Below are 72,089 nucleotides of genomic sequence, written 5' to 3'. Positions count from 1 at the left end.
GAATATGTCCCTAGGGGTTCTAGGACCCCTAAGGACATATGTCGTCGTTTAATGGGTCAAAAGGGGTCATAAGTCACCCTATGACCCCCTTTGACTAATTTGAACAATTTGAATATGTTCTTAGGGGTCTTATGACCCCTAGGGATATATGTCATCTTTTAATGAGTCAAAGGGAGTCATAGGTCACTTTATGACCCCCTTTGACCTATATGAACAATTCAAATTTGTCCCTAGGGGTTCTAAGACCCTTAAAGACATATGGCATCGTTTAATGGGTCAAAAAGAATCATAGGTCATCCTATGACCCCTTTGACCCATATCAATGATTCAAATATGTCCTTAGGGGTCGCAGGACCCCTGGGAACATATGTCATCGTTTAATGGGTCAAAGGGGATAATAGGTCACCCTATGACCCCCTTTGATCCATATGAACGATTTGAATATGTCTCTAAGAGTTATACGACTTTCAGAGAAATATGTCATCGTTTAACGAGTTAAAGGGGGTCTTAGGTCGCCCTATAATCCTCTTTGACCCATAAAAAAATTTGAATATGTCCTTAGGGGACGTAGGACCCATAGAGACATATGTTATCATTTAATGTGTCAAAGGAGGTCATATGTCACCCTATGAACCCCTTTGACCCATATGAACGATTCGAATATGTCCTTAGAGGTACTCTAACCCCTAGGAACATATGTTGTCATTTAATGGGTCAAAGGAGGTCATAAGTCATGCTATGACTCCCTTTGACCCATATGGGTCATTCGAATATGTCCTTATGGGTCCTAGGACCCATAAGGACATATTCAAATCGTTCATATGGGTGAAAGGGGGTTATAGGGTAGGGACATATGTCGTCATTTAATGGGTCAATGGGACATATTCGAATTGTTCATATGGATCAAAGGGGGTCTTAGGGTGACCTATGACCTCGTTTGACCCACTAAACGATGACATATGTCCCTAGGGGTCCTACGGACATATTCGAATCATTCATATCGGTAAAAGGGGGTCATAGGGTGACCTATGACCCCCTTTGACCCACAAAATAACAACAGATGTCCCTAGGGCTCCTAGGACCCCTAAAGACATATGTTGTCGTTTAATGGGTCAAAGGGTGTCATAGGGCACCCTATGACCCCCTTCAACCTATATGAATGATTCGAATATGTCTTTAGGGGTCCTAGGACCACTGTGGACATATGTCATTGTTTAATCGGTCAAAGGGGGTCATAGGTCACCCTATGACCCCCTTTGACCCATACAAATGATTCAAATATGTGCACCCTATGACCCCCTTCAACCTATATGAATGATTCGAATATGTCTTTAGGGGTCTTAAGACCACTGTGGACATATGTCATCGTTTAATCGGTCAAAATGGGTCATAGGTCACCCTATGACCCCCTTTGACCCATACAAATGATTCGAATATGTGCTTATGGGTCCTAAGACCCCTAAGGACATATGTCATCGTTTAAGGAGTCAAAAGGGGTCATAAGTCACCCTATGACCTCTTTTGACCCATATGAATGATTCAAATATGTCCCTATGGGTCCTAGGACCCTTAGGGACATATGTCATCGTTTAATAGGTCAAAGGGGGTCATAGGCACCCTATGACTACGTTTGACCCATATGAACGATTCAAATATGTCCTTATGAGTCTTATGACCCTTAGAGACATGTCATCATTTCATGGGTCAAAGGTTGTCATAGGGCACCCTATGACCCCCTTTGACCCATATGAACGATTCGAATATGTCCCCAGGGGTCCTGGTATGCATAAGGACATATTTTGTCGTTTAATGGATCCAAGGTGGTCACAGGGCACCCTATGACCCCCTTTGACCCATATGAACGATTCAAATATGTTTTTAGCGGTCCTTAGACACATAGGGACATATGTTGTCATTTAATGGGTCAAAGGGAGTCATAGGTCACCCTATGACCCCTTTTGACTCATACCAATGATTTAAATATGTCCTTAGAAATCATAGAACCCCTAGGGACATATGTCGTCGTTTAATGGGTCAAAAGGGGTCATAGGTCAACCTATGACCCCCTTTGACCCATATGAACGATTCGAATATGTTCTGAGGTATACTAGAAATCGCAGCGACATATGTCATTGGTTAGTAATTCAAAAGGGGTCATAAGTCACCCTATGACTCTTTTAGACCCATATGGCCCATTCGAATATGTCCCTTGGGGTCCTAGGACCCTTAGTGACATATGTCATCGATTAATGGGTTAAAGGGGGTCATAGGTCACCCTATGACCCCCTTTGAACCATATGAACGATTCGAATATGTCCCTATGGGTCCTAGGACCCCCAAGGACATATGTCATCATTTAATGGGTCAAACGGGGTCATAGGTCACCCTATGACCCCCTTTGACCCATATGAATGATTCAAATATGTCCCTATGGATCTTACGACCCGTAGGGACATATGTCATCGTTTAATGGGTCAAAGGGTGTCATAGGGCACCATATGACCCTGTTTGACCCATATGAACAATTCAAATGTCTTTAGGGGTCTTAGGACCCCTAAGGACATATGTAGTCATTTATTGGGTCAAAGGGGGTCATAGGTCACCCTATGACCCCCTTTGACCCATATGAATGATTCAAATATGTCCCTAGAGGTCATAGGACCCCTCGGGATATATGTCACTGTTTAATGGGTCAAAGGGTGTCATAGGTCACTCTATGACCCACTTTGACCCATATGAATGATTCAAATATGTCCCTTGGGGTCTTAGGACCCCTAGGGACATAAGTCATCATTTAATGGGTCAAAAGGGGTCATACGTCACCTTATGACCTCCTTTGACCCATATGAACGATTCGAATATGTCCCTATGGGTCCTAGAACCCCTAAGGACATATGTTGTCGTTTAATGGGTCAAAGAGGGTCATAGGCACCCTATGACCCTTTTTGACCTATATCAACAATTCGAATGTCTTTAGGGGTCTTAGGACCCCTAAGGACATATGTAGTCATTTATTGGGTCAAAGGGGGTCATAGGTCACCCTATGACCCCCTTTGATCCATATGAATGATTCAAATATGTCCCTAGAGGTCGTAGGACCCCTCGAGATATATGTCACCATTTAATGGGTCAAAGGGTGTCATAGGTCACCCTATGACCCAGTTTGACCCATATGAATGATTCAAATATGTCCCTTGGGGTCTTAGGACCCTTAGGAACATAAGTCATCATTTAATGGGTCAATAGGGGTCATACGTCACCCTATGACCTCCTTTGACCCATATGAACGATTTGAATATGTTGCTATGGGTCTTAGGACCCTTAAGGACATATGTTGTCGTTTAATGGGTCAAAGAGGGTCATAGGCACCCTATGACCCTCTTTGAGCTATATGAACGATTCGTATGTCACTATGGGTCTTATGACCAGTAGGGACATGTCGTTATTTAATGAGTCAAAGGGTTTCATAAGGCAACCTATGGCCCCCTTTGATCCAGATGAATGATTCGAATATGTCTGTAGGGGTCCTAGGATGCTTGAGGATATATATCATCATTTAATGGGTCAAATGGGGTCATAGGGCAAGGACCCTTAGGGACATATTTCGTTGTTTAATAGGTCAAAGGGGGTCATAGGGAACCTTATGACCCCCTTTGACTCATATGAATGATTTGAATATGTCCCTAGGGGTCCTAGGACCCCTAAGGACATATGTCGTTGTTTAATGGTTCAAAGGCTATCATAGTTCACCCTATGACCCCCTTTGACCAATATGAACGATTCAAATATGTCCGTAGGGGTCCTAGGACCCCTAGGGACATATGTCATCATTCAACGGGGTCAAAGGGTGTCATAGGTCACCCTATGATCCCCTTTGACTCATATGGCCCATTCGAATATGTCCCTAGCGGTCTTGGGATCCCTAGGGGCATATGTTGTCGTTTAATCGGTCAAAGGGGGTCATAGGTCACCCTATGACTCGCTTTGACCCATATGAATGATTCGAATACATCCTTAGGGGTCCCATGACCCCTATGGACATATCTCATCATTTCATGGGTCAAAGGAAGTCATAGGTCACCCTATGACCCCCATTGACCCATAGGAACGATTCGAATATGTCCCTAGGAATCCTATGACCTCTAGGGACATATGTCATCATTTAATGGGTCAAAGGGGATCATAGGTCACCCTATGACCACCTTTGACTCATATGAACGATTCAAATATGTCCTTAGGGGTAGTAGAACCCTAAGGACACATGTTGTCATTTAATGGGTCAAAGGGGGTCATAAGTCACCCTATGACCCCCTTTGACCCATATGGCCCATTCGAATATGTCCCGGAACATATGTTGTCATTTAATGGATCAAAGGGGGTCATAAGTCTCCGTATGACCCCCATTGACTAATTTGAACAATTTAAATATGTCCTTAGGGGTTTTATGACCCCTAGGGATATACGTCGCCATTTAATGGGTGAAAGGGAGTCATAGGTCACCTTATGACCCCCTTTGACCCATATGAACAATTCGAATTTGTCCCTAGGGGTTTTAGGACCCCTAGAGACATATGTCATCGTTTAATGGGTCAAAAGGGGTCATAGGTCACCCTATGACCCCCTTTGACCATATGAACGATTCAAATATGTCTTTAAGAGTCCTAAGACCCCTAGGGACATATGTCATCGTTTAATGGGTCAAAGGGGGTAATAGGTCACCCTATGACCCCCTTCGACCCATATGAACGATTCAAATATGTCTGTAAGGGTTATAGGACCTTTAGAGACATATGTCGTCACTTAATGGGTTAAAGAGGGTCATAGGTCACCCTATGACCCCTTTTGACCCATATGAACGATTCGAATATGTCCTGAGGGGTTCTAGGACCCCAAGAGACATATTTCGTTGTTTAATGGGTCAAAGTGGGTTATAGGTCACCTATGACCCCCTTGACCCATATGAACGTTTCAAATACATCCCTAGGAGTCCTAGGACCCCTAAAGACATATTTGAATCGTTCATATGGGTCAAAGGGGGTCATAGGTCACCATATGACCCCCTTTGACCCATATGAACAATTCGAAATGTCTCTAGGGGTTCTAGGACCTCTAGAGACATATGTCCTCATTTAATGGGTCAAAGGGGGTCATAGGTCACCTATGACCCCCTTGACCCTTATGAATGAATATATTCCTGGGATTCTGAGGACCCCTAGTGACATATGTCATCGTTTAATGGGTCAAAGAGGGTCATAGGTGACCCTATGGCCCCCTTTGACCCATATTACCCATTCAAATATGTCCATAGGGGTTCTAAGACCCCTAGAGACATATGTCATCGCTTAATGTGTCAAAGAGAGTCATAGGTCACCCTATGACCCCCTTTGACCCATATGACCCATTTGAATTTGTCCCTAGGATTCCTAGGACCCTTAGGGACATATGTCATCATTTAATGGTTCAAAGGGACCTATGACCCCTTTTGACCCATATTACCCATTCGAATATGTTTCTAGGGGTTCTAAGACCCCTAGCGACATATGTCATCATTTAATGGGTCAAATGGGGTCATAGGTGAACGATTCAAATATGTCCCTCGGGGTCTTAAGACCCGTAGGGACATATATCATCATTTAATGGGTGAAAAGGGGTCATAGGTCACCCTATGACCCCTTTTGACCCATTTTAACCATTGTAATATGTCCCTAGGACTCCTACGACCCCTAAGGACATATGTCGTCGTTTAATGCATCAAAGGGGGTTAATGGTTGAACTATGACCCCTTTGACTCATATATATTAATAATATACATATCTATTAATAACATACATATTAATATAATAATATATAATTATATATATATATATATATATATATATATATATATATATATATATATATATATATATATATATATATATATATATATTACATTATTATATTTAATAAAAATATTATGTTATTATATATATTAATAACATATATATATGTATTACTTTATTACATTTAATAAAAATATTATGTTATTATATATATATATTAATAACATACATATTAATATAATAATATATAATACGTATTATATATATATATATATATAAATTACGTTATTATAGTTCATAAAAATAATAATAATATATATTTTATTTATAGATTGTAATAAGATTAACATAATATATTATTATATATTGCTAGATTATATCTTATATCTTTACTTTACGTCTATATATATATATATATATAATGTATTAAAATACGTCTTTACATAGTAATATAAGTGAAATAATTTATAAATAATAAACTGTGATGTTTAAATCTAATTTTTCCTCCAAAATGGGTTGGGATTTTGAATTTTCCTATCGCAACGTATGGGATATCGAATTTATAATCAGATATCCGATTAGGCTTGGTATTTACCAAGCCTACCCGGTCAACCCAAAAGATGTGTTTGAAGAGAGTTTTAGTGATACTCAGACTTCGGGTAGCCGTCTGACAATATTATTTTGATCGAAATTGAATAAAACAAAGAGTTTTTTAATATCACTCTCTAGATTCCATCAATATAATTTCTGTCAAATTCTGAGTTCGATAAGTATTTATTAGTTAATTATCAATGAAGATAATTGTAAAGTGTTGATTGACATACTGATTGAAAACTAGCTATAACTTTCAAATGGTATAACATTTTTTAAATCTAAAAGTTGCGTCACATTCTATACTTCGACTAGTATAAGAAAAATAAATAAATTTAAATTTGGTAAAAAAATTTATTAGTTAGGGTGGTCAGACACGAGACTTTTTTTTTTCAAAAAAGTTTTGGTAGAAAATTCATATTTAATTATTTATTTGGAATAAAAATACCAAAAAATATGTGTCACATCTGGGCATGAGTCTACTTTTCATATCTATAATTATATTAAAAAAAATTATGATTTTATTTTGATTAAGGTGGTCAGACATACACCTACTTTTTATTTTCACCTTGAAATTTTCTTAGTACTGCATTAAAATTCAAACTTTTGACCAATTAATTATTTTTTTCTCTTGATAAGGCCTAGTAGTTTAGAAACTACATTCAATTTCTTACAAATTATTTTCTTACAAATTTTTGATATAAAGTCCATAACCACTTCAAAATTATGTGTCAAGTTGACATAAACTTGATTTGCTGATTTTTCATTGCCACTTAAGGCCATAGTTTGGTACACCATGATCCTTCTCATACCCTCCAAACTCGTGCATCTAAAATATATCTAAATATCTACCCACTTAAGTAAGTATAAATAGTAAATACTTATTTACACCAACACCCCCCCTTAAGTGCAACTTAGGGGAATCCCCTTAAGCTTATGAAATCTAGGATGAAATGCATAATGGGTCCCCGCTACTAGGCCATTTTAGGTACCCATGTACATAATGATATCCAAATGAAAATGTCCCATAAAGTAGGAAAAGAGGGAAAGCCTCATGGGGAGAACCCTCCCCCAAAAAGAGAGATGAAAAGGGATGCATGGATGGATGGTGTAATCAAGACCCCCCATTACGACATACATCTAGTTTATACAAGTGAGAAAAGATGGGAGAAGGAAAAAACCCCCTAAGAGGAAAAGGTCCCCCCAAAAAAGAAGAAGGAGACGAGGTAGTTCCCCCCACCTAAAAGTAGTGTGTCGATTAGTGAAAAATGCTCAGACGTAGAAGTTGACCCATGACCTCTGTATGATGTTCCTCCCCTTTGGAAGAAACAAATCCAAGGGTACCAAGGAGATGTGTCCCTCGTATGTAGAAGGAATATCTATGATGACCAGTGTCTCTAAAACCTGTTCAAAAGTCCCTATGTTGATACTGATGATGGCTTCCTCTAAAACTACTAAAGAGAAGTACATATCAAACAAGGAGTTATGTAGAACTTGCTTCAGGAAACCATCTTCTCAAATGTGAAAGAGACCTCTTACAGCTATTGTACATAAGAATCCACAATCACGCCAACTTGGAAAGATTGATCATGTAGAGAATGGACTTGAGGGTTAGAGTGGGCCCTCACAACAACTGTAGAAGAATCCTCCTCATGAAAGAGAAGTGATAAATTATCATAAAAGTTGCCCATATCTATTGTGTGTGACTCCAAGAACAAAGCTAAAATGTCTAGCAAGAAATCATCACTTGGAAGACCATGCGTACCCTGTAGTGCTAAAGTACATGAATCTATCACTATGGCAAAGGATGGAGTATCTGCCTCAAAAAGAAGACAAATTTCATCAATAATTTCTCCCACATATTCAATGTGATACTCTATGAATAGGCCTACAAGGGTAGGAAGGAATTCATCACATGAAGGTAGAGTAGGAAGACATAATTGGTCCTGTTGCACTTAATTTGAAGCATATGTGGCTATAATAGGATCAATAGGAGCAAGAGGAGCTAGAGGTGTGATCTCATTTGAAGAGGAGTCAGTTGCAACTAGAGGTAGGAGATCTTTTGGGAATGGAGGAATGGTTGGATCTCTATAGTGCTCCCAAAGATACATGCAATGAACATATGGATTAGTTTCCTTAAGGTCAATAAGTGAATCCAGAATGTCCATATCTATATAGAAAGAGAATACAAGTAATGAAGTTGAAAGTCTCAATATCATAGTCAAGTTCTCTCGCATATGGTAGTGCATTGTACTAACTAAGATATTTGATAGCTATTTGTGATGCAGTGCAAGGTAGGAGAATCTCCAAAAGAGATGTCCTAGCCCCCAGCTATAAAACCACATAGCGAAAACACAACTACAATAATTTATCCATAAAAGATAACTGGTTACATGCAATATGCTCAGCTATAAGGCCTTTTGAGTTAGGTCTAGATACAAATAGCAAATTACAAAATCAGTTATGCAAGATCCAACAAGATCCAACTTATAACCAATCTCAGCTAGTCTAGATACACAACTGGATAAGAACACCAAGAAGAATCCACACTTGTACCCATAGGTCCACCAAGTGATCCTCTAGTTCTTCAAAATTCGTATATCTTCTTTCCAAAAAAAACATACCTACCCAAAAGACTCAACAAGACCTTTATTTATACTCACCAAAATGGCTTACAGAACATTACATAACAAAAAGGCCGACACAAGATCCTATCATTAAATTCACTATCAAAATTAAATACGCAAGTCAACTCCCACTAAGAACCAAAAATAGACAACTTGGCACCCACTAGGAAATTGGCAGTTAGCATCACTCAACATCAACTAGAAACTGGCAACTCGGCATCACTAAGCATCAATTGGAAACTAGAGCTCGACATCAACTGGAAACTAGCAACTCGGCATCACTTAGCATCAACTGGAAACTGGCGCTCGACATCAACTGGTAACTGAACAAAATGAGTAGGATAACAAGGCAACCTTAGATGCTCCTACATCAGACACCCCGGATTCAAAAAGATGTTCTAATAGCTAGAAGAATATCTTCTAGGATTCAACACATAATCCCAAACTGGTTCTTCATATACATATCCTCCAAATCTTCAACTTGTACACTCTTCCACTTGTTCTTCTTTTGCTTCTTCACATCCATCTGAGGTGTACTACAAGTCTGCTCTCCACACTAATCTCCAACCTTCTTAGAATCTACCAACTCCTCTTGATTGCCAATACTCAAGTTCCTCCTACTGAGCTTTTCATTCTAGAAAGTAATCAAGGAAAACTTCCTGCCACCTTTCTCAATAGTAAACACATTCTTGACACAATCATGCATAGCCTTGCAATCATACTACCAAGGTCTACCAAGCAACACATGACAACTGTTCATGTCCATAATATCACACAACATTTGATCCTTATACTACCCAATCTGGAAATCAACAAGGCATTGCTCCCTCACTTCCAAAGCATGCTCATCTTGCAACCAACCTATCTTATAAGGATAAGGATGTCTCATTCTCTTCAAACCAAGTTTTTGAACCATCTCTTCAGCAACAAGGTTATTAGTACTACCACCATCCACAATCACCTTGTAGATTTTACCACCAAACTTACAACAAGCCCTGAACTAACTAGTCCTCTGACAAGAATCCAATGCCCTTTCACCAACCAGTACTCTCTGAGCCAACAAAGTTTCTCCTTGCTCAAGTTGACTATTTTGGACTTCAACCTCATTCACAAAAATAGTTGTCCTACCAATCAGACATTCAAAAGATCTATGCCCTTCTTGACCACACTTGAAACAGTTACCTCTGAACCCACCTCCACCTATCCTTCTTGTCTATTCAACAAGTTTTGGTTCACCTTCTACTTTTGGTTTAGCTTGTGCTAAACTATATTGCTTCTCCTTCCCTTAGGAACTACCTTGATTCTTCCTCTTTAGCTTCCCTTTTTCTCTCAAAGCATATCGATAAGCATCTTCAATTGAAGAAATATTCAACATACCAACCTCATCCTGAATATTAAATCTCAAACCATTAATATATCAAGCTACCTTCTCTTTTGACAACTCTCTATGCCTAGACCGAATAGTCAACTTGTAGAACTCCTTTGTATAATCTTTCATAGTCGTATTCTTTTGCTTCAGATTCTAAAGCCTTTTAAACAACCCAAATTCATAATCAGCAAGATTGAACTTAGCCTTCAATTTAGTCACCATCAATCTCCATCTAGTGATCTTCATTTCACCTTCCTCTTCTCTGTCTCTTTGCAGTTTCTTCCACCAAAGAGCAACATGTCCTTTCAACTTAGTTTGTGCCAACCTTACTCTGAGTGGATCCTCAATTTCCTCAAGCTCAAAGGAGTCTTCCAATTCACTAATCCAATCAATCAAGTCTTTAGGATTCAAAATACCTGAGAAATTAGAAATCTCCATCTTATGTTTCAACTTCAACTGAGATCTAGGTCTAGCAAACTGACTAGCCCTAGTCCCAATAGGTCTCTCCACATGATCAGTTCTATCCTCACTACTAGATCTGGCAATTTCAAAGTCTTCAACAATTTTCTCATAACCATCTTTAGTACCCACATGCCTAGGTACACCACCTAAAGCACTCACAATTTCAGCAATCATGTAGCTCTTCGTCAATGCTATCTGAGATCTGAACTCTGCTCTAACCTCCTCTATTTCAGATCTAAAATCTTCTTTAACCTTTTCTAAGATCCTTTCTTCCATAGCATCATCAATCTCCTTAGGATCTAATCTTTTTGGAGGCATCTTCCAAATTTAGCAAACCCTTTGACAATCTGTCTACACACTCAGGAACAACCTTAGCTTTGATACCACCTGACACAGTACAAGGTAGGAGAATCCCCAAAGGAGATGTCCTAGCCCCCAACTATACAATAACACAGTGAAAACAAAACAACAAGGAGCAATAATGCAAGATCTAATACCAAACTACAATAATTTATTCATAAAAGATAACTAATTACATATAGTATGCCCGACTATAAGGCCTTCTGGGTTAGGGCCAGATACAAATAGCAAATTAAAAAATTTAGTTATGTAAATCAGTTTTTGGATTAGATTGTAAATCAGAAAATGATTTACATAACTATGATGGATTGTGGAAATCTAATCGCATTAATTACAAAATTAGTTTTGCAACATCCAACAAGATCCAACTTACAAGCTAGTTCAGATACACAACTGGATAAGAATGCCAAGAAGAATCCACACTTGTACCCACAAGTCCACCAAGTGATCTTCTAGTTCTCAAGCCACACCCCTAGCTCTTCAAAATTGGCATATCTTCTTTCTAAAAAAAACTTTCCTACCCAAAAGACTCAACAAGACCTTTATTTATACTCGCCAAAATGGCTTACAAAACATTATAGAACATTACATAACAGAAAGGCCAACACAAGATCCTATCATTACATTCACAATTGAAATTAAATACATAAGTCAGCTCCCACTAAGAACCAAAAATAGACAACTCAGCACCCACTAGGAAACTGACACTCGGCATTAATTAAAAACTAGCACTTGACATCAACTAGAAATTGGTGCTCAACATTAAGTAGAAACTGGCAACTCAACATCACTCGGCATCAACTAGAAACTGGTGCTCGACATCAACTAGAAACTAGCATCACTTGACATCACTCAGCATCAACTGGTAACTAAAAAAAATTAGCAGGATAATAGGGCAACCCTGGATTCTCCTACATCAATTTGACTCCATTCTTGATAGTTGTCTAGGCGTAAATAGATCAAATCATCCTCTTCCATGATGGATCAATCAATGAACCCCCAAAAAATAAAATAAAATGATGTTGGCACTTAATATGTGTTTTGTGTACTTGTCAAAATGAACAAAGTAAACCTCTGATTTTGCTTGCTGCAACTGCCACTTGAGGCCTAACACAAGAACTAAGCACTGTAGCTAAATTTTGAAAGCAAGACAATGTAGAAATGGCCCAATTTTGAAAGTGAGATTTCTATCCACACAACCCTAGTATCTGACTTCAAATCTGGAAAGTAGATGAACAAATATGCACTTAAAAAAGAATGGAACTTAAAAAGGACTCTAGATGAGCTTGTACAGATTCTTTCAAGTTGAAAAATGCAGGATTGAGTGGGTATAGTCACCAAAAGACACAAATCCTTGGACCAAAACTAGAAAATAACACCACCATTGGGAAATTTAAGAAATTCTACCCAATTTCAAAAAAATTGCTCCTGAATCAGAGTCTGGATGTCCAAGTTATGGGCTTGCAAAGTCATGCTGCCAAACTAAAATGAAATCTGGAGAGGGGTTTGAAGTAAAAAATGTGATGTTAAATTTGATGGTCAAATGGATGTCACTCTAGTTGTAAAATGACTAGGTTTTATAGTAAAATGGCTATCAAATTTGAACTAGTAAAATCATGATGTCAATGAAAAAATTGCTTGGCTGATGACGTGTTTGCTGAAAAGGAATCTGTACTATATGGAACAAATGGAATGTTGACATGGTAGAAAAGTATGATCTAACTATCCACATTACAGACATGTCAATTCTGGTTGATGTGTCACTCAGGTGGCAAAAAATCTACTGACTATGTAGAATGCCTACATATCAAAAACTCTGAGAGTGCTCCACATGTTGTAATATCCTTCGTTGGATGGGAGTTTCAATTTTTTGTGGCATAGGCACGAAGAGAAATATTGCTGCCAGATTCAGTGAAAATATGGTGCCAAAAAGCTTAGTTCGTAGACCAATTTGTGAATACCACAAGCTAAAATCTGTTTTCACAGTGCCAAAGTTCTAGAAAATGCATCACTAAATATTATTTAGGCACTGGTATATTCTTGTGGGTGGGTTTCCAAGTCTGATCTGTTGGCGCTCAAAATTGAGTTCTCATTTTGAGCATCTATTTGGAATTTTGAGTCAAATCAAGCCCCATAAATGCATGTGTACCCGGCTATACCTTTGAGGCCCCTGAGGTGTTTAATGTTTCTAACACCTTCCATTTAGCCCATCCACATGTTCCATGATGATAAACTATCGTTCTAAATCATTTGGCGAAGTCCTATTTTGAGCAAATGTCAATTCTGCATTTTTACCCATGTCAAATAGTGACAAGAGGCTATGTTTGCAAGTTAATATCTTGCACCCAAATATGTGTCATGTCCCACCACTTTGGGAGTGTTTAGTATCCATACCTATGAGCCTATGTTTCAAATTTTGAGTCATTTCAAATCTGTTTGACTAGGTTTTGAATCCCTCAAAGTTGGTAGTTTGTTGTTTTCATGCTGATGTACATTGTACATAATTTTGGGAAGCCTTGTTTGATGAGTTTTAATTTTGACCCAGTTGGCCAAAATGATAAAATTGATTTTGCATTGCATTTTTGATGTCAAAGGCTTGTTATGTTTCAATTTTTAGCTTATGACGAATCTGTTTGATCAATTTTCAAACGTGATTCCAAACACAATTTCTATCTTTTTACTGGTGTCAGCATTTGCAAATTTTTTGGAACCCTTGTTCGTGATGTCATATCTTGAAATCAATGATAGGTGAGATTGAATGGATTGAACCACTATGTTGTCCTCTAAAAATAATTTAAGTGTGCCAAGTTTCAAAACTTGATGAATTTGTCTGCACACTTTTCCAAGTCAATTCCATTTGCAAAAAAATGTTCTCTCAGTGTTTCCAGTCTGCAAAATCCAAGTAGCCAATTTCAAACCTTCGCCAAATGCATCTTGTGATTTATCATGAGCCCAAATTGTAGAATCATTTTATCCTCATGACAAAGAACCCATGCCCCAATTTTTAGAACATCAAGTGACCATTTTCCCAGTTTTCAAAGTCAATTCCAAGTGTAATTTCCAGCTTTCTGACATGTTTAATTGTAGGTAAATTTAAGTAGGCATGTTCAGAGGTCGATATCTATGACCACGATTTTATCATGTGATGAGATTTGGCAGGCCTATTGAATATGTCAGAGAGAACAAAGCTTTTGAGTTTCAAAGCCTGGCTAGGTGTTTATGTCAATTTTTAAAGCTGATTATCAGGCCTTCCTCTCAGTGAATTATAGTTTAAAGAACAGTTATAAAATGAGTTTTAAGTGATGATTCAGCAGTCAATTTTTTTTTCAATAAGTCTAGGAAGGTCAAATGGATCAATTTGCTATGTTAGTTGATTGGAAATGATTTTTTTTTTAGTTGGACCCACTTTTGGGCTTGACTGAATTCACTAGGACTGATAGAGCTCGAGGGATTTTAAAGATGTTTCAGAAGAGAATATAATAGTATCAATCACTTAAATGCATATTATATATCTATCATCTTATTTCAAAAGGATGAAGAGGGGCAACATCTGATATACATTTATTATCATTCAATATCAGTGGAGCATATGGTGTTACACACAAGGGGAATCATTGATTAGTTGTTGGCTTTGGTATTTCATAACATTCCAGATCGTAAGAATATTGCCACAATTAATGATATCATTTGATCACCTTAGAAGGAGAGTTTTAATGGTGATTATATTGTATATAAATTCATGGACACATATCTCTACCAAATAATGCATTCCTATTAGCTCTTGATAGAGGAATATTGTCAATATTTTTGCATCAATTCTTGTGAAGGCTCAAATATAGGCATTCAACAAACTTTCTTTCTTGAAATCTGAAGCTGAGTGTTTTCCTCTTTAAATACAGACTATAGTTCCCTAGATGATTCCTTCATCCATCTCAAAATTAGTTCTTTCCCTTGTTCATTCATGGATATTCTTTGGGGCTTATGTCTCACATGTGTTAATAAAGGAGTGGGTTGGTAATGGATGAGTTGTTGTTGTAAGGAAATATGAAACTCAAGGTAGATCCTGGATAAAATTAGGGGGCATCGAGCATACACCTGTATGGCCATCCCTTTCCTTCTTTCAATTAAGGCAGAAGATATTGGAATGATAGAACATGCCAAAGGGTAGAGTAGATCTGCAATGCATATCATAATAGAAGAAAACATTGCAATCCACATTGAAAGAGGAAGCCACCCATAGCAAGAGCCATATCTGTAGGGAAGTCCATGTCCAACATATAGGAGCTGCAACATGAAAGAGGCAAAGTTTCCCACATTTTGAAAGCATCCACGTGCCTAAATTTGTAGGGGCATGCAGTTCGGAGGCAGGGGATGTCACAGTCCAACACATGAACAAGGAAACACAAGGATAGAGATAAGGCCCATAATCATGACATCAAAAGGCAAAGCTGAAGTGTTTGATGCATAAAAGATAGAAGCCTAATGCAATGGGAGAAGACCCACATCTAGGCTGGAGAAAGCAGGAACAAGTCATTTTGTAGCAGTGATCTCCTCAGGTTGTAGCAACAACAAAGAGGCCAGTCACGTGAAGGTAGGGTAGGGCATTTGGAGGAATCCAAGTAGCATAAAGAACCCACACCCAGTCTCACATAGAATAGCCTCACGCATTTTCAAGTGAAGAGCAAGATCTTGCATGAAGTCACAGGGTAGAGAAGCAGTTCAAACTTTTATCCCATATTGGTTATATAGGTTCCTTTTAAAAACTTTAAATACAATTATACACAATATCTAATGTGTCCACAAGAAAGAAGCCTTTTATAAAGGCAAAGGCAGGCATAGGTGGGGGCCCACTCATCCAGCCATTTGGATGAAAGAAATAAAATTTTGAAGGAATATTTGCATAAGTAAGATGATGTCAGCAATGTTACAGGCATCACAAAAGTTAAAAAATCTGGCTAGTGGCTATGTTGCTAGCTTGAAAATCTAAGAAATTTTTGCTAGTGACATAGCGACTAGCCAGAAAACTTCAGAAACTGGTGAGGGGTAAATAAAGTAGCATGGGTCCCACTTCCAATCCAAAAATGAATCAAGTAGTGTCGAGTGGCAGCAGATAGAATAACCAAGCAATGATGTGGTAGGAAAATATTAGAGATCACCAAATTGTGCCACATGGCAAATCCAACGGCTATCGTTAACTCACTATAGGAAAGTTTCAGGGAAGATAGCATAGCGACATGGCAAAGCTGATGTGTCATGATGAGATGGCGATGATGTGGCACCCAGGTGGAAAAGATGGATGACCAAGATAGGAATGAACCAATCAGAAGATGGCATGTGTCATGGGGTTGATCAATAGGGTTGACCCCAGATTTAAAGGGTAGGAAAAAAGTCAAAAATGATAAAAAAAAATTTAATAAATTTTCTCCAAAGTATGTATACAAGATTATAAAATCAAAAGAGGCACCTACACTAAAGTATAAACTTTAGAAAAAATTTAAATTTTTGAATATCAAAGTTGCAGACCTGATAGTTATGTCAGAGGGGGAAATTTTCAAATTGATTTTCAAGGGCTTTCTGAGAGGCTAACATAACGATATTATATATCACAAAAATCATGAGAAGATAGACTTATCAATTTTGGAGTTCATTTCTGTACAAGAATTCATGGGTTCAAGTTATAGCCAAAAATGTGAAACTTGGGGCTTTCTCAGTTAAAAGAGCTAAAATTGAAAATGTAGTTGCAAGATCAGTAATAAATAGTGAAAATGCAGTTGGGGTAAGAATTTAACTACTTTCAAGTTAGTTGAATTAGGATTTCAATAGCATTTCATACTATTAGTAGATATTTTGGCAAAAAAAAGGGATTTCATCATTCAGCAAGAGATATTTGCAAATCAGTTATAGTGAAATGATAAAACAAAATTAGATCAATAATAGAGAGAAGAGAGAGGTGATTCAGTTGCAAGAGATAAAATTTCAAGTGGACAGATGTCAGTTGCATATTAGATTTGGGAATTCATATTCTTCTATATCTTTCTTTCTTTCTTTCATTGTCAAGGTTGGCAGTTTTCTTTGGGTAATACCAACAGGGTTCTAGTGTTTTATTGTGAAACCATTTTCTTCAACATATTCTCTCTTGTATGAATAGCATTAAGAAGGTTAATATAAATAGTTCAAATTTGTTAGGTTTTTTTTGTGTTTTCATTTCATGCATATGAATGTATAATTTCAAAGAAATAATGTAAAGAGCAGCAGATGATTGAGTTTCAGTTGAATCTTGTCTCCTTTATTAGTAATCTTCAATGTTTTATAATCTTTGACATAGAGCTTAGGTTGTAGTTGCAATCCCTTAAGGTTGTATGTTATTTCATTGTGCCTATAACTTAAAGGGTTATGCAAATGCTTTAGGGAATTCAACAGGGTTGTAAGTCTACTAATGGGGATATCATGTAAGAATGAGGTTCAGATTAAGCATAGGTGTCTATTTACAAGTTAAATAGATAGATTAGATATTTGAAGATACAAATAAGTATTAGATATCCATATGTGTGTTTTTGATTCATAGATTTTCCCAATGGTTAAGGCACTGATCAGTTTATATGATCATTAGGTCTTACTGCTGCATATTTGAAGTTTTGCTAAATTCAACATTATTAATCAAAAGCCTTTTACCCTACCATGTTGAAGGACCTAATTATGATGCCCTCACTTAACTTATGAATTTCACTAGATTTACAATTTGCTACTATAGATCTATGTTATTACATGAGTTATTAGGAGAAATAAGGGCTTTTATCTACTTTGAATAGATTCAGGAATATGTTTTGCACTGGTACCATATTAATTGGATCTAAGATTCAACCACCTAAGTTTTGCAAAGCCTGAAGTGAAGAAGGAGCTATGCCTTATAGTTGGCCCAAGACTGTAGTCAGCTGTATAAATCATAGGAAGTTGCTAGCCTTAGATGCATTCGTTTGGTTTCTTGGTCATTTTCAAAACTATTAAATCAGGAGCCAACACAATCATCGTATGTTGAAAAATCTTGAATTAGTGACCCTAAACTTCGTAGGGGGTGTAGTGTTGCCAGATTTTCAATACCAAAAAAGGGTTTTGTGTCAGTAACAAAAGGAACATGCTGAAAAACCCAAAAAATAGCATCACATTTCTAACATGTAGGAGATTTCTGGAAAGCATAGAACGTTGTTGAAGTTGATGAAAATTAACTTTGAAGACTCCCAAGATCACTTGCATGTGAAAACCTACCAAAGGGATGCCAAGGAAGGAAGAGCGTGGAGCTAGGAAAAAACCCTAAATGGACATGAGAGAGAGAGAGAATATGCAAACACAAAAAAATATATATTTACAATATGCAAGAAGTGATGTGTTGAAAATAAAATGAGGAAGCCCAAATATAAAGAGCTCCAAGAATCTCCTAGAATAAGCTAGAAGACGCTAGGAGATAAGTGTGAAAACTAAGCATACATTCACATGAGGTGGAAAGTCCTTGAACAAAGTGAGAGGATAAGTATGACTTAGGAGAGAACAAACTCTTGTATTATCAACAACTTATAACAAACTCCTAGACTACAACTAATAAATGAAATACATTTACCTAAGTAAGCTTAAGTAAATAGAATAAATAATTAATAATTAATTATTTACTCTAACACCCCCCCTTAAGTGCAACTTAGGGAAATGCCTTAAACTCACAAAAATAAGAAATGTAGAATGGGTCCTAACAATAAGGCCATGTTAGGTACCCATGAACAATGCAAAAGATGAAACCTCTGAAGATAGGAAAAGAGAGAAAACCACGTGGGAAAAACCCTCCCCCAAAAAGAGGTAAGAACCTAGTGAAGAACTGAAGAAGCCTCCAACTAGGGGAATGTCCCCTAAAACAAGAACAAGGAGTGATCATGAAGAGCATCGCAGAAGCATGTAGAAGACACAAATCTACCACCAAAAATAAAACTACTGATTTGAAGAACCTCAGTGGAAGAAGAAGGCACAAACTGAGCGTGTCTATATGGATGATGATCCATCTCACCAAAATGCATAGGTAGCTAGCCACTACAATTTCTTTGTATATAGGATCAACCACTGAATACATGGTTCAAACTATCAAACCATCAAACCAAGGATGCATTAGAACAACAACATAACCCCCCTTAATGTAGATGGGGTGAGATGATAGGTAACTAAGAAGGTGGGCCAAAGTCTCCTGTAGACAAACCAAGAATGCTGAGAAAGGAAGAGGTACAAAAACCTATAAAGACACAGTCACACTAACGCTTAATGGGGCTAATGTCAGGGAAGGGACACTCACTTGACAAAGGGAAAAGGCCTAAAACAATTGACAATTATCTCCTCCATGCTCCTTTATAAAAATAGTTTAGGTACAACTATCTCAAAAACAACGTTCATGACCCTCAAAATGAAAGAGTGACACTTTATCTCAGTGCGATACATAAAAGTGCTTCAAAATGATAGCTACAATGATCAAAATAGGAAAAAAGCTAACACAAAAGATAGGACAAACTAAAAAAAAAGAAACCATGCCAGGAAAATGATCCTCAGACCTAAAACACCTAAGATATCCACTATATAGCCAAAGTGCCAAAAACATGATATAGAAAGCATGGGCTAGAATTTAAAGAAAAGGACTACAAAAGCCCTGCAAGCAAAAAAAATTTTCCTCCCGAAGCTCTGTCTCCAAAAATAAATGTTTTTATATGAATCTTGACTGCAAACGACCTTCTAGATCTAATGGCAACATCCATTTGGGCTGAAAGTGCTTCAAAAATTCATTGTTCCTCTAATTTGAAGAAAAATGCACAAACAAACTAGGGTTTGTGACTTCAAATCACGGCTTCAAAAATCCTTCAATGAAGCAGTAGTAGGAAGGCTCTGATACATTGTTGGAGTTGATGAAATCCAACTCCTAAGATGCCCAAGATCACCTGCATGCAAAAACCTATCAAAGGGAAGCCAAGGAAGGAAGAGCGTGGAGCTAGGAAAAAATCCTAAATAGACACGAGAGAGAGAGAGAGAGAGAGAGAGAGAGAGAGAGAGAGAGAATATGCAAACACAAAAAAATATGTATTTACAATATGCAAGAAATGATGTGTTGAAAATACAATGAGGGAGCTCGAATATAAAGAGCTCCAAGAATCTCCTAGAAGAAGCTAGAAGATGCTAGGAGATAAGTGTGACAACTAAGCATACATTCACATGAGGTGGAAAGTCCTCGAACAAGGTGAGAGGATAAGCATGACTTAGGAGAGAACAAACTCCCATATTGTTGACAACTTATAACAAACTCCTAGACTACAACTAATAAATGAAATGCATTTACCTAAGTAAGCTTAAGTAAATAGAATAAATAAAAAATAAAAAATTATTTACTCTAACAAATGATTGGTGTTGTCAACATTGGGTTTGTATTACGCAGATGCTAGAATTTTAACTACATGCACCAAAGAATATTTTGTGCTATGAGGAATCTTTACTATAACAAATGAGAAATGATGATGCTATAAAAAGCATGTATTATCCCACATGCATCGTGGGTCAACAACAATAGGTGTTTAAATGTGTAGTGCCACAAATATTGTATAGACAAAGCCCTCCTGTTGTTGGAAGTGGCAAATGAAAACCATCGGTGAACTATGTGATGCCATCTATAGTGCCTGCCCCTAGTTCTCTTTTTGTTATCATTGCTGAACTCTTTTAGAGCTAGTTTCATGTTGATGGTTAGTAACATTATTATGAGATTATCAGATATTGTGCTATGGATTCAGTTGATATGTAATGAGATTACTTAGACTCTACATTTCATGTATGTATGATGATTATTTTTAGTGTTTGCAGTTATTAATGATGATTAGTAAGATAATTTATTATCATATGTGTTTTCTTATGGATACTTACCCCATACTTGCATGTGTATGGTGTGCGTGTTTGCTTTTGTATGGTGTGTCTGATGTGGTTAAGGAAGGGAGTCATAGTCACTTGCTATTTGAGATCTACACGATGCACCAATTCCTGCCATTGCCTATTTAGTTTAGTATTTATTGTGCTTGTACATGCATGGTTTTTATGCAGGTTGCAGGTACCGGGTATCGACTTCCCTGAATTGCCAGGATGAACATACCCTATGACATTATCTCAATGATAAGAGAGGGGAGATAAATTCTCAAGTCCAAATCCCAACCCTTTAAGCCATTTGTTCTAATTGGAAAATTAAGACAAGTATCTGACTTTAGTACCCACCGAATGTGTCAGATGACATATTTTGTGATTTTTAACCCTTTAGATTTATTTTGTATAATTTGTTCTATGATGGATTTTCATATTTTATCTTGGAGGTCTATGGTGATTTTTTCATTAATTAAGTCTTAACAAATAGATTTAATTAATAAATTATTTATTTGAGAAACTTAATAAAATATCATGATCTTTGATATTTTGATTGTAATTAATTAAATGTGAATTATTGGGGAAAAGGAATTAAATAAAAGAAAACTAGAAATTAAAATTAATAATAATTATAAAATAAAATAATAATAAAGTAATAAATAAAATAATAATAATAATAAAAGTTATAAAAATTAAAATGAAAGTTATAAAATTTAAATAGAAATTATTTAAAAAGTAAATTGGAGTTATAAGCTTGCATGAAAATTAACATGTGTCAACAACATGGGGGTTAGTGCATCAATTAAGTACAAGGTGTCTACAACTCTATGACTCATCAAAAAGGTTGGAAAAGATCCATCCTTATTTGGTGACACCTTCCAGCTATTTCAAGAAGCATTCCAAAGGTTTCTTGAGAGCTCTTTATATTCAGGCATTCATAGAAGCTTAGATATAGCGTGGAGAGCAAATGGAGCATGGGAGGACTCAAAAACTCTGAAGAAGGGATCTTGCTCTATGGGTTTTCTGAGGAAGAGCGAATTAGCATTAGAATCTAGGTAGATTTTTGTAATTTTACTTATGCTATTTCCGCATCATGCATTCATGTCTTCTTCGTGTCTTCCATATGTCTTCTGAGGAATTTTATATTTTTATTGTATGCATTTTCAATTTGGGCAATTAAATTTATTTAAGAATTTTATATGCATGGATTTAAAAAAAAGGGAAAACGGGGCTAGGGTTGAGATTCATAGCCAAACCCATTAGATTAATTATTGGAAATTTTGGAGATCAAAGATCTATGGAGGAATTCTGAAAAATTGAAATTGTAATCATAAAATTGTCTTGTCGCTGCCCCTTGGATAGACTCGAACTCAGTCATTCATAATTTTTTATCGTGATCGAATTTATTCGATCACTCTGGTTAGAATTGGCACAACTTGGCCCTCTTTAACATATTTTAATTTCAGCCTGATCCAACAGTTCATTAGGGAGATATAGCCGTCGTACTGGGACTATTTTATTCAAGGACATATATTTCTCCATTTCCCATAACCAAGAGTTCTTTATGCTTAAACTTCACAAAAATAATATATCAAAACATGGAATGAATTAAAGATATTATTGCAATCTTCCCTTATTAGAATCTTATTAATATGCATTAGTTTTATATGGTTTATTATCTAATCTAATTAAATCAAATTTAATTAAGATTAGTTAATAGTAGAAGAAGTGTAATTAATTATTAGTCAATCTAAGTAAATGGATTTTTTAAATGAGAGAAAATTAAAAGAAAAGATATTTTAATATAGTTTATATAGTGGAATTTTTATAATGTATATTGAATACTATTTAGTATATATTAAACAATTTTAAAATTGTTTAATGAAGATGATAATGTTAAGAATTTGGAGATTATTCATGTTAAAATCTACAATGAGTCTTATTGGTTTGTGATAGGGATCTTTTTCAAACAACGTTTATATAGACAAAATATTGTTAGAACAATTGGAAAATGGAGTCTAATGGTTGATTTTAATATTGATTAAATAATTGTAAGATGATAATTTATATTATGTTGATTTAAATTTAAAAACTTTGAATGATGTTGGATTAAGACTGAATTATTATGTTATTGCTTAATATGTTTGAATACCTTAATGGAGTTAAGAGTTAGCCAAATATTAACTAATGAGTTTATGGAAGGATTCTATAGATTGAGTATTTATAGTTTGAGGAGTTTATTATTTATTAATGTTTGTAAGGACTTGCAAACTATTAATAAATAATGGTTTAAATAGATATCAACAAATTTGATTAGAGTTAATCTAGTGGAGATTATTTAATGATTAAAGTTTTGTAAAAAGATATTAGTTTTTGGTTTGAAGTATGATTGATTTTTAATCAATATTCATTGAGTTGTCAATATAATTATGTGATTGAGATTTATCTTGAGATGACTATCATTAATAGGAATTAATTAAGGAAACATTAGTATTCATAAAGAATGATGAATGTGATCTATTAATAAGATTTTCAATATAGCTTGTCATTGAATATTAGCAAGTTATTATTATTGAACTATGAACATGAATATTTGTGTATGGATGACTTTTAGGTATTAGTCAATTAATATATATTGGGTTGATGGTTTGGTTGTGAATTATTAATTAAACCAATTAACTAAAGTTAATTAGATTTAATTAATATTTAAGTTATGTAATGGAGATTTAATTCTTTTAATAAGATTGTACAAATATTGATATTGAGTTGTTAGGTCTTATTCTTATGATTTGAATTATGATTTTAGATATTATATGATTGTCAACGATGATGATGATTAAATTAAAAGACTCAAACTTTAGTAATACTTAATTAAGTTTCTAATTGAAAACTAATAAGATGTAATAGGTCATGGATGGTGTACCTATGTTAATGGATTGAGATAAATAGAGTTATAATATTCTTATTCGAAGATTGATAATTGGCTTTCTTATAATATAACGAATAATGATCTTAGAAAAGTTGAAAGGTTAATCAATTAGAATATGAATCATGGTTAAATATAGAGGACAATTTAATTAAAGGTCAATGATGATCAGTTTAGTGAATATTTATCTTTAAGTTATTCTTAGAATGTAATTCTTAATAATGGAAGGATAATGCTATCGGGGAACAATTGGGTTGACTTGTAGGTCAAATGATGAAACTTAAGACACTTGAAAGTATACTTGCAAACAGAAAACTAGAAATCCCTACACATTATTCAACTATGTGATTTTAATAAACCAAAACATGTGTTTGCATCGTGTATTCTATATGCTTCTTGTTTTGGGTTTTGGGTTAATTAGTGTTGACCAGTCCTAGGTTGTTACCAGAGGCTCGGGGGTTATGAGATGTGATGGCATGTTGATTTTATTTGGTCTCAATCTTTATAAGCTCAACCATGGTAATGTGATCATATGCTCTATGAAATATTTGTATTTACTGATTGTTATTGTTCATCAATCTTCATGTGTGAAGCTGAGATGTATGTGTATGAGACACTTGAGCTAATCATCTTTGAGTCATCGATCAGTTATCCTTGGTTATTTTCTAGTCGGCATGATGGGACTAAAATGTGGATTTATTTCTTAATGATGTCATGTTGTGACATGTTTGACTCAACCATTTTGGAGTCTTCGATCAGTATGATTTTGAGATATTCTTGGTTGCTTGTTGAGAACCAATGGGTATTGTGATTTATTTTGAGATATATTTTGGTTATTAAGAACCAATGGATATTTATGATTATCAGTGATGCCTTCAGTTTCCAATAGAGAACTGTTGTGGTCATGATTTTTTATGGATGCTTTTCAAATGCTCATGGAGATTTGATGATTCTTATCTTGGTGATTTGATGATTCTTATTGTGGATATTTGATGCTTTTATCATGGTTATTTGATGATTCTTTTATGGATTATCTTTTGAAATTTTCTTTACAGTCGCTTATACAGGACTGTGGTGATTTTATGATTCCATGAGCTTAGGGTAGGTAATCTACTTGTAGTGTCGGGAAGTGGCTTGCAATGGGCGTCGGAGCCCTAAGTGGCTGTCAGGGTAACTCATTGTAAGTTTGGTTAATAAGTGATAACATTTACACACTAAATGGGGATTAAATGAACCTAAAAAGATAATTGTTGATGTTCTCGCCCATGCCTTGAGCACTTGTACAGGCTAGGATGGGAGTAGTGAAAACGCATGGTTGCGATCGTGCATTCCGTAGTATGACTCGTCAGTATGAGAGTATACTAGTGGTCGCATGAGATCAGTATGGACCTGTGGATTTTAGCTAACTGCCAGGGTAAATTGTATGTGATAATTTTGATGACACTTTTCCACTTGCATAGTAGGTTTCCTACATGTCATTGTTGTGCCTCTGGGAATTAGATGTCAATTTTGTGTGTGTTGGAACCTTTGAGTTAGTATGCTTTTAGGATTCCTGGACTTAGAGAGTAATTATGCTTTGTGGATTGATAGCCTGTTTGGGACTTGAGATTATCTCCTCAGCATGGTGGGAGTGGACCACTTAGGTACCACGCGGTCGGGTGTTAGTGTATTTTTCACTCTTATCATTTGAGATTCATTGAGACATTGTGGCTGATGCATCCTTCGTGATGGTGGATATGTATCCTTTTATTGATGATTAGCATATGTTAGATGGTGTTATCTTATGCTTATATTTGCATGTTAGATTACTTTCTACATATGATGTTGTATATGTTAGGAGTGACATTCCTACTATGTTAATACCGATGATCTCTTCGGTGATTTGGGATGTTATGCATGGAGGGATGGCTAGGGCCCACAATGGTCTAACGATGCTATTAACGGTTGGGAGGAACCGTGCACTTAGTTTATTTTGTTTGATTTTTATGATGGATGTATATGTCTTCTATGATGATGTATCATGTATGATATGTGGTTTCATATACTTTAATTGCATCATGGATTAATATTGGAATAGGATGATGTACCTTATTTCACATATGTATATTCTTTTAAGCCTTCATACCCTATGACATGTACAGTGGATGATTGAGCATTTGGAAATGTAATGTATGAACATTGGACTTATCATTATTATTCATGTGGATGTTGTACTAGATGGATTCATGTATGTTAGTTAGTTTAGATGTAACTCAACATTAAGGGATTCTTAAAGAATGAAATCGGTTATGTATGTTATGTTTACTTTTAGATGGACATTGCTATTGCTTCCGTTATTATGTACAAGTTATATGTGGTATTTACTTTCATGTTATAAAAAAAAAAATGTTACCAAACTTAGTGAAATTCTAGGTTAATTCTTTGGATCCCTTCACGGAGCATTACACCGTTAGGGAGGGAAGGCTTGGCCAGGTCAGTTCGGTGGACTTGAGCACGAAAAATATAATGACATGCACCAGTAGAGAGGGGGTAGTCATTAGCTTTATAGTGCATTGCCCAAAAATAATAAAAGATTACCAAAAATTACTTGTGAGAAACTATAGGGCTAGGATCTGACAGCTCGGTACTTGCAAAAAAGAAATTTTCTCTACAAGGATTTCTGGCCTAAAAAATCTCAAAAATATGTCGCAGACAAAAATAAAAATACCAGCTCTGAATAATTAAATTGCAGATCTTAAAATCATACTCGTGTTGAAAATTGGGTATTCTAGGGTCTGGTTTACAAAAACAAATTGCCTCACGGTCAACTATGGCTAAAGATAGCTATATTTATAGTCAATAGTCATCAAATCAGCATTCCAGACATAATGGTGAGGTTAGATTTAGCACTAGACACTCCCAATTTCCATAATACTCCAAAGTTGAGCTATGGCGATGGAGCAAGATGCTGGTCTCAAACAGCTTTGTGAAGAGGAATTCTCCAAGAGCTCTGATACCATGTAAGAATTTTCCTTAAGGAAAGATTCAACCAAGATTGTAGAACTCAACACAAGCGTAATTGTAGACCAAAAATGGATATGATCAATTAATCAGAGTATGTCCTCATATATTTCTCTATTGAGTATGTGATATGATGTTCAAACACACTAGGAGTGCCGGTATATAAAGGTCTCTCAGGAAGCACCTAGAATGTCTCTAGAAACAACCAGGAGATAAGATAAGCATTGACAACTAAGCACATGCCTTATCCATAATTCTAGATGAGTGGATAAGAATAGATGGTTGTAGACACCATGTGCTTAATTAGTGTCCTAACTCCTATGTTGTAGACAACATGTGCATAAAAGAGGTGCAAACTACTCTGTTGTCAACATGACAACTCACAAGAGTGCACAAACTCTTAGGTGGCTAATAAATAAATAATAAAATAATGCATTAACCTAAGTAAACTTAAGTAAGTTTAAATGGTAAATACGTATTTAAACCAACAGGTTGGCCTATTCTTCATGCCACACTCACCTATTCCAAATATCTCTACCTAAACCTTCACTAACTCAACAAACTATCTCACACAATGTCGAACACCTCCACTACCTTACACCCTCACAAATATTTCACAACACCATACCCCAAACTAATACCAAAGACTTATTTCATCATAAATAAAGTGGTTTTGAACTATCATAAGGTTCTAAAGATCTGGAAAGGATCTGGATCACCAGGGATGGTAACCTCTATGTTGTGGCAGGCAAACTTCAGACATTGATGATATGTAGAAGGGACTGCTTTCATAGCATGAAGCCAAGGGCGTCCTAGTATCATGTTGCAATTCATTTTGATGTCTAGGACATGGAACAATGTGTCTTTAGTAGCTGGACCAACTCTGATAGGTAATGTGATGATGCCCCTAGAGAAGCATTCACCATCATCATAAGCTTTTATTATGATTCTTCGAGATGGATCCACATCATCTTCAGAATAACCCAAATTGTTGACAACCTTAAGAGTACAGATGATTAGTCCTGCTCCTCCATCTATTAAGACACGTCTGACTTTGGCATTATGGATGAAGAATTCAAGATAAAGGGGATCATTACGGTTAGGTTTGTCCTTACGAATATCTCAAGGTGAAAAAGTGATATGTTGTGACAGAGATAGGTTCCCAACCATGGCTTGGAACTGGACAACATCAATGTTATCTGGGACTACTGACTCTTTAAGGGCTTGCTCCAAGATCTTATGGTGTTGGGGAGATGCATGTAGTAGGTCCAGAATGGATATTTGTACAAGGGTTTTGCCGAGTTGTTGAACAAGGCTATAATCAGCTGAAGTAGGAGCAGTAGGTCTACTTGGAGGTGCAGGTCTAGTAGAAGCAATAGGTCTAGATGGGGCTCTAGGTAGGGTGATCTTGCTACGACATGTAGTGACAGCACAACGAAGGTCTTCAGCCTTCAATGTGAATGTGGATATGTGAAAGTCAGACTCATTAAAGCAATTGATGGTGTAGTCATAGCCGGTGCGTGTGTAATTCACATTACCTTGTGAGTTTGAGTTTGAACTTGAGGGTTTCTCTTAGTCATGATTACCCAAAGGATCTTTGAAAATAATATGATCAGAGTTGGATGCTAATAGTGATGGATCAACTGTGATGACACCATCATCAATAAGGTCTTGTATTGCATGTTTTAGTTGGAAGCATGATGAAGTCTTGTGTCCTTTGGTGTGATGGTAATCACAATACTTTTTGTCATCCCACCAATCTGCTTTAGTTACTGGTTCATCTTTGATTGGGGGTAATTGCAAGAAGTTATTACTTAGCAACTGTTGTAATGCAGTTTCAAGTGGTATTCCCAATGGTGTGAATTTTCTATCCTTGGTTCTAGGATGTCTTTTCTCTTGCGTGGAAGTCTCAATTTTCTATTTTGGAGCTGATGTTTGATTAGAGATTTGTGAATTTTTAGGGTTTACACCTTTCAAATTCAATTGGGGTTGTGTTCGAGCATCCATAATGCCATCATTAGTCATGTTCTTGTTTTTGGAGAAAATTTTTACCTTGTCACTAGATGAGTTGGTATTGGTATTGTCCTTGTTTGTCTTGAGGATTCCCTTATGGATAAGAGCATCTTCAATACTAGCCCCTTTTTTTATCAGTTTAGAAATGGTGCTTGGACTCTTGATTTTGAGTTCATACATTAAGTCCAGGACTAATTTTTCAATGCACAAGTGTACTTGTTCTTCTTCAGGGATGTCTAATGAGCATTGACTAACTAAGCTTCTCTAACACAGTAAGAATGTGATGAATGATTCTCTAGTCTTCTGTTTAGTTGAGCACAAATAGAAAAGTGTCACCTCATTTGTAATGTTAAAGGAAAAGTGGGAGATAAACTTGTTTGCTAGCTCTGAACAAGATGTGATATTACCAGGAAGTTTGGAGTACCACTCAAGTGCAGGCCCACCTAAAGAATGAGGGAACAATCTCATAAGGTAACTAGGCTCATCACTAAGTTTAGTACATGAAGCACAAAATTCTCGGATGTGATCAATAGGGTTTCCTTTTCCTCGGTATTTTTCAAACCTTGGAGCTTCAAAGTGTTTTGGGAATGGAGGCATATATAGACTTTTATCGAATGGGTTAAGACATAGGTCCCTTTCCATATATAGAGCCTATTTCTTTTGGACTCCCAATGCCTCGACTTGTTTGGAAAGTTTTTTGAATTGTTGTAATAGTTATTCATTGGAGTTTTGCATGATGGTCTTTCCTTCAAGTCTTTTGTGTCTATGAGTAGATCATTTGTTGTGGAGAGAACTATGTCTACTTGGTTCTGACATTTCTGTGTCTGATGAGTTTGATGAAGTGTCACTAGGTAGTGGAGGTATGTTGGCACCTCGAAGATAGAAAGGTCCCTGTTGTTGGGGAACTCGTTGTGGTATTTGATGTGGCATTTGTTGTAGGATCGACTATGATTGTTGTACCATGTGTTGTTGTTGTATCGTGTGTTGTGGTTGTTGTTGGGATACCTCTGTTGGTTGTATGTGAGACCATGTGCGTGCTTGTTGTTCTAGAAGTATTTGTTGAGGTTGTTGTGGCACATGTTGTTTTTGTAACAAATATTGCTGGTATGTGATTTTTTGCTCAAGGTGTCTTTGGTATTCCAACTGTTACTTGAGTTTCTCTTGTTGTTTAGAAAACATCATTTTTTATTGTTGGAATTGTTTTTGATAAATTGTGTGTAATTCAAGTGGGTCCACATGAGATTGCGTGTTAGGAATGTTGGATGTGTGCCCCACTTGTGGTTGTTGTTGTTGCGTTTGATGCTATTGTTGATATGTGGGATGTGTGTCAAGCGGATGTAGACTTGGTTGTGCCTTGGAAGTGTTGATTCCTTGTACCATTGTAGGTTGTTGTTGTCGTGGGGGTTGACTAAGTCCTTGAGAATTGAATGTCATTTTTGTATTGTTGTTTTGGTACCTTTGTGTTTTAGATGTTCCTACTTGTGACATCATATCGACTTGACTATGAGATAAATTTCTATTGGGAATGGGTGTAATGTCAATAAGAGTTTTCCTTTGTGTGTCGATAGGGATGGTTGCACTTAATGTTTCACATGTTGTATTTATGAGAGGCTCCATAGTGTTTGATGTCATAGCACTAGGTAAAGTTAGGAGAAAAGGTGTACTTTGTTCATTTGCCTCCAAAGAAGGTATGTCTGGCATCCCTAAAGCATGGGTCCCTTTAGGTGCATCTTGTTGTTGCATCATGTGACTAAAATCAACTGTTAATGTCCTTTTGGGGTGTTTAGGGATTGGTAGTATTTCATCAAACAAGGGGTTGACATTGATGTGTTCAAATGTACTTTGGAGGATTTCAATTGTTGGTTCTTGATGGGATCTTATAGGTTCCATTATTGCATTTGAAAACTCCAAAGGTTGTTTTCCCTTGTCTAAGTCCAAATTTATCATGGGTTGGATGTTTTCAATTGTTGTGTTGGTTTGAGTTTTGGACTTAGGACCTTCCAAGTTTGGGTTAAATTTGACAATTTCTTGAGCTGCCAAACATTTGAAGTTCTTGCAAAAACTTTTGTCTTGACATGCCCTAGCCATTTCTTCATCAGTGATGCCATAATCAGTGTCATAGTCATCACTTAGGTGTACAATACCTTGCTGTATTTTTGATGTGTTAGGTTGGCTGAATTCAAATGAATGTGATTGTTCATCTTTAGGTGAGGTTGGTACACTTCCTTCTCCTGGTGGCATTGGCATGAATATAGGTTCAAATTTAAGACTCCATTGAACCATCCCATGTGTGGGGGAAGTGTTTGGAGGAAATCTCATGATAGGTGCATTGTTCAAGGTTTGTTGTGCCATAGCTTGATTATGAGGATCTTGCCGATACATATTCAAAGGGTCCAATAGTAATGGTTGTGATGCCTTGATTTGGTCTTCGTCAAAGGTTTTTTGGATTTTCTTGCTCTTTCTTTGTCTTGGATGAGGTTTTGGTTGTTCTTGTGCCTCAGAAAGCAAAGGTTGATAGAGTTCCTCTGGTCTCTAAGCTGCTTGTCTCCTAGTAAGTGCTGGCATGATACCTAAGAGTGCAAAGAGTGGTGGGTATGCAAGATATGAGTGTTTTTGGGATTTTTAATTGTTTAAGAATGTTATGCAATGTGAGGAAATGCTAAATGAATTAGGGTTTTGATGTACAAAGTGAAAATATCCCAGGGATGTTATGCAAATGCAAATGCAAGGTGATGTTTTGAAGTTTGACTAGAGGGGATGAAAATGACTCTAAGGTATGCAAAGTGACAATTAGGGTTATGTTTTGGACTTGTTAAGGGTACTAAAGGTTGATCTATGCAAGGTTTATCATGTAAAGGATGATGATCTAGGGTTCACAATGATGTTTGGGACATGCAAAATGAGGATAAATGCTCAAGAAGGCAATTTGGTTGATGGACAATTTGATAGGGTTTGGTAGTGAAAATGATGCTAAGGATTTTGATCAATGCAATATGAAGGGGATATACCACTAGGGTAGGTCAAAATGATGTTTGGGGATGCTATGAAAAGGGTATATGGAAAGTTTTGAACTTAGATAAAACCTTTTGAAAGTATTTTGCCTAAGAATTTAACCTTGTGCTAAAGGACTTTGGATCTTGACCAAAAACTGATAAGAGATGAAAAGATAAAATTGATAAAAGATGAAAAGGTCAAATATATCAAGACATAGATAAATTTTGACCAAAGAAAATGATAAGAAAAGATAAAAGGACTAGTCAAGATCCATTATCCGTCAACACTAGGACATACTCTAAGACTTATACTTTTTCTAGATTTTTGATTAAATTCAAGGGTTTTGCAGGTTCAAAATGACGTTTTAAGGACTCAAAATGATGGTGATGCTAAGCGAGATGTCACAGAGAGGTAAATGGTAGATGATAGTGTTAGGGCCAGTTTGGATGCTGAAAATGATGATTAGGACACCCAGAATGATGGATAAAGTGGTCAAGATGATGAATAGGTATGTAAAGATGCAAGGTGGTGAATGCAAAGTGTTGATTCTGAGATGGGAATGCAAAAACTAAGGAAAGTAAAATTGAACCTAAATGGATGCAATATGAAAAGTAATGAGAACTAAAAGGTGCAATATGAAGTCTATATGATGTAAGAATGAAGCCTGGACTAGGGTGAATGCAAGTGAAATCTATGCAAGTGTGAGATCTACATTTTGCCAAGCACATTTAAGAGCACAATTCACCATGTTTTCCAAGGTTCGAGTGTGTTGAATCAATGTTTGCAAAGTTTGATAAAGGTTGAAATGTTTTTGCAATGTGTGAGGTTTTGACAAGTTCAAATGATATCCAAGGTGTAAATTTAAAAGTTTGGCTTTTATCTCGATTATGTTTTACACATACACAAGACACATTAAGACAAGAATAGTTGTTGTAAAAGTTAACAAACACACCACAACCTAGGCTTTTAGGACTGTATCCACTGAATTCCTACTTGAACCGAAGTTTAGTTGCGCTTATCCAGAGTGGACAACCTAGGATCTTGGCACCATAGGCTCCCCCTTACAGCGCACTCACTTCTCGGGGCTACCAAGATCTGCTTCCCAAGGGGCATGACTTCCCAAGGGACTATTGCCTCTACTAAGGACCACGAGAATGTAGGATGTCTTCAAGGGCATGGGTGACCCCTTGAACCAGTGGATAGAAAGGATTTTGGGCACTAAAACATGGTTTTTAGTAAGGGCGTTTCGTTCATCAAGTTAATGATAAACTTTCGCAGAAGGTCTCCCAGCCTCGAGAACCAAGGTTTGACGCACCACAAGGGTAGTTGAGGAGAGCTATCACGTAGCAATACCGTCGATATAGCTTTCACCGTAATCGAATTTTATATAGCAGCTGGAATGTTGACCTGGCTTTGGCTCGTTACCGCTCTGAGGTCGTCCCCTAGCATACCCAATATCGAGTATCTTGGTCCAAGGTAGGCCTCCTATAGAAGTTACATGGATTTCTCTTACACCCAAGATCCATGAATGGTGAGGGGAGAGGATACGCCCAACACAACTCCTAGGGATTTAACACTGTAGACACGCCAGGCAGAAAAGAAAAAGGTTCTTTTTAAGCACCAAATGAAATGTTATCTAATCTAGGAAATCCACACACAAGGTCTTCGACAACATCCTGCAAAGCACACATTAGTAGTTTGTTATGATCATATCTTCATCCAACGATCGCCACATGCTGCAAATAGACCATTAGTAACACAAAATCACCTAATCTATGTCCTAGAGAGTGATAGGAGCTTGAAATGTAGATTTTGATTGGTGCATGTGCTTACAATGAACCTAGGTGTGCTTCAATAGTACAGATCTAGGTGTGAAAAGGAAGAGAAGATAGTCATTATACCCTTCCAAGTGAGCTCCTTCCTTGCACCTACAAGCACAAAACAAGAAAACCCAAGTTAGATATGCATGTTCACATTGGGTTAACCAAATGTAGGACCAGAAAATGGGTTAAATGCATAACATACTATGAGAAAATCACAAAACTCAATCAACATACATTAGCACCCACTAGTCTACCATGAAAGCCAAACTAATTAAGAAAGCAATAGGAACCCCCTTTTTTTTTTTGTAGCTCCCATGTTCTTCTTTTTTCTCCAAATGATTGTAGCTCCAAAGTTGCCTATAGTGCACACAAAATTTAAGCAAAAGCCTATGATAGTGATAATGCCATGAGAATTCTTGAAGTGTGATTTTATGTGAGAGAGAGAATGTAAAATGCAAATTAATAGAGACTCAAAAACTCAAAGATTCAAGGACTCAAGACTTAAGCATTCTCCTCCAAGAGACCCAAAATGAGAGAAAGAGTGTTCATTTTATAATTTTCAAGTAGGGTGAGAGCATTGGATTTTTCACCTATAGACATGCGATGTGGAAAGAGATTCTTATGACGCATATGACAGAATATGCCAAAAGTAGGATTTTATGACATATGAGAGAAAATTTGGAAGAGAATCTATGACGTGTCATAAGATTCCTCAACCCACTTAAAGCCAATAATTTATGACGAATAAGCCAAATAGGGACATGCGTAAGAGGTAATAATACTTCCCATGACACATATGACAGAATATGCCAAAAGTAAGATTCTATGACACACGAGAGTCAAATTTGGAAGAGAATCTATGACATGTCATAAGATTCCTCAACCCACTTAAAGCCAAGAATCTATGACGAATAAGAAAAATAGGGACATGCTTAAGAGGTAAGAATATTTGATTATGAAAAATCTCAGCCAAGTGTCAAAGGAGAATCCATGAGGTGTCACATCCAAGTGTCATGATGATGAAATATTTTATGGAATATTTGAATTAAAAATCCTTTTATTCCACAAAATAAGAATTAGTAGAAAATGGAATTAATGATGGAAAATAGAACTTAGGAAATTGTAAATTTCCATAGTTTTCAGATAATGAATCAATTAATTAATAAAATTAATTAATTAAGGATGATAATTAGGAAGAATAATTAGTGATAATAATAGAATTAAATTATGGGTTATTTAATCCTATAGAGAAAATTAGTAGATGATTGGCCAAATTCATTAAATGAATGTGACCGTATCTTTTGATGAAAATGTGACGATAATGGATATCGAATAAGATGATGAAAAGGTAGACCAAAGCCATGGTCAAATTAATTGATAGATCAAAATTGATAACATGCTAAGGACACATGACATGAATTAATTGATATGTAACATTTAACCGACATTGTAAATTCTACAGGATTGAAATTGATTCATAAGGTTTGATCATAATAACACTGACGAATATTGTCAATATTATTAAAATGGTTGATGATGCCATGATCTGAAATTGAAAGCCTCAACAATGTCAAAGATTGGATGACACGAATGATATTTTGACCTAGCACTGAGAGCCATGATAGTACTAAGGTCAGATTGATAAGATTGATAAGTTGATAGGTTTCCAAGGCACTGAAAGCCACAACAATGCCTAGGAGTGGATAAATAATGATTGATTTGGGATGTTTGATGTTTTAGGTTGATTAGGACTGATTTCGAGTGATTCCAAGTTAATTTGGGGTGATTCCGAATTGATTTGATATGATTCTGAGTTGATATGAAATTGATGTGAAAGGGGATACAAATGACAAAATATGGTCAATCTGGCCAAAAGATCGAAGTTAGTAGAATGAGAAAATGGGACAAATTAGTATGAAGAAGTGATGAGGTCGTAGATGCGAACCATTTTTTAGCGTCTACATGCACACATTTGCATTTTATATTTTCACATTCTTTTTGGGCACCCTAAGTAGGTTTAAAAGGTTTATCATGATATATTATTACTACATTATACTCCCTTTATGGCCTTGTATGGCATTTTTCCACTTTTGACTCAATTTGACCCACATTGCTTAAAACATGAAATTGGTCAACATGACCTTAATTGAACACTTAACAACATGAATTGAAATAACTAATCCTCTAATATAACATGAATCACAAGAATACTAATTATGACTCAAATTCCCATGGGAGATGGTGAAGGTACTCATGCACATACTCTTCTATATCTTAACATTCTTCCAAACGATACGAAACTCTACTATATTTCTTGGATGCCAAACTATGATCTTTATTTCTTTAATTTTGTCTTGGACTAAAAGAATGATCAAAATTGTGCCAATCTCTGATAGCTTCTTTATCTAATTTACCTTGGCTCCACATGAACCAAACATTTTCATCTTTATCCAAGGTTTTCCTTGCCTTGGTGACAAATACAATAGATTGATTACTCATCATAATATTTGCCAAAAATGATGGTTTCTCCAACAACTCTACAATTTTAGTAACTTCATTATTCTGATTTCCTCTTATCTGATTCCAATCTTGCTTGCTAATAACCAAAAAATATTAGCCTCTCCAAGGGCTATGTGCCCATCTTCTTCATAAATTGGTATCTTTTCTACCTCTTTTATTGGTCTAATCTTCAAATGGTCTTCCTCTTTAATGTTGTCATCAATCTTTTTAGTCATAGCGTTGACTATTTGCCCCATTTTTCCTTCATGCTATAGGGGATTCATTTCCACATCATGTTCCCACTCTTCTTGTATTTTCACTTCACCCTTTCTTTTCTCTATGTTGGACACTTGTTCTTCCTTTAGCTCTATGATTTGATCTAACCTAGTGACCATTTCTTTATCATCTACTTGATCCTTTGTCATAGCATGTTCCTCAATCTATTTATCATCTTAACTATCAACTTTCTTCTCAACTTCTACCTCTTACATTATTAATACCTCTAGTCTCCTTCCTCTTTCTTCATTCTTTGCTAGTGCCTCCTTCAAATGTCTAATCTCCTCTAACATGCTTTTCTCCTCTTCTCTTTGACTTCTCTTTCTCTTTTCATCTTCCCTTTGTATTCTCAAGGTATCTTTGTAACATATCCATGCCTTCCATACTTCTTCCAGTGGTTTCATCCTTATCATAAGAAACTACAAAACTATCACAAGTTTTCATGAATTACCAACCCAATCAAAGAAACAAAAACTATATTTTCTCTTGCTCTACTCAAAATCTTGCCCAAAACAATCAAACTTTTGCAATCAACACAATATTGCTCTCTAATATGGTGTAATATTCTTTGATACAAATATGATGCAAGGAGCAAGTGGAAATCCTTGTTCTTATTACCAAAATCTTAACTAGGCTTCATTCAAGCCTACCAAACATATTGTATTCAGTCCCTCAAGACTCTTCCAAGGCTAGAGACTAGGTGGTTGGCCTATTCTTCATGCCATAGTCACCTATTCCAAATATTTTTACCTAAACCTTCACTAGCTAAACCAATTATCTCATGCAAATCACAACACCTCCACTATCTTACACCCTCTAGGATCTTTCACAACACTATACACCAAACTAATGCCAAAGACTTAATTCATCACAAATAAAGTGGTTTCCAACTGTCATAAGGTTCTAAACACTTTAGTGGGCTCCAAAAACCATTTCTAACAAATTAAATTAATGAGGGCTCTTCCTTGTAGCCCTTAGTTGGGATTTAAAGAAAAAATACTAAAATACTTCAACCATATACTAGAACTACATTATTGAGCTTGAGTATATTCCAAAATCATAGATTCCCAACTATTCAATAAGGCATATAACCCATAGGTCCTAATCTAGGCTAATAGGCCTAAAACACATACTCAATCTATAACTCACTAAAACCATCAAATAACAACTAATGAACTTGTTTATAGTTTTTCCTTATCAAGATCTTACAAAATTCTAACTTTCAAATTCCTAGCTATTGAGGAGATACCTAATCCTTCAAACCCTTGATATAATGATGGTTTCATTGGTAAAAACTATAACTAGCCTTCAAAATCCAGTACTTCACTTTGTATACTCTTCCCAAAGGTACCTTAGCATCCTAAAACTGACAAAAACCTTCCAACATATATACAAATCATACACACACCTCTTCCATGTCCTTTATTATATATTCTCTATATTTCCCTTGCAATAGTAGGTAATTGTTGATTCTTGGGTAGCTCCATTAGTAGAAACAAATATATGGTGTCAAATTTATAAGATGACAACCTAAACCAACCATGAGAACCTTTAAGTCTTCCCCAATCTTTATACAATGAAAATATGTAGTTACTGTGATTAGTTAACCTAAGGATGCACGTAGTCTACTATTAAAACTATGAATACAAAGACGTATTCCCATATCTAGTGATGATAGGCATACATGCAACACTAGTATTGATACTTAGCTTCAACATAATATATAAGGAATCTTAAAAATCATCACAACCTAAAATTCAAGGAGAAGATGTTAGGAAAAGATTCAAATACTAATGTATGTGTAGATTTTCACAAAACAAAGAAAATTTTATTATTATACACCATTGTACACCATACTCTGCACTTTTATTCTCCACATCTCTTCTTTATATCTTCTACATGGTAATGTATTGTTTTAATACTAAGATGAAGTTTCACCTCCTCTAAGATTTCATCCAAGATGGATGACTATCCATCTTCCACACTTTGTTATTTTTGCAAAAATATTGTTGACAACAACTTTTTGACAATTTTACATTTTTTGCACATATTTACATTTTATGTTTTTAGATCCTTTCTATGTACCCTAAATAGGTCCAAAGGTTTATCATTACATTTTAATATTGCATTATACTCACTTTATGGCCTTGTATGGCATTTTTCTACTTTTGACTCACTTTGACCCACATTTCTTAAAACAAGAAATTGGTCAACATGACCTTAATTTAACACTTAACAACACCAATTGAAATAACTAATCTTCTATTCTAATATGAATCACAAGCATACTAATTATTACTCAAAGTTCCATTAGAGATTACCAAAAAACTTAAGAAATTTCTTGAGGAGATAAGATAACTTGAGAATGAGATCACTTGAGAACATGAGATATGAAAATGAAGTCCCCAAGCTTCCATTTGTATGAGTTTTTGGGTGAGAAAATAATTCAGGCCAAATGGGTAGTGATCACAAATTAGTTAAACCCTCAAGGTTTTTGGGTAGTGAGCTCTCAAGATGTCAAGGACTAAGTCAACCTGAGTCAACTAGGTCTAGGATGATGTTCACTTTGGATGACTAGACTAGGTCAACCTAAGTTGACTTGGTTCTAGAATTCAAGTCTTGGGTGCCACAAAAAGTGCTAGGAGCTAGAGCAGGTGAAACTTGAAGATGGTGAACTGTATATGAGATATGCTCAACAAGTTATCAAAATGATACCTAGAAGACCATGATAGAAAGAAAGAGATGATGAAGAAGCATAAAATGGAATAAGAGAGGAGAAAAAGAGACTAAAACTACACATAGGAGGGCTAAAAGGTCTCAAAATGAAGTGCATCCATTTTTAGATGGTACATTTGGCCCCCACTTTAGTAGGAGTATGAGGCATGACATACTCTCAATAAAGGAAGGAGAGAATAGAGACAATGCTACATCAAGAGATAACATCACCAAGTTTAAGGATATAAGCCCTCAAATGTAGGAGCCTAACTAAATTTCCATGTACAAGAGCACAAAAAAAAGAAAAACAAAAGCCAAAGAAAAAAAAAGGAAAAAAAATATGAAAAGACTAAAAAAGGGTCAGTACTAAAGCCTAAATCAACTAGTAAAAGAGACCTTTGCCAAGAGAATGTCTCACTCACTAATATTATATTCAAAAGGCTATTACAAAACATAAGAGACCATATAGGAAAAGAAAGAGCATCACAAAGGAATTCATCCCTCATGATTTTGTCCCACCTGTTAGCATGAATGCATATGATTGACGTATTGTATTCATGATTGTTTCTATCATTGATGTCAACATAAACATTATTAATTGATGATTTGGTGAAGTTTAATTAATAATATGTTTTACTTTGCATCCTGATGACATGGTTAAGTGCACATATAAAAATCCAAAGACATATAATAGATATGTTTAATTTATAGAGGACAATTTATAGACATATTGCTTGAGAGTAGTTTCTAATGTTTGGATTGTATCTCCTAACAGTGATAGAATTATTATATATGAAGTTAGAAATAGACAGTAGATAGCATCATGATGACATCAAAAAGTGTGTAAGGTCTAAGGTTGCTCATGTGAGAAGTTGTAAAGACTGTGAACCAATAATGTTGTGTAATTAAAAAATAATTAATTATCTTAAAGAGGTCCTATTAAAATTATTTGGAAAAGCCTCAAGGCAAAATCAAGGAATTATTTGTAAGGAAACTTGCAAGAAATAATATAACAATTCAACATAATCCATAATAGATCTGAAATAAATATGCAATTGCAATCCACATGCAAGATAATAGACAACATACCCACAAAAATGTGACACAAGATATACCCTGGGAAATGCTCATTAAGGGAAAAATCCAACCTCAAAAAGCATCCATCACCATGTATTATTAAAAAAAATCACTATTGAAATAGAACCATGGAAGCCTTCAAATACATAGCCACCACCAAGCAATCCATGTGAATAAGCACGAATCCACACATTCCATGCCATACTTCCAACTTTCACACATGCTCCTTTGGCTAACCTATCAAGCCTTGTCCTGCTTGACTCTTGCCTTTTTCCCTTTTGTCTTCTCACTTCTTTCTCCAACAACTACCCTTGTGGCTACTTATATAGGAGCAAGTCCCACAAAACCACCAAGTGGTATTACATAAACCATGTGCTACCTAACCCACTAACCCCATAATTATTATTGGAAATTTAATTCTTTTCCCAATATTAAATAATTACATGAAATATTATCATAATGTTATAATAGAACTCATTAAGGGAATCTTTACATGTTTCACATCCATCTAGATGCAACATTATGTAATAAAATAATATAATATAACAATATTATGCAATGTGTGCAACACCCATTATCTCAAAAATCTCCCACTTGTTGTATACATTGCATAGGGTCGATTTGTAGCCACATAAATGAATAAGGGAACAATCCCTCCTAGCACATCCACCATCATGGATCAAAGTACACAAGGTGCTCCATCCTATTACCTGCAAAATAATCAAAGTATCCAGCATCTCAAACATGAATGATGCCACCTCTTATTATGCCACTACCACTGGACATACATAGAAGTCATTTAAAGAGAAAGCCACCCAACCTATCATATTAGAAGATCATTAAATCTTGTACCAATTGAAATTCCAAGCACAAAAAATCTAGTCCAAAGGTAATCATATGTATACGTAGTTGTAAAATATATCCATAGCTGAAATAACACCCACAAGAAGTGCCAAACCTATCCAACTATCCATACCTCCAAAGGTATACCAAGTGAATCTCACATCATCAACATATCGAATCTATATCTTGCAACTACAAGCCTCAAGAGAAGTACCTACCACATATATACCAAGAAGCTCCCACTACAAAAGATAAATGTCAAATCTATAACCAATTCACTCACAACATCTCAAATAAGTGAAACCATGTAGTCTCAAGGACATCCACAATACATTAACCAACAAAATGTAAGAAGAACTCTCATAACAAGTCTCCAACACTTTTCCAAGTTCTCCACAACCTTCCAACCAATGTGAAAAACAATGTAAGAAAAACCAAACATCTAGGAAGATAACCAAGACTAGAGAGAAACCATGCAAATCATAACCTGTAGCATGTCCTTCTACACACACCTCTAGATGTAAATTGTGCAAGTATGATTTCCTCTATAAAACTAGAACAAGAAGCCTCTCACAAGAAGATCAAACTCATAAAACCATTCCTAAACCAAGGAATAAACCCAATATAAAACCATCTCCCAAACTCAAATATCATAATGACATATGAAAATGGAGATAACCAATGCTAAATCATCTCTCATATGAACCCTCTAGCACTAACTCATGTACTATAGCTCAAGATCCATATCCATAAAAGATAAGCATAAACATAATGCATTTAAAAAAAATTATGGGCTATACCTCTCAAGTAGAAAACCCATGGAGTAGACCAAGAGTGGGGAATGAGATTTCTCATTAAGATATCCAAGTCTCTAACCAAGACTCATCTAAGAAAAATCTCCTCTCAAGTCTAGATTAGGTGACTATCCCTCAGACTTCTTGCTGAAATCATCAACTGTCCCAATGAATACTTCTCTAATCCAAGAGAAATCAACATCACCATTTTTTCTAAGTATACATGTGCACCTACAAACAATCAATCCATGACAACTCCAAATTCAACATAGAAATATCATGAAGTATCTAGCTTATGATCAATGTACTCAGTGCCAAGAAACTAAACCAAGATCAATGTAAAAGTTTCAACCATGGCCTCAAGAAAATAAACATGACAACATGATCTAAACCATCTCAACTAAAGAGATAACATGCTCCATATGAACATACTATAACATGCCAAAACTCTAAACATGTATCAAGAGTATTTTGAAACATAATAATGAAACCATCCATAAACCACATCTTTACCAAGAACCCCATTATTCCTCAAGATGCAACCATCCCCACACACCATCAAGAAAAAACATCTCCACATACCATGAAGAACCATCTCCACACACCATGAAGATAACCAAGAACTCTGTGAGTCCTCAAGATCTAACCGTCTTCACACACCATGAAGATAACAAGTGCACCATGCAAATGTCAAATATGAATTTGCAATAGCAATATCTAAGACAAACCTCCAACATTTGCAAACACTCAATAACTATATCAATTCCAACAAATCTCACTCAACCATGATATCGAGTAACCCATAGCATAAAAAAAATCCATCGCCTACATGAAGATCCACCGGGTCTACACTTAACACAAGCAAAGTGTTAGCACTAAGTGAACTAAGATCTCCAAACCAACAAGATACAAACCAAAACTAGAAACTAATCTTGCATTGTCACCCCATCTTTGACACAAGCTTTCTCTAAACTATGTATCCAAGCTATCCATGACATCATGATGAAAAACCACCCTCTAACCATGATAATCAACCAAGGCATCAAACCATCAAAGAACTCAAAGTGCACATCATGAGCTCCTCAAAAGAAACAAAATAACCATGATCCTCAACCAAGAAGATATACCACCATAACCAAATCTAGAATCTAAAAAAATGAACATTAAAGATGCACCTATATATCCAATCTTGTCATACCAAAATCCATGGCACCATGGTCACATCCTTGAATTGAGTAACTATCTCTCAATATATCTAACCTATCATCATAGAATAGTTAACCACAATCCTTTGTCATGACTATACCCAGTAACATCTCATCCCTTCTACACGAAGGAAAAAAATGAGCAAATCATGTGACTTAGGGCATAGACAACCCAAATCCAAGCCACCAATCTGAATATGCATTTTTAATAAAAGATCAATGGGAAAAGACAATCCATAACTAAGCTATAAATGCAACTTGTAAGTATAGATCACTTATAGCACTACACAATTTGTAGACTCAACAAGTCATCATACATATCTAAATCAAATATTGATAACCATATCATCATGAGACCAATCTTAAATATGAATTGAGTATATGATGACATCAACTCTAAATCTTCAAAATATACAATGCCATAAAATCACAATGTTACAATAGTTAATATATATCATAAACTATTCAGATCAATATATCACCAAATAAATCATGTCAAACCTGCACCAAATCTAAACCAATGTGTAGAGCTCTCTAAGAGCATTTTGCTGACTACTTGAAGTCCAAAAGCTAACTCTGTATGCCCAAGTTACACCCTAATCTATGCTCAAAAGAAACAACACCTAAATTTTGGGCTCTTGAAATCTGAAAAAATGTCAAAATCACATAATCAAACCTACACCAACATGTAGTGCTCTAAATTAGCTTTCCAACACCTATAAGAAGTTTGGAGTCTAATATCCTGTGTGAAAGTTATGGCCATTTTACTAAGACAATATTTTACCATTTTCACTGTGATATTTTTTTGTGACAAAAATTTTGATGGAATTAAATTTGATGGCTATCACGGGCTGAAACTAAAAAACTCTTTCATCTCCTCTGAACATGGCCAAACTAGGGCATATAATATATCAAAATTTATGGAAATGTCAACCCAAATCCAATGGTGAGGTTTTTTTTTTTTTACCTAGGAGGTCATTTTTACAAGCTCCCCCCTAAAAACCTCATTTAAATGAAACATCTAAATAACCCTTTTGTCCAACAATTTCACATGCCCAAAATCTACCAATATCCCATCATAACAACAAGCCCAAATCCCTCAGATTTGGAATAAACCTCTCCTATATCTTTCTCTTTTTTTAATCCTCTCATGCATTCCCATGGATTCAATCTAGGGTTACAATATTAAAAGCATAGCTCTAATACCACTTGTAAGGAAACTTGCAAGGAAGAATATAATTTTTTCCACATAACCCATAATAGATCTGAAATAAATATGCAATTGAAATCCACATGCAAGAGAATAGACAACATACCCACAAAAGTATGACACAAGATATAGCCTAGGAAACCCTCATTGAGGGAAAAACCAAGACTCTAAAAGTACCCATCACCATGTATTATTCAACAAAATCACCATTGCAATATAACCATGGAAGCTCTCAAAACCATGTCCATCACCAAGCAATCCATGTGAACAAGCATGAATCCACACATCCCATATCATGCTTCAAACTTTCACACATGCTCCCTTGGCTAACCTATCAAGCCTTCTCCCACTCAACTCTCGCTTTTTGCCCTTTTCTCTTCTCACTTCTTGCTCTAACAAATACCCTTGTGGCTTCTTATATAGTAGAAAGTCCCACAAAATCACCAAGTGGTATTGGATAAACCATGTGTTAAAATCATGTGCTACCTAACCCACCCACTAACCCAACATTTATATTGGAAATTTAATTCTTTTCTCAATATTAAATAATTACATAAAATATTATCACAATGTTACAATACAACTCATCAAGTATATCCCATGAGAATCTTTACATGTTGCATGTCCATCTACATGCAACATTACATAATATAATATAACAATATTATGCAATGTGTGCAACACCCATTATCTCAACATTATTTTGAGGATATAGTATAAAGGAAGGTCATTTTACTTTTGATAAAGTGTGAATTTGACAAGTGACATGGGAAGTATTTGTTAAATGTGAGTAAGTGATCTAAGGGGTTATTGGGTGAAAATTTGGTGATCTGGTATCAAGATCAGAAGAGAAATCTAGTCAAAGGATAGATAAGAAGCCACACATTTCTATTATTCATGAAAGATTAATACAAAGATCAGTTGGATAGTGAGTTCACTGATCTTACCCTTGAAGCTGATGTAAAACCCCACTCAAGAACTCAAGAGAAACAAACATAATATGTTTATTGAACTATTTTTTTCAAGTTTAAACAACATCAAGATAATGTTACTATGGAAGCGATATGAACATACACATCAAATACACATAACTAATTACAAATATAGTTTCAATTCCTTAAGAGTTCCTTCATGTTGAGTCATGTTTAAGAAGTTTAAATTAATTAGTTTAAGTCCAAAATGCAATGTTAGAATCACAAGGAATAACATATACATCATCTCATAAGAAAATGTATTTAAATGCAACTAAAATAATGAAAGTGTTTCCAATAAATAACATTCATTGTACATGTCTTAGGGAATGTGAGAATAGATTCAGTACATCAGAATACATGAAAGCATATATACATCAACTAAATAGCAGTCTCTAAGTTAAGAATAATAATGATCAAGGTACAATTGCACATCATCAACCATCCAACAATGAGCAATATAAGAGTGACCCAAATGGTAAGAAGAGACTACCTCCTGACCATGTGGTTACCTAGTAAGGCTTCCACTACCACCATGTGGGGAATATAATGAAAAATCCACATATGACTATTCAATCATGAAACATTCCTAGGCAAGGAATATCTACTAACCAAAAATACCTCAAAGGTAACACATACTACTCAAGAAGATAAGATACTCGAAAAGGAAGAACACCCAATCCATTGACAACATCATACATATACCAAGAATAGTTTAAATCACCAAAATCATAAGATAAAGTCAAAAAAAGATATCCACCTCAAGTCAAGAACCACATGTCAAAAGTACACCATCTATGAATTAGCAATCACCATCAATGAAAGTAAATAACCTCATTAAGAACATCCAACAATAAGTACACCACTAGAGGTACAAACACAATCTATTGAGCAGACTCAAGCTACATAATAGGGAGTGTCAACACATGGTCAAACTACTTGAGTTATCTTAGAATTATCTCTTAATAGACCCTAGACCCTCAAGAATTGAGTTACCCTAGATTTTTTACTATAAACCCAGACTCTCAACATGACACATGTGAAACCAAAATACCTTCTCAATAACATGAGGCAATCTAGTCATACCTCTCACTAGGTATCATCCCATTTCCATCCTTAGTCTTTATAAGCACTCAAGGCATGGGTGGGGCAAGTATCTCTGACTTATCTTTTTAGTGCGTTTCCCTAAAATATTAATTACTAGATTATCAGTTATTACATTACTTACAATAGGTTATCCTAGCACTAACCACTTTAGGTCCTAGACCTGTACTGTAAGCCACTCCCAAGGACATGTACCTAGACAACCTCTTCTAACACATAAAACAAAGTTGTGTCCATACAAAAAATCTCATAAAGATCAAACTCGGTTCCTTACTAGGCAAGTTGACAAAAAGTTGGTTCTCCCAACCCAAATAAACATAAATGCACCACATAGAAAAACTCATAAATAAAATTTCTAGTTTGAAACATAAGCCCATTACAACATCCAAAATAAATAAACATCATACAAGAATCAAAAAAGCCTCTGGTGTACGCCTAGTTGGCCAAATACACATTACACAACTCACACACAAAAACTCACAACAAAATTTCAAATTAACCATATGTGTGTGTGTGTGTGTATACACACACATATACATACACACACACACACACACACATATATGTATGTGTGTGTGTGTGTGTGTGTGTACATACATACATACATGCATATACATATACATATACATATACATATACATATACATATACATATACATATACATATACATATACATACATATATATATACATATACATACATATATATATATATATATATATATATATATATATATATATATATATATATATATATATATATATATATATATATATATGCAAGAAGGTATACCAAAATAACCTATAACAAATCTAAATCCAGTTGATTAAAATAATCAGTTTGATAATTGAAATCTAATTTGACAATAAATATATTGATTAAATTTTCCCTACTCATTTAACACAAACAAATAAATAATTACTCAAATCTCAAATAAATAAATATGTAAACTCTTCTTTCAAACATATTTTTCTAAACTAAAATTAATAAATATTGTATACAATTTTATTTTTATTTTTCGAAGAAAATTAAATATACATATATACAATCAAATAATAAACAAGGGCACAAAGCATCTAGTTCCTGCCAATAGAATAAAATAATATGAATGCTATGCAATAGTAAAATGTATAAAGTCTCTAAAATTATTTGTTGCATTTTGTGTATAAAAAATTAGAAGCCCTACAAAACAACAATCAATAACCATGGAAGAAAATAATATGAATGTTATGCAATAGTAAAATGTATAAAATCTCTAAAATAATTTGAAAATAATATGAATTTTATACAATACTAACTCTAATATAATTTCTTGCATTTTATGTATTAAAAATTAAATGCCCTAGAAAACAACAATCAATAAATATATTTTTATGAATTATTTCAAATATAATATAGATGAAAACTTTATAGTTGCAAAAAGTAATTGAATAATAAATTGTTTTGATTGGACAAACAAATAAATGAATAAGTTGCTCTCCTCCCTAATGTAGCACAAAACAACCACTCAAATTATCAATAAATATATTGTGTTGAACTATTTTAAATACAATAAATATGAGAACTTTATAGTTCAAAAACTAATTGAAAAATAAAGTGTTCTCATTGAACAAACAAATTAAAAAGTAAAAGTGCATTGAATGCTATAGTTTCCTACCTAGAACAAGAACTAATAATACTAACTTCTAATAAACTAAACTATAATAATAAAATTCAATATCATTTATGAATTACAATAAAATAAAATAACTTAAACTATTTACTATTTAAAGTGATTTAGCATTTATCTTTAAAAAAATAAAACTAAACTAAATACATTGAACTTTTAGTTTTACACCAAATCAAACATATATAGAAGATAACCTTTTAACATAAAATATTGTGTTTGGTGGGGAAGAAAGCCTGTGGCCAAATAGCCGAAGAAATGCACCTGATGTAACTGTTTGTTTGATTTATTAATTAATTTAAAACTCCCAAAACCATACTTTTGTGATTTCTAAATTAATTAATAAATCAAGGAAAACATCTCATTAGTTGCAAAACATCGGATAGATAAACATCGTCGGGAAGAAAAGCCACTTGACCCCCACCCACTTCCTTTTTGACTTTATAAATTTAATGCATAATGTGCACTTCTTGCAATTTCAACTTTTTGTAACTAATTATAGTTTTTAATATTTATTTTTCTTTTATAAATTGATTTATTTATTTATCTCATATTTTATATATAATTGGTTTATTTTATTTGCTAATCGAATTTTTATTTTTTTATTGTGTTCTTTTTTTCACCAAGTTATTTTATTTTTTTCTTTACCAAATCATTAAATAAAATATATAAATATTTTTTTTTAGCAATATAGATATTATATTGACATATACAATTCTAATCTTTGATCAATTTTATCTTTACCTTTTTTTTTTCTTTTCTTTTTCTTTCAATAGGAAGGAGATTAGAAATATAAGTATTTCGTACCAAAATTTAATGGAGAAATTCTAGAAATTTACTTTTAATTTTGTTTTCTTTAAAAAATGAATCAAAAAATTCAATCACACATACAATTTCATCAAACCATAGCCTCAATATTCTTTTTTGTATCCAAATTTTATTTTGTCAATAGACTAGAATCTAATTTCATTCAATCAAATGTAGAGAAACAATCAAAATAACAAACAAAATCCAAACAAATCTTTTTTTGAATTGAAAATATATTTAGGGGATTTCGAACCCTACCTCACATTGATGCTAAAATATGATAGCTATTGAAATCCTATTGCAACAAAAATCCTTCAAGCCACAAAAACTCTCTTCTTTTCCAAATCCCAGAGTTGCTCTATCAAAAAAACCTATATGTCCAATAATGACATGAAAACCCTCTAATATAGAATTTTAATTCCCTTTTATGGTTTTGTCTCCACAAGCCCTAAAATTGTAATTATTTTATTTAATTATCCCTTTCATGCACAATTACTTATTTTTAAATTAAAAAAAATTATTTTATTATTATTTTATTTATTTCTCCACATTAAATTTAAAGTAATTTTATAAAAATATATTTATTTATTATTTAATTAATAAAGATAACTTAAGTGCATTATTTAAATGCCACAAATTTTAAATCTTTATTAATTGAATAATAATGCTACACCATAATTAAAATTTAATATTTACTTTTCAAATCGTTTTAACATAGTTTTCTAAAATTGGGACTTTTAAATTAAATCTTTAATTTAACTAAAAATTCTTTTAATTCCAAAAATGCAAGACCATCCTATTTTAATTTTTTTTTTCGCTTTTAAATTAAATAGCATCTAATATATCAATATCAATGATTAATCCAAGAATCATAAATAACTAGACTATCGGGTAAATCACCAAGTCAAACCTTAAGAAATGCATAAGGAAAACCAACCAAAGCAAGAATCACACCACAAACACACAAAAGACACACAAACTTTAAAAAGGGTAGATGGTCTGTTATGAGTCCTCGTTGTAGGACAAGTATTTAAGATATGTTTGAGATATTGGACCTAATCATTATCTTCCCATTCTCACCATTTGAGTAGTTTTAATAGGGCATGCTGATCTTGGTAATTTAGGGAAGTCGATCTCGATACCTATGTCTTGCATAAAGGACAAGCATGTACATGTACATAAATATATCTAAACTAAACATGCAATGATAGGGAGTGGTACATTGTGTAGATCCCAATTAGTAGGTGACTACAACTCCCTCCCTTAACCACATCAAACATGTCAGACAGAAGATAAAATAGACACACACACACCATATACATGCAAGTATGAGGTAAGTATCAATATAATCACAAGTCAAATATCAAATGCTTAGATATAACAATGCATCATTAGGAATATGAATTAGTCAACATTGTTTAAAGACACATTGTAATACATCATCATGAGAGAAATTGCAATTACTAACTAGAAGTCCTTAAAGCATCAACATTATGAAAGTATTCAATCTAGCCATAAATCAAGTCATGGAATAATGTCATATAAATGTAACTCATATATATCTAAAAGTATCACATGTATGAAAATATGCCTAAAAGTGTTTAGGACATAGAACAAAAAGGCAAACTATGGGTGGGCACTACACTATTTGGACACTATCCATCTACCCTCTACAAATCCTAATAGGGTTGGCATAATTATAATAGTGTTGGAATCTCCTAATAGGGATTCAAAGTCTCCTAATAGGGACTGACATGTACTGAATGTATTTCATTGACTCCTAACAGGGTCCATCCTCTAATATGGAACATTTATATTAGTACAAAATTTTGTGGGTACCATCCTCACCAGAGTTTTCCCTCTAATCAGTGGTTTCGTTAGTTAACATATTAGGTGTTATTATGTATGAGTATCTTCTTATGGTTGTTCATTATATTGTCTACACGCTTAAAGATTAATAAGGCTGATAAGTATTTTAATAGTTGGATAATTGATTCACCCCCTCCCCTAGTTACATTGGTGGACTTTACTTTCTAACAATTGGTATTAGAGCATCAGGTCTGTTAGTGTTTTGAAACATGCTAGTTTCAAATTACTCTAATGAGAACAAAATACATCTAGGGGTACCTACTTTCCATCCTCAACATATCCTTTCAAATAATGGGCCAACTATAAAGATAGACCCTTCTTCTACTTCAGGCTCTGCAAAACCTAGGTGGGTGGACCTTAGATTCACTTAGATGGTACTAGTGCTAAAACATACACTTGAATCTAACAAAGAAAATAAAACCCTTAATCTTCTAACACTTATGCAAAGATCCCAAACATGAAATGGCCAATGACATGACCTAAGAATTTGATAAGCTAAGTAAGGGCATCCTTTCAACTCTTAAACAAAAACAGAAATGGATGATTATAATTTTGATTTCAGCAAATCCTCAAAATATGCAGCAATAAGAACAAGTTGATCTTGTAGCTGATTGGTACCTTATCTATTGAGAAATTCAATGAATTCCATGAATTACATCAATACATATATATTATTAGTGATATGTTCCATACATCAAGATATCATATCTATCTTATTACTTTGTGAATTAGACATTAGTGTTCATAAAGACCTCATTCTCATGAAATATCCTTCTCAAATAACCTACAACCCTGTCAAATACATCAAGCATTTACTTGGCCCTTTGTTTCAACAACAAAATATATTAGACATATAACCTTAAGGGGATGCAAATGGATCTCAGTTATTTATCCCTAAACCACATAAGTTTGCATATTATAGAGATAGGAGACAAGAATCAGAATGAAACTAAGGATATTCTTTCTCATTGTATTCATTTCTTTGAAACTATACATTCAAATGTATGTAAAACAATTTATAAAACCACTAAATAGATTAGAACTAGCTATATTATCTTAACTATTACTATTAATACAAGATAGATATGTTGAAGAATGTGTTGGAATCATAACTCTGGATCAAACAATGTGGTCTCATCGACAAACTAGAACCAACCCTTACAGTGAATTAGAAAGAGAAAGATATAGGAAAGGAAAGAAATCCTAGATCTGATCTAGAAGTTACATGTGTCCACTTGAATCTTCATTCCTTGCTATTGTGAAATGTCTCTCCTCTTTCTAAAATTGAAATCTGATATGAATTTCATCATTATTCTGTAACAAACTTGGGAATATCTCTCTTTCAACGATGAAAACCCTTGTGTTTCCAAAATATCTAAAATGCTAATAATCCATCTAGTGGACTAACTTGGAGATGAAAAAATTCATTGCTAACTACAATTTTTACTACCTCTTATGTTCATTCAGTTCACCATTTCATTGGAAATTAAATCTAAACTGCCCCAACTAAATGAAATTGGAAAATGGATACCTGAGACAAATCCTCACATAACTTGAACTAGTGACTTCTTGTGTGAAAAAAACTCCAAAACTGCAAAGTTCATTTTCTCTCAATTCTAGTGATGTATAATAGTGCCATATCCTCTTATCAAAAATGCCCAAAATCTTATTTTGAAGATTAGGCTCTAGGACTAGCCTTTTGGTTTGCATTTGCATTTTAAATCTTATCATGTTTCTAAAGTTAAAAATTTATGTTATAAATTTCCTTATATTTAAAATTCCTATACGTCCCTTTTGTGAAGACAAATTAAAAAAAAAAAAAATTGCATTTTTAAATCTTCCTTCCACTTTCAATCTGGGTCAAACTAGGTTTGACTTTCTATGACATGTGTCACATTTTGATTCCTCCATTTCCTACTCAGTCATCTGACACTAGGCACTACATGTCACTATCCTATTGCTCTTTATTCTACCATGTGGCAACCACATGACTGATCTCTATGTCACCATCCTACCCAACATGGTGCTACATCATCACGACATAGCGATGACATGACATGTGTCACTTTTTTCCATGTCACTACCTTGTAAAGCATGCTAGGTTTGGGTCACCCTGCCAAATGTCATTATTAGATTCACCCAACTTAGTCCATGTGCTGCCAGTTTTCATCATTTGGTTTGTGCCCTTAATGTTGGTTGTCACTTTCTTGTTGGTCTAACAAATTCAGTCAATATCCATGTCAGCATCTTGGCTCAAAATGTTATTATATCCACCATCTAGCTAGCTTGGGCCCCATGTGAGTTGCTCTTGTCTTCAATAGTCATTGTCTTTTAAGACAACGAATGAATGTTCTCTATTAAGAAAAAGACTTTGTGGTGTATATGTGGGACAAAAGCCATTGAATTTCTTTTCATAACCGAACCCCATTGCTCTACAATCATGACTGAACTTAACTTTATGAAGGAGAAGAAAATGTCTCACTTCCTTCTATTCTACTTGTGCCTTTCCTGGCTCCATGTAGACACTGCCTCCTCCTTCTCCAATGTTGTGAACTACCTCCCCAAAACATTTCCCTACCTTTTTCATGAATTAGTGTGCTTTGTCCAACAACAATGCTAGGGGCATCCAAAAGGGGTGTGATCTCTTTCCATTTATCTCTATATTTCCTCCAATCTCTCCAACTTATGTGTGGAACAACTTAGTTTATTCTAGCTCTAATCATGACATTATAATATCCTAGATCTTAAACACCCCTAATTTTTACAATTTTCCCAATCTGCCCAAGTACAACGTGGCTCCCTTCCTTGGTGTTGAATACTCACTTCTTCTCATTCCTAGCACAACTATGTCCACATTCACCACATCATTTCTGTGGATTCTCCCTCAGTGGCTCTAATTACATTGATTGTATTTCCCAAAGTCACCATCAAAGGGGATTCAAGAAACAACTTAAAAGGCACCCAAAACTATTAGAAAGAAAGAAATGAGAAAAGAAAAAGAAAACTAGCAGATGTGGGGAATGAGCAGCTATGGCAGAACAAGTAGGAAAAATAAATATTTATTAACAAGAAAATTGCCATCATCTAATATGGCTCCTCAGCCAAATTTGAAACATTTTCAACATCCTTTTAGGAAAACTTAAGGAAAGACTCCATACTCAATAATATTTTAGGGAGAAAATAGGTAAATTATACTAATCACTACCTTAGTGCATGTTATTACTTCCTTTTTCCATTTTTATATGTCATCGATTGAAAGGTTTAGTAGCTGATCTATCATTTTTTGTGACTACTAGTGACTTCAACCTATCATGGTACTCTGAGATGAACATATATGAACCCTTTTAATGAATATTTACTTTGAACTTCTTCAATGATGTAAATCATCCAAAATTTAGTTTTGCAATTGGTAGGGTGCCAAACTCTATTTTTGTTCAATACCCACACCATACTTGTAACATGGACTGTATTTTAGTATGATGCCCTTGGATAGAAGGATGCATTAAGATATTCATGTAAGAGTTTTAAAAGAATAACTTTAAGTCAACTCATCTACACCAACGTTGATCATATAAGATATTTAGTAGTCTCTGGGGTCACAAGTCACAAAGACTCTGCCCAAAATACAAAATTAATACAGTAGGGTATCACATTAAAACAACCTTCAAATTCATTCTTCACTTTTATTTTCCGCACATTATTTCCCAATTGGGATATTTTCCTTAGTATGTTTGCTGTATGAAAACACAAAAATTTAGCACTAATTTGATTTAGAAAGAACCATTTTGTATGCTTGTTTCTTATATCCCACCTGGTCTCAAAATCAAGTGTACATATCATGGAAATATAATGGTTAAAATCATTAGAACATCTCTTTTAGAACCAGTGCCTAATCAATCTACTGAAAAAGGTTAGGCCCCAAAGTGGGTCTGACTAAAAGTTTTTTAAAACTAAAATGCTCGACCCCTCAAACTAGCCTACACAACATTTGGCACTAATTAGCATCAAATTTGACCACTAAAATATTCATTATAACTCATTTAATCATTTTATGCAACCTATCAATTTTATACCAAGGGGTCCTTTGACTGGCCTTAAAAACTAACTAAAACATCTAACAGAGCTCTAAAATTAGACACACTGATTCTTTGTTCCATGTTCCTGCACCATACCAAATCTTGTGCCATGAAAATTTTGACATCAAAAGATATTGACCATCAAAGTCACCTTCTTAAAAGTACTTGCAAGAAAGCATGTTAGAAAACCATAAAATGAATTTAGATTTGGCTTTCTAAGTAGTGCAAATTGACACTTGGGGGCATGAAAACTAGGGTATTGGTTCATTACCACAAGGAGAGTATAATATTAGGATTTGGGCTGATGAAAAATAATTGGGCGCATTTGGCATGTGGTCAAAGTGGGCTACTTAGATTTGTAGAATTGGAAACACTAGTAGAAAAGTGATTTTGTAAATGAAAAGGACCTAGGAAAATGTGGAGACAGATTTGTCAAGACTTGAAAACTAGTACACTTAAAGAATTTTTAGAGTAGAATACAACAATATGATCCATTAAATCTCAACTATCATAGATTCAGAGTTATGACATCATGAATAGGGATACTAACCACTGTACTTTATGCCACTAGTAAAACTTTACAAATTGCATTTGGAATCACGTTCAAAAACTAATCAAACAGATTCATCATAAGCTCAAATATGAAACATAACAAGTCTTTGACCTCTAGAATGAAATACAAAATGAATTTTCTCATTTTGGTCAACTGGGTCAAAGTTATAACAAGTGAAATAGGGCTTCTCGAAATTTTGAACAATTTACATTAGCATGACAACAGTAAGTGAATGACTTTGAGGGATTCAAAACCTAGTCAAAACATGTCAAAATGACTCAAAATATGAAACATAGTTTCTTTGATAAGTATACTAAAGAATAAAAAAGTGAAAAATCATGAAACATGACTAGATGAAAGATATTCAATTGCAAACTAGGCCTCCTATCATTGTTTGACACTTAGGCAAAAATACAGATTTGGACATTGCTCAAAATGAAACTTCACTGAATGACTCAAAATGGAAATTTATCTTTATGGACCACATGGATATGCTAAATGCAAGTTGTTAGAAACATTAAACACCTCTTAGGGCTCAAAATGATAGCTAGGTAAACATGCATTAAATGTGCTTTAAAGGACTCAAAAGCTTGGAATGGTACTCAAATCAGGAAGGTGATTTTGAGTCCCAACAAGATCCTTGAAGGGAAAGCTTAACAACTTTGGGAGATCAATGGCAGGTCACTTTAGAAATAAAAGTTGTAAAATTGATGGAGTTCCTTGGTGAGATATCAGAATTATGTACTGTACAGAAGATTTAGTTTCCAGATCCAAGATATTTGTGTTGCATACAAAAGAATAGAAGCACAAGTAAAGACAAATCCATATGTGAGGAAGATAAGAAGATCAAGAAGGAATTGATTTTCTTATAAAAAGAGAGCTAGAAGGAATGATTTTTTTTGTTTATTGGACATGTAAAGAATTTAGTCATTTTCATCGAGATGTCCTAAGAGAGTAAGGACAACTAGAAAGAATTCACTTTTTGATGATGATGAAGAATTTAAAGAAAGTATGTAAATATTCTAAAATGATAGTGACGATAAAGACAATGATCTTGAATTGGCTAAGAAAGAGGAAATATTAGAAGAAATAGCTTTAGTAATTACCATTTATGATTATATTGAAGAGGCTAATCCAAATACTAATCAAGAAAATATTGAAGTTTTCTTTGAGAGTAATAATGACTTGAAAAATGATGTACATAGTATTGAGAAAAAAGAAGAACAAATATCTAAACCAAGAGAAGAGACAAGAGTTGAGATAGCAACTCCTACACCTAACAAAAGTATGGCAAAGAATAACCTTGCTAAATAGAGGATCAGAAGAAAAGATAGAGTGATGAAAAGAAACAAAATACATGAGGAATTATGTTTTATTTCTTAAGTTGAACCTAAGAGCACAAATGAGGCATGCAAGGATGATAATTGGATTCAAGAAATGAGAAAACAATGTGACATGGGAACTAGTTCCTAAGCCTAAAGACAAGAATGTTATAAGGAAAAAATAGGTATACAAAAATAAGATGAATGAAGAAGGTGAAGTTTTAAGGAATAAAGCTAGATTGGTATGCAAAGGATATTCACAACAAGAAGGTATATATTATGAGGAGATATTTTCCCCTATTGCCTGAATGGAAGTAGTAAGAATGTGTGTGGCTTATGCAACAAGTAAGAAGTTTAAAGTGTATTAGATGGATGTAAAGTAAACATTTTTGAATAGAGAACTTGAACCTAGAACCTGGTATGCAAGCTTGGACAAATATTTCACAAAATTGGAAATTGATACAATTACAATAACTTATATTTGAGAAAGATTGAGAATGAAATTGATGAAGGGTGCTCCCCTTAAAACTATAAACTCATAACATAAATAAAAAAACAATAGAAAATGTGAGAACAAAATATGGACTTCTTATTTGCATTGCAAATGTGAAATTATAGAATTCAAAAGTAAAATATGCTCACCCACATGGGTACCTTCATTGGAGTAATTTGCAAGACTAAGCTACGAACTACCACCTAGAGTCATCTTAGATAATATTTGGACCTTTCTTAAATAGGAAATCTTATGCTACCTAGGAAGGTTCCAAACATTGAAACTTAATACTAGGGCTAATAGACCTTAACAATACATATAGAGTTAGCGAAATACATCTTTGACAATTATGTTAGATATTTATAGTAGCCCAAGTTCTGAAGGCCATAACTCTCAAACTATTGCTTTGATTGGCTATTATAATCACTTTTCAAAAATATCAGCTCCTGATCTACAAGATCAAAACCAAACTAACACCCTTTTGTTGAGTTTTTGGATCTCATCTCAACACTCTAAGGCTTCCAATGATGAACCTGAAGATTTTTCTAAAAATATTTCCACCAAAGATCTGCAATAACTTCTCTGATACTTATACTTGAGCAATGAGAATTTTATGAAAGGTTTATAACTTTAAAATAAACCTTCCTATAGAAAATGAGAACATTCTAAGCTCATATGAAAAACTTACCAAAAATAGCAAGTTCCCATAAATAGTAACCACACTGTCTACTAGTCCTTATTAAAATAGAAAAGACTGAAAATGAAATATTTTTGGGTGATGCAAGATTGGTCTTACATATGAGATGCTCCTACATCAGACACCTAGGGTAATTTGAGAAGTGACTTTTTCACATCTCAAGTATTTTGAGGAAAACCAAGATGGTTAACCTCCTCCCTTACTAAGAATCATGAATCTTTTGCTGGCTCCCTTTCCATTTGACCAGTTATTCCTCATAAGTTCTATTCCTAGTTCTTTTACCAACATGATTGTCCAGTATCTCCTTAATCTCCTTAGTAGCCAAACTAGCTATTAGAATACTCTACTATACTTCTGCAACTCAGTAGTAAATTTAGCCCTAAATTTCAATGAGAAAAGGTCAAAATTTTACCACAGCTGGTCAAATAGCTGACTAAAACTATTGTTGATCCTTTTAAGTCACTTTTTCATCACAATCATTATTCATCAAAATTTTCACTTTAAAAAGGTTGACTTATTAACGAGAGGTTTGTCAATTTTCTTAGTCTAGCCTGAACTCTTATTTCATCATTTGTATCCATTGTTGGTCAAAATTTTGACCAACATCCCTTGACTTTTTTGAAAGTGAAGCCAAACCTTCGATGGAAAAAATGATCAACCATCATAGAAATTTGTGACCTTTGTTGGTCAAAATTGTGACCAAGACCCCTTCAATCTTCTACTGTCATCGAAATGTGTGACCTTTGTTGGTCAAAATTTTGACTAACACTCCTTAATTTTCTATGGTGGTAGCATACATTCCATGGAAAATGGAAGACATATTCATCTAAATTGAGCCCAATGCTTGGTAGAAATATAGATGGGCTATGCCAATTATTGCAAAAGCTTTGCTCTCATAGGAGCCTTCTAAACTACACAAAATTTTATTCTAAAGCATAATTGCTCAGTGTGAGACTTAGGGTATCATGCACATTTCTACCTCTACATGATTCTCTCATACATCACATGATTTTTTTCATACAAAACAATGAAAAGGAGGAAGAAATGTGCATGATATCCTAAGTCTCCACTAAGCAATTATGGTTTACAATCAAATTTTGTGTAGTTTAAAAGGATCCCATGAGAAAAAAGTTGCTCTAGTAGAGCCTTGGCCTCATCTATCAAACCAAATCCTCTCAAAGATTGATTTGTAATTGCGATAAAGGAACTTCAGTTTAGACACATCAAGCACATTTCAAATATTTTTCTTTGGAAGATAATTGATCATTGATGGCAGTGATCAATTATCTTCCCAAGAAAAATATTTGAGTTTAGCTTGCATGCATCTAAACTCAACTTCTTGTACATTTATGGTTCATATGCAATTGTTTGGACTAGTTTGGTGAGAGTTTCCTTGAGTAAATAAAAACATACTCAAGGAAACTCTCATCAAACTAGTCTTGACAATCACATATGAACCATAAACATACAGGAAGTTTAGTTTAGATGCATGCAAGCTCATTTCAAATCTTTTTCTTCGGAAGATAATTGATTGATGAGATAGAAAGTCTTGTCTTAGTGATCAATTATCTTCCCAATAAAAATATTTTAAATTAGAAACCATCATCTAAAATCAACCTCCCTTATGCAAAAGTAAAACCTTAGCTACTTTTTCGTGAAACTTTGGTTCTTAAGACACCATTTCTTGTGAAGACTGCAGGGAAAGATAAAATTAGGAAATACTTATTTATTAGGAATGAAAGCCAGTAACACTAACTAATCTCTATTTTTCAAATAGATAAATGTGACAAAAAAACTTAGAGTCCCAATCACATCAACAGAAGAGCGCATAAGTTGCATCCTCTTCATCATACTTGTAGGGTCCTTCATATATGTTGATACTTGATAACTAACAAACACCACATGGCCAAGAAAGTATTAACAGGAAAAATGGAAGAAGTTAAACATATTGATAGTTGACAAATTTTATGAATCTAGAACATAAACAACATATAATCATACCTGTTTCTTAGCAATACTTCTAATTTCATTTGATTTTACTTGGCTGATCAACCAAGAAAAATTCAATAGGTAATCATAATAAATTTAGATTGAAAATAAATAAATATTGAATGAATAAATGTTATCCCTTGTTTAAGTCATCATCATCCTATTCAACTTTTGCTAGCAATGGTTGCCTTAGGTAGTCGTATGGCATTGCCATAAATTGCCTATATAACTATAATCCCTTATTTGGCTACTTGTTGATCAATTCCTTGGCAACAACATCCAAGAAATAATATTAAAATGCAATAAATCATTGAACCTATTAGCTCTTTCTTACCACCAAGTTTTGAACATAGTAAATTTGTGGATAGAGTCAAAGAAAAACAATGCCATACATATGGATGACAAAGACTGATTCAATTGCCTCCCCATGTATATTTTTGTCTACATACAAGGACCAGAATATATTAGTGTCCTCACCAAACCTCCACTATAAATCTAAAGGCAAAGATAGGAAATTTTTCCTAAGATAGAATTAACTGAGACAAATAAGAACACTAAAAATTTAGATCTTATATTAATAGAGAACACAACATTTTCTTTGTTCCATACATAAGCAAAGAGGTTGGGTATATATAGGCTCACACAGTATTTGGAGTGAGTAATATGATAAAAATGCTGAAAGGAATTCCAATGAAGATGAGAGAGATGCAGTGAAAACATGGTCTATGAACCGAATGCAAGACACAGAGATCCAATCTATTCCTCAACTAGAATCGTGTGGAACATCCACCAACAGAATACCAAGTTGCAAGCAGAAAAGGCCAATCTACAAGTACAATGATCCAATTAGCATTGATTATTTGGAAAATAGATTGGGCATTTTTATCAATAATTATCTAATATGGTTACGGGGTTGGTTTGAACTGACTAGCCATTTGGGGAAGAGATTTTGAATGTTTAACAACTTTTTAAAAAGTTGCTTGAAAGTTGTCAAGCAACCTTTTGACCAACTTTGCATTTTTGTGCATTATAATGCCCCTAATGACCAAACTTGGTCCAAGACTTTATTTTGTGATCCATAATGGATCTAGACATTAAAAAAATGAAAAATAACCATGCTAACACCTATTCCTAAGATATGGGATCATTTATGACCAATAGCTAGCCATGGGCTTATAAATTGCCAATCCTAGAACTATGGTCTTACAATGTGATCCAAAGTCAAAACTAATGTTCCTAAGAATGGTTAGAGGTCCTAATGACCTTAGTGAACTCCTTGATTACATGATGGTGGAGTGGGTGTTCTTGCACCAAGGAGTTTTGTTGCCATGATATCATAGCCAAATATCTACTTCAGATTGCCATTAGTTTAGAGTATAGCTCATCTAAATCCTTCTTCAAATTTTCTATGTCTACTCACACAAGTTCCACATGGAGAAAGTAAGCCCCTCTAGTTTCAACAACTCCCGTTCTCTACATTTCTTTTTAGCTGCTTGGCCAGTAGTAGGTATCTGGTTTACTGCTTTGGGTATCAGCACTATGGCTTTCAACTTAAATGGATTCAATTTCAACCAATCTATTGTTGACAGTCAAGGTCGTGTAATTAAACTTTGGGCCAATATCATTAATCGTGCTAACCTTGGTATGGAAGTTATGCATGAACGTAATGCTCACAACTTCCCTCTGGATCTAGCTGCTATTGAAGCTAATTCTATAAATGGCTAATTATTCAAGATGGATTGTTAGTGTATTTCAATCCTAAAAAGAAAGCAGTACCAATTTGGTACTAATTGGTGCTGCTTTTTCCGTCTAATTTTTCTTAAAAGTTATAGTTATTGCGAGCGAACAGAGCACAGTAACTATTTACTGTGCATCCAGCAGGAATTGAACCTTCATCTTACTTATCTCCATACTCTCAATAGAAGATGGAAGAAAAATTGATAGCAAAGATGTAGCAACGAAGGGATGATTTGGAGAAACATTATGAATGGATATAGGCTATAAGCATGAATCCAAATTAGAATGTCTCATAATATCATATAAACAAAAAAAACACCATAAAATTGTAATCATAGCATAATGATCATACCATTGTATCATCATATGCTTCAAGTTCAACATCAAAATAATAAAATGTCAAATGATAAATCATAACATTAAGTTCAAGTAAAGGAAATAGAGCCTATATAACCATATTTGTTTGTCATATCCTTTTTGCAAGGAACTCAAAAATTATTCAAATTAAAAATTATGAATTGTAAGAGAATAAGAAAGAAGGAAAAGGTGTTACCTCACTAGGATGGTAGTAATAATGAGACAAAGAATCATTAAGACTAAATCCAAGGAGACCAGATTTGATCATCTTGGTTCACTCAAATTCAAAAATTGGTTTTCCTTCATAGCAATGTCAAGTCAACAGCATGAGCATTATTTTGTGTCTAGAGTGTCATCAATGTTTTTAAATGTAGAATGAAATGGTTGTAAGTATGCATTTCTACCACATGCAAATGATTTTGAGATATAGACCTATGCAATCCAATCTCCCAAGGAATAGATATCACCACTTATCACCATCTTTGCCAAAACAAGATTTGTCATAAAGAAATGTTAGAATAGTTACTAAAATGGTCATAAATTACGTTCTTATAGTAAAAGAATACTTTGACTTAAGAAAAAAACTCTACAATATTAAAACATGACATTGTGCTTTAAAAACTAAAAAGGTACCTGTAATGAAGAACTTCATTTGGACTTGATAATTGGTTGTCACTATTAACTATAAGCCTATCTTTAAAGCTTGAGCTTCACTTGGTTTTGAGAATAGTTTAATATTCTCTACTAAACAAGGCCTGCCATGTGAAGGTGGAAGCTCATTGTCAACCCCCCCACCCAAAAAAAAAAAAAAACATCACTCTAAATTCCCCATAAACATTTAATAACATTCATTCATTCATCCATTTTTGAAATATAACATTTAATCATTATAATCACATGATAACATTCATTAACACATAACATTCATGAATAATTCATTAACATGCAACATTCATGAATAATTCATTAACACACAACAATCATTTCTTTTTGGGTTTCTTGCTATTTTTTTTTCTCATGAAGTTTCTAAGAGGAATATCAATGCCCTCGTCATCCCCCTCCTCTACTAGTTCTAATTGTAATGTATGTCTCCTCCTCATCTATTCAGGAACACGAGGCCACTGCACCAAAGGGGGGTCTGCTACAATAACAAGTACTTCATGAGTTAAATTCACACAATTTTATATTAGTGAATTACAAGTTTTTATTTAAGTAAAATAACTATAAATAATAATAATAATTTAAAAGAAGAAAACATAGATTTTATTTACTTGAATGTACGACATGATCTACCTATTGATCAGTCCAAACATCCTACGACACCCATTCAGCACGACATGATTCTATATCCTCTAAAATATACACAAAAAGGTTACACCAAGTTCAATTAAAGATGTTAAATTGTATTAATAATCACATAATTAGTTTTAAATAGAAAATGAGCACCTCCATGGAAAGTATGATGCACATTAGGGGCTTCGTAATGTGGCATATGATCTTTGTCATGATTAACAGGCTACATTGCAATGTCATGCACATTATTATCAAATAGATTGTTGCTCAAGTTTTCAATTTATGATATATTTTTTCACATATTTAACTATACACATGATGCAGGAGACTATTCAGTTGGGCTAATGGAAGCTTTCCGTAGGCATTCAACCACGACTGCATAGCCTTGCTTGAAGGCAATTCTTTTGTGTTCTTCTATGGCCTCTAGATTAAAATTAGAGCCCTACATTTTTTTATTAATTAAAAAAATTATTTTTATTTATAGATAATTTTTCTCTACAATTCATTTACTACTACTTACAACTCATGCTTTGATTTTAGATTATCCCCAAGAGCCAAGTCTATGCTGCCCAATCATTTCTAGCCTGGCCCATGTTTCCTTTGATGTGTCCTACAACCTATGAAAAGTTTGAAATATGTTAGATGATATAGATATAAAGATTAGTGATAATTAGTGCATTATTACATTAATGTACCAGTAGTTAATACTATTGCATGCCTTCTTGCATTTGCTAGTGTAATTCCTCTTTAAGCATCCCCTTTAGCCTTTGCATCCAAAATGAACACATTCCATTCCCTCACTACAATAAAGGGAGGACACTGGTACTTCAGGTTCTGTACGAGACTCTTTCTAAATAAGTCCCTTACAATCTTAAGATGTTTGCAAGCTTTTTCTAAACTTTTTTTCTCATCAAAAATATTAATATCAAACTCATGCTCTAAATCTTTGATGAGTTGACCTTTTAATTATTTTTCTTGCAAGTTCTACCTTTTAAGCAAAAACACAAAATTGTTAGATATAGATAGTAAAAGAAAAGACCCAAGTGAAAGGAAAAATGTTGCACCAATTAATGATATGAAAAAAAAATAGTGGGATAAAATTAGTTCACTTATGATGTTCCGCCTTGTATGTATGGTGGGACCAAATATTTGCAGTGTGAGGTCATAAATATTCTTATAAAATCTTTTGTTTCCTGCAAAAAATGTCATGGGATAATCAATCCAAAGCTTCTTATGAATAGGTAAATGCATATTACAATATTTAAAAAAAATTATTTAAAGTACCTAGAATCTTAGGACATTTTAAAGGCATTGATTCATCATTGTCAATCAACAATGACATTTGCATAGCTCCTGTGCTAGAAACACGGGTAGCTCCAAGAAATGATGGTGAATTATCACCAATACATGCACTATGATCTATATTTGACATAGTAGATGGTGCATCTCCTACCAAAATAATAATAATCCATTATGTGATGCACCCAAGATGAAAGTACAAATTATCAACTCATAATTAACACGAAACCAAATATAGAAAAACAAGGATTTACCAGCTGGATGTCACCTTGTTCCTGACATTGGACTCAAAAATCTTGTATGGACATCCATTAACCTCCTCGGAGTCTCCGACACTTGATGATCTGAACATTACCTTAACTTAAGAAGTTTTTGAATGTTTGAAATAAAAAATTTCTTGTAACTTGTCGACAAAAAGATTATTTTACCAGTGGTAGTCGGAGCTTTGCTAGTACTGGCCTCACCCAATTGTCCTTGACTAGGTTTTGGATCAGTTGCCAAAAAATTTTCTAACAAGAACACATATTACATATTTTACTTCACAATGTAAAATATTATAAAAATTAAATCTTTATTGAACTTTTTTTATAACTAAAGATTTATTATTGCTTACTTCATAATGACAAGCTTATGCTCTCAAATCAGATAGCCTCTTTATGATCTCCTCAGATGGAATATTTGCTTCATCCAAAATTCTCATTATTTCTAAATTAATTTTTTAAATTTTTTTCTTCACCATAATTGTTACATTAGGTGTTTCTGCAATATCATGATCAGAAGGGGTAGCTATCAACTTTGTACTTATTGTAGGTGCTTTTCCCTCCTCCATAGTACCCTCAAGATGTGCTCTCTATTGAAACAAGCCTTTTAAAAATTTCATGTGCCTCTCAACCATCCACATTGACCTAGTTGGTACAAGTCCACATAATTCAATCTCCTCAACTTGATGTATGAGGTAGTGTTCTTGTGCATTGAAAAAACTTGGAGGTAGACACTTTTACATTTCACACATAAGAAGAAGATTTTTTCTCTTCTAATATTTTATATCTTCTTTATTGATTTCTTTAGATGAAAACCACCTCATGTATTTTCCAAGATCATATATAACCTATTCAACATTGTTGACAAAGTGGTGTGGGAGAGATAGAGGTAGAACATATTGCAATATTTGTAAAATGATCTTGTCAATATTTTCTAAAAGAATGCAATTAAAACTACATGCAGTATACAAATATATAGTGGATAAAAAATAACATGAATTACCTTAATAAATGTATGCAAATCATGTGTTTCCAACCTTGGCCCAAATTCACTTTTCTTTGATATGAGATTTTTTATATTTGCAACAAATCCTATGAGAAATCGTATTTTTTTAGTGACTTCTTTTATAGCATTGTTCTACTGTTTTGACAATAACCAAATAAGGGCACTTGCATCAATATGGTCTCCATGGTTATTTGATCAAATGTCATTTTTCATTGCATCGTTGGATTCTTCAATGTCATACAAATTTTGACAATTTGGTCTTTGTCACACCTTCCATCCAAGATTTTCCATAATGTCTCTATTACATTCTTTCTAGTATGGATAGGATCAAACAAATGCACAACTAGGAGTTGCTCATAGTAAAACAACCTAGTAAATTGCATAGGATAAATTTTTAGTCCTTTTGGAAGTTGGTCATTAATGCCTTGACGACCTTCACAAGCATTAATTACATCATTAGTAAACAAAACACAATATAAAAATATAAATTTGAAACAAAAACCATCAGATGGAATGATATTACCTCGATGATTTATTTTATTGTATGCCAACTTCCATAGGCGAGGTGTCATTCTCTATGGCTTTAATGTAGTCTCTTCTTTCCTATTGAAAAGATGTTTTTCAATAATTTGGTACTTATGCTTTCTGTAGAGAAAGCATCTATTCTCATCGAATACTTACTTAAACTTTTTGAATGACAAGATTTCATCTTTGGACCAAAAATTGGACATGCAAATTTTCCTTTTGTTTTAAGACCTACAAGATCATGTATAATTGGACTAAATGTGTTAATTTTGTGTTGTCACTATAGCACACCAAAAAAGAGGTGTTAAGAAAAGAACATACCACAAAAATGTGTTAGCTCAGGGGCATCATTTATTGTCCATACAAGCATTGCATGAAATTGAAATTGTCTTTGTCCTATTGGTCTAGAGATGTCATACGTAGTAACCCCATTCCATAACACAATCAACTTGTTGATAAGGGATTCAATATATACATCGATATCTTTAACTTGGTACTTACCTAGTTGAAAGAACAAAAACATTGCATAATTATTATGATCATTTTTATGGATTAGTAATAAAAAATTAATTTAGATGACCATTAAATCAAAAAATACCTGGAACAATCAGTGTCAACATTATGTGCTCTATCTTTATGGACAAAAAAGGAGGTATCTTATTGTTGATAACAAAAATAGGCCATGTCGAGTAAGTAGATCTCATCTCTCCAAAAGAATTGACACTGTCTGCTACCAATGAAAGCTTGAGATTACGAGGTTCTTCTTTAAAGTGTGACCATTTTTCTTCTATTTCCTTAAATCCCAAACCATCTGTAGGCATTTTCATAATGTCATCTTGACTTTTATTGTGTGCATGGTAATCCATAAATTGTGCCAAGCTATTGCACTTGAATAATCATTGCAAATGTGGAATAATGGGAATATGTTGAAGAACCTTACGAGGCACCTTTTTTGTTAATCAAACTAATTGATATCTACTAATATGACAAATAGGGCATTGTGTTGCAAATTCATAATGTTTAAGAGATATAATATGATCATTCAGATGTGCACGTATTGTTTGTTACTCCATTCCAATATCTTTCACGATGGAAGATAATTCTCGGTATGAGCAAGGTAGAATGTTTGATGGTTGTAAGAAACACTCACCTATCAACCTATGACGAAACATATAATTTTTTAATTTAAAGAATATTAATTGCTACACAAACTGAATGTTAATTATAAGGGAACTACAAGTAAAATAATGAAAGAAGATGACATACCTTAACATATGTGTCATTGCTACATTGGATAAAACATTCATAACCTTCAAGTTCAACAACAATATAGTGGCAAGAAGAGTTGTTTTGGAGCCTTCATATAGGGGCTTGTGTGCCTTCTCAAGTATAGGTACATCAAGCTCTGCGTCAACATCATCATCATCATCATCATCATCTTGATCATCTTGATCATCTTGATCATTATGATCTTCATCATTATGGTCTTATTCCATGGTATCGTTACCTTCTACTTCAATATTCACACCTCCATGTTCCCTCATTTGGAAGTCTGCATTCTCTAAATTTTCATGGTCCATACCATGAAACTTGAGGATGTTGACCTATATGAAAATGAAGAGGTTATATTAACCATGACCATAATTTCATCATCAAATCATGTCTTATGTATTTTATAAATTATTAAAATACATACCAATGGATGAAATTCATTTCCCCCTTCAATGTGACCATGTTTCCTACAATGTTCCTTGACTTTTTTTATTAGATATCTTTGAGTCTTTAAGCCCTTACAAATTTTGAAAGGATAATTAAATTTTCCATCACCTTTTATTTTTAAGTTAGAACATAGTCTAGCAATTGTCTCCCTATTTTTTTGTGCATTGATATCATCAAACATGGTCTTTCTCAAATCGAATGACTCATTGGTAGAAGAAGGATGATTTTTTTGCAACCTACAGATGGATTAGTAAGGGGAAGACAAATATAGAAGTGAATATTAAAGCGAGATAGATAGAAAGAGGTATATATAGAGAGATAAATTGATAAAGAGATAAATAAATATAAAAAATAAAAAGAAACAAATAGTTAGTTGACCTTCCATAACTCTACCTCTACATATTGCACTTGCTACATACAAGCACTTCCTAAGAAAATGGGTAGCAGTAGCCTAGAAGGGAATAGGAGAGTCCATTTTGCTCAAGAGGAGGATGCACAAAGTGACCAAGGGGCAAGAGGAAAAGCTGATCTAAAGAGAGGAGAGTTTCTAATGTTCAATAGAACCCTATTGAAGACTGTCACAGACCAAGAACCTCCAAAAAGAAAGACATTATTCAAAACTCTTTGCAAGGTAAGAGGTAAGGTCTATAAAGTTATTGTAGATTCCAGTTCAACTGATAATATAGCCTCAGTAGAAATGGTAGAGAAGCTTGGATTGACAAAGTTGCCTCATCCTAACCCTTATAAGGTTTCATGGCTAAATAAGGAGCAGCAAGTCATAGTAAATGAACAAGTTCATGTTCAATTTCAAATAAGGAAGTACAAAGGCAAGATTGTTTGTGATGTTGTAGAAATGGATGCTTGTCACCTTTTGTTAGGTAGGCATTCTTCAGATCTGGTATTTTTTTTGACATAAATGTTCTAGTTCACTCATTTAAAATCTCAATTTTGCAAGTACACACCAATCAAAACAAGATTGATATACTAAAAATTTTTAAACATTGACACTTTTATAATGACCTGAACATTTGATGTTTCAATTATGGTTACCTACATATAGCCTTTTTTTGAAGTCTTGAAAGAATTTTGCCTAATTTTCTATATTTGGCCTAGTTGAGGGCAAGTGTCCCTAAAGCCAAATTGTGATCTAAGTTTACCAAGTGTCTTAGGAGAAGACAAAGACCCCAGGAGAGTGGATTCCAATTAGGAAGGTAGAGAGCCACATGTGGTAGGGCTTGCTAAACTTTGTTTCCATCTTACAGTGGGTTTGAGTGCTTCATTATGTTTGATTTTGGGGTTTGTTAACATAAATCATTGTTTAGGGCTTGGAACTTTTCTTACTTTTATTCAAAACTTCATTCATGGGGTTTGTCTTTTGTGTCTATTTTCTTTCTTGAATCTCAAAGCTATCTAACATATCTAGTAATCTTTGAGAAGTGTTGCACATGCTTTTCTATATATCTCCAGTTTGGTTTTTTGATTAGTGAGAGAGTGCATGCATAACTCCTATAAGAGAAGAAGAGTGTTTCTAATATATGAAAATGATGTTCACAATCAATGATAAATAAGAGTTGTAAAAGTTGTTAAACAAGAATGGAGATCTTAATATATATTTCTAAAAATCTTGGGGTTTATGGGCTAATTATTAGTTGTTAATTTAGGTGCTAGATGAGGTATATAGTGTTTTCCAATAAACTAAATGCATATTAAATTAGTTTTATGGTAGTTAGCATTGATTAGAAAATAAGATGATATGTTAGAGATTGTTACCAGTGTACAAAGGTTTAGTTGAAAAAGAGTGTTCTGATTTGGGATGCAAAGGGTATGGGTCAGCAGTAAGAGAATGTGCCTATCTAATTGTAGAGGTTGTGTCAATGTGAAAAGTGGTATTGTGATATCCCTTAACAAAGTGATGACAATTGATTTACAGAAATGTATTGTATTTGAGATATTATAAGGTTGTGCTCAACACCCCAAAAATAATTGTTTGGCATATTGATGAACTATGTATCTAAAAAGGATTCCTATATAATCAGTTTGATGTAGGTAAAATGAGAAAATCCCAAAGTAATGATGGTTTCACCATAGTGATGGTTTGTGCACAATATATTTTTGGTTTGTGGTAATCCAAAACCACTTCAGTGCTTGAAGTTTATGGTGATTTTAAAAATGAATGTGAGTGAGGTTTTTGATGAGCCAAAACTAGTTTAGTGTGAAGTTCATGGTGATATTGAAACCTCTTGTATGATGTTTGTGGTGAGCTTGAAACCATTTAAAGCATCGATTATGGGTAATTCATAAAAACCTCAAGTGATTATGATTTGGGGGAAACAATATAAATGATGATATTTGATAAGTGATTGTAAATGTGTATCTATCAAGGCTTTGGGTTAAGACCTATCTTTTCTAGATTATAGGGGGATTTCTAAAAGAATCTAATAATTAATTTATCGAGGAATGTGAATAAAAAAAATTATTTATCATGACCAGCCATCCACTAGAAGATGAAACACAACCAGCCATCCAACAGACCAATGTCATTCACCATGCATCTCAACTACTCATCATAAATGGAAATAACTCAATTCTACAGTCAACATAACATTTAATGTATATTTATGTATAAATTAATCAATTAGAACTATGTTTAGTACAACCCATTTTTGGGTTTCTCTTCTATTGTTTCTCCTCTGTACTGATTCTGAACTTGTATCATTGCTCATTTTTAAAGTGATTTCAAGTGACTTCTGATTGTGTTGGTGGAACTATTCTAATGAGATTGTATCAATGTAGGTTGGTTGTTCAAAGTTACATTTGATCTATTTGTGTTAGGCCAATGGTTTCTTCTCAGTCTAAGTTTTGAGGGATATATATTTGTGTTTCACAAATGACAACTACTAATGCAATACTTGTGCTGATGTATTATGGCATGGAATATATTGGAATTGTACATCCCTCAACTAGAGAGACAATGAGGATGAGTGCTACATGATAATTTAATCTTGTATGTTTTAGAAGTAAAATTGAAGTGCTTAACAATGGGATGGTTTATAAAGCTTCTTAAAAGAGAGATGGATAAAAGAGCTAGTATTAATAAATAGATTATCTTTGAATTTTTTTATTTAATTCTATTGACACTTTCAATAAAGATGTTTTCTTTAAGGACAATCTTTGATGAAATTTCAATGGAAAACTAGTCAAAAGGTTTACAAAAAGAAGTTGGTAATTCACTCAACTTATTTAGAAACTATGAAATTATTGGAAATAATCAAGACTTGCTAGGTTACTAAGAGGGGAGGGGTGAATCAATAACCTCAAAAATATTTCAATAAGTTCAACACTTAATAGCATAAATCATTCACCATTAATTGATCTAATATATTGCATGCATGAGAAACTAAAAGATAAACATTCATGACACATGAACACAGTATTTAGTGACCCATAAACCTTCCAAATAGAAAGTAAAACTAGGGTGGGGAAGATACCCACAAAAATTTAGTACTTTAGCATAAAGATGGCCAATTAAGGGTTACATTGATCACTTCTAATGATCTAACTTGTTAGGAGCAAATAGGACTTCCAGGTCCACCTTGTTAGAGGGTTTACAAACATACAATGATGTATGCACTTAGTAAAGAGATTTAAACAAAAGACTGTTAAGTCTACCCTGTTAAAGGATTTGAATCTGATTCACCTATTAGGATGAAATAATGGATCTTACTTATAATTTTATTTACTAATTAGATCCTTAAAATATTGATCACCTTCTATGATAGATAAGACTTTTCTACACCTAAATTGACTTTTTTGTATACCTT

This window comes from Cupressus sempervirens, chromosome 8, assembly GCF_028749045.1.
Source record: "Cupressus sempervirens isolate cs-2001-9-10 chromosome 8, ASM2874904v1, whole genome shotgun sequence".
Lineage (NCBI taxonomy): Eukaryota > Viridiplantae > Streptophyta > Pinopsida > Cupressales > Cupressaceae > Cupressus > Cupressus sempervirens.
The sequence above is the reverse complement of the archived record's forward strand: the minus strand, read 5'-3'. Positions refer to the sequence as shown.